General features: G+C 49.7%; 2 protein-coding genes and 1 long non-coding RNA gene across 8 annotated transcripts; 1 reads left to right on the top strand and 2 right to left on the bottom strand.

The window, feature by feature from the left end:
- Positions 1-5394: 5394 nt before the first annotated feature.
- Positions 5395-34912, bottom strand: NCAPH (non-SMC condensin I complex subunit H). Of its 5 annotated transcripts, XM_051836022.2 has the most exons (20): positions 34525-34624; positions 31894-32010; positions 28418-28637; positions 28228-28318; positions 27571-27663; positions 26950-27088; positions 26357-26481; positions 23517-23706; positions 22320-22411; positions 21332-21537; positions 15851-15999; positions 15079-15185; positions 14603-14725; positions 13562-13672; positions 12252-12419; positions 11522-11638; positions 8589-8680; positions 8142-8217; positions 7956-8022; positions 5395-5856 (listed from the first exon to the last, which is right to left on the bottom strand). In XM_051836022.2, exons 2-20 carry the CDS (start codon positions 31961-31963, stop codon positions 5822-5824), a joined length of 2271 nt encoding a protein of 756 aa, XP_051691982.1. In that variant the 5' UTR covers positions 31964-32010; positions 34525-34624; the 3' UTR covers positions 5395-5821. The 5 variants fall into 5 exon arrangements, with proteins under 5 accessions (XP_051691982.1, XP_051691985.1, XP_051691994.1 ...); XM_051836025.2 differs by lacking the exons at positions 31894-32010; positions 34525-34624 and adding an exon at positions 34791-34912; XM_051836034.2 differs by lacking the exon at positions 31894-32010 and having other exon boundaries at positions 34525-34675.
- A 4970-nt stretch (positions 34913-39882) lies between these two features.
- Positions 39883-44416, bottom strand: ITPRIPL1 (ITPRIP like 1). Its single transcript, XM_017339966.3, has 3 exons — positions 44160-44416; positions 43872-43976; positions 39883-43106 (listed from the first exon to the last, which is right to left on the bottom strand). The coding sequence occupies exons 2-3, from the start codon at positions 43879-43881 to the stop codon at positions 41446-41448; spliced, it is 1671 nt and encodes a 556-aa protein (XP_017195455.2). The 5' UTR covers positions 43882-43976; positions 44160-44416; the 3' UTR covers positions 39883-41445.
- On the top strand, positions 43105-51794 carry LOC127488168 (uncharacterized). 2 transcript variants are annotated; one of them, XR_007915619.2, is made up of 3 exons: positions 43105-43913; positions 44823-45238; positions 51666-51794. It is a non-coding gene; the product is annotated as an uncharacterized lncRNA (long non-coding RNA). The 2 variants fall into 2 exon arrangements; XR_011386486.1 differs by lacking the exon at positions 51666-51794 and having other exon boundaries at positions 44823-50170.
- Positions 51795-69349: the final 17555 nt, after the last annotated feature.

The raw sequence follows: 69349 nt of genomic DNA on the forward strand, positions 1-69349 counted from the left end.
GCTTGGGCCCCTGCCACCCATGTGGGAGACCCAGATGGAGTTCCTGGCTCCTGGCTTCACCTGGCCCAGTCCCTGCCTTTGTGGCCAGTTGGGGAGAGGCCCAGCAGACAGATCTCTGCCTCTCTCTGTTCCTCTGCCATTCAACTAAACAAATCTTTGAAATAAACGGGTGAATTGTATGGTGTGTGAATTATATGTCGATCAAATTATCAATATAGTTGTCATACCCAGGCAAAAGAACAGAAGCATAGTGATGTATGCAATAAGAAGAAACAGTCCAATATGCATGTTAACTGGAGACGGTGGAAAGAGGCAGAATAAATGTTTGAAGAAGAAATAATGGCTGAAATCTTCCAGAAAACATGGTTGATCCTCAATCTTCATGGACTCCACATTTGCAATTGTACCTACTCCCTGAAGTTTATTTGTAGCCCCAATATCAGTCCTTAAAGCAGTATCATGGTTATTTGTGGACATGCAGAGTGGCACAAAGTTTGAGTCGCCCGATGCACACGTTCCCAGCTGAGCTTGGACCAAGCATCACTCTCTGTGCTCACCTCCTGTAAACAAGCACCTTTCTGAGTTCTCTTTGGAGTCACATTGTTTACATTTTTATTTTTACATGTCATTTGCATATTTGTTTTGATTTTATTGTTTGAAATGCACACAGCTCTTTGTCCAGTCTCGTTCAACTCCAATGTCCAGCCCTACAGAGAGCAAGCAGCACTTTGAGTCCCCTGAAGTGCGCTGAAAGGGATGGGAACAGCTGCACTCTCTCCATGAGGGAGTTCCTGAGCTTCACAAACACAAAACTGGCCGCCTTCAGCAGCGAGAAGGACCCCAGGGTCCTTGACCACGCAGTGAAGACACTGGACTTCAACAGTCATAGGGATCTATGTTTGCAAGAATTTTTATATTTATTAATATATTTATTTATTTATTTATAGAGAGGCAGAGGCAGAAAGACAGACAGAGATGTCTTCCATCCACTGGTTCACTCCCCAGATGGCTGCAATGGCCAGAGCTGCATTGATCTAAAGTCAGGAGCTAGGATCTTCTTCCAGGTCTCCCCCATGGATGCAGGGGCCCAAGGACTTGGGCCATCTTCCACTGCTTTCCCAGGCCATAGCAGAGAGCTGGATTGGAAGTGGAGCAGCCAGGACTTGAACCAGCGCCCATATGGGATGCTGGCACTGCAGGAGGCAGCTTTACCCACTAACACCACAGCACTGGCCCAGAATTTTTTTTTCTTTTAAAGATTATTTATTTTAAAGGCAGAGTTACAGAGAATGAGGTAGAGGAAGGGGGAGTGAGAGAGAGATCAATCTTCCATCTGTTGGTTCACTCCCCAGATGGCCACACAGCCTGGTCTGAGCCAGTCTGAATCCAGAAGCCAGGCGCTTCTTTCAGGTTTCCCATGTGGTTGCAGGGTCCAAGCACTTGGGCCACCTTCTGCTGCTTTCCCAGATGCATTAGCAGGGAGCTGGACTGGAGGTGGAGCAGCTGGGACTCAAACTGGCATCCATGTGGGATGCTGGCTCTGCAGGCAGCAGCTTAACCTGCTACACCACGTTCTGTGTCAGGTGAGCAGACCTAATTATGAGGATTACGTAAACAACTCCTCCAACCACTTTTGGGAGTGTTCTAGATCAGGAGGGCAAAGCAAGCAGGCCCCTCAATCCTGCACTTTCTAGCCTCCAGAACTGTGAGAAATAAATTTCTACTCATCATGAACTAGCCTACCTGTGGTATTTTGTTACAGCAGCACTTGCACTGCATACAATTATTTCTTTTTTTTTTTTGACAGGCAGAGTTAGACAGTGAGAGAGAGAGACAGAGAGAAAGGTCTTCCTTCTGTTGGTTCACCTTTCAAATGGCCACTACGGCCGGTGTGCTGCACCGATCTGAAGCCAGGAGCCAGGTGCTTCTCCTGGTCTCCCATGTGGGTGCAGGGCCCAAGCACTTGGGCCATCCTCCACTGCCTTCCCAGGCCACAGCAGAGAGCTGGACTCGAAGAGGAGCAACCAGGACTAGAACCCGGGGTGCTGGCGCTGCAGGCGGAGGATTAGCCTAGTGAGCTGCGGCGCTGGCCTGCATGTAATTACTTCTAAGAACTTTATATTAAATGTCTGTAAACAGAAACACAAGGCCATGTATTAATGAAAATGGATTTGACCAGAGGCTCATGGGAACCTAACCGTGTTACACTGAGTGCAATTAATACATTCATTCCGCACATGCAGAGGTTTTACAGAGCACAGTTACCATGAAGAATGAGAACTATTAATTCACTGATGCAAGAAGCTCAACAAAGCCCAAGAAATAAGCACAAGGAAAATTGCTCATAGGTCCATCATAATCAGAACGATGAAAGCCACAGATAGACCTTGAAAGCAGCAGGGGGAGAATGAGTTTTACTCAGAAGGGAATAATATAAGGGAACAACCCACCTTGCATCACATACCATGGAGGCCAGAGATTGGGACTGCACAGTCAGAGACACAGGGAAAACCTACCCACCAAGGATTCGCAGGCCGAGGCTGGGCCTTCCTGCCCAGGGCTGAGCAGCTCACGGCGAGCACGAGTGGTTCTGTTTGTGACTCTGGGACAAGCAGCAGGTGCACAGATGCTGCGAATCCTCCGGGTGTTGAGATGGATCAGTCTCCTGCTGCCAGGAAGGGGAACGATTCCCCCACTGAGCTTCCTCAGCCCCGTGCTGGCCCCCAGAGGGCTCACACACTAGGACAGTGGTCAGGCCAGGGGAGCAACCTGGCTGCCACATCCCTGGCCTTGCCGTTGAATTCAGTCTGTAACGCCTGGTTTCCTCCTCCTTTGGGAGCTGTCATTTTTCTCTGGGTCCCATAATCCTGCCTTCCTTAGTCGTGCTGATGAGGTAGTGTTAAAACTTCAACTGTGGGAGCTAGCGCTGTGGCGTGGTAGGTTAATGCCATGGCTTGAAGTGCCAGCATCCCATATGGGTGCCGGTTCTAGTGCTGGCTACTCCACTTCTGATCCAGCTCTCTGCTGTGGCCTGGGAAAGCAGTAGAAGACGGCCCAAGTGCCTGGGCCCCTGCACCCATGTGGGAGACCCAGAAGAAGCTCCTGGCTCCTGGCTTTGGATCAGCGCAACTCTGGCCATTGTGGCCAATTGGGGAGCGAACCAGCGGATGGAAGACCCCCCTCTCTCTCTCTGCCTCTCCTCTGTGTAACTCTGACTTTCAAATAAATAAATAAATCTTAAAAAAAAAATTTCAATTGTGAACATGATTTATGTCATCTCAGGGGGAGGGGGTCCTCAAATTTTTCTTTTAGTAACGGAATCCAACTTCTCAGCAGAACACATTCCCAAAGACTGCATTATTCAGATATGGCCATATGACTGCTCTAGTTCATGTTCATCCCCAAGAAGTCAACTCAGTAGGGAAGCAGCAGTTCCCTTCTTCCCCTCAAGTGCCCCATCCCGCTGCTTGGAATACGGGTGGTGGATGGATCCCAGCAATCACGCTGAAACACAAGGATAAGGATGGCAGACAGGCGAGCTGGAAGGCTCCTTGGTCTCTGATGATTTCACAGAACTGCCACCTCGCCCTGGACTACCTCCCAGTGTACAAGTATTTTATCTGCAATAGCTTATCTTGCATACCCACCATCTTAGACTGGGTAGCTGAAACAAAGTGCCTTCGACTGGGTAATTTACACAGAGCTACTGCTGATGGTTGTACAGGCTGGGAGGTCCCAAACCAAGACAGCGGACTTGGCGTCTGGCGAGGGCTCATCCCACCTAGGTGGTGCTTCCCCACCGCGTCCTCACGTGGCAGAAAGGTAAAAAGGACGAACAAGCTCCCTTGGTCCTCTTGTAAGGCCACTGATCCCAGCCAGGAGGACACCACCGTCATAACCTAATCACCCCAGGTTTCACCGCAGTGGGGACTAAACTTCAGCATACAACTTGTAGAGGGACACAGACATGAAGCCCATAGCACCCACCTGAGTTTTCTATCACATGCAACCAAGAAAACTTGAATGGACGGTCAACAATAAGGAGGGGGGAGAAGCTTGGGAGATGCGGGCCAAAGAGGGGCGGTATTCATTAAAGAAACTGGCTCCTACTTTCCACAGCTCCGTCCTAGCCCATCTGCTCCTACAGATGTGTGATGGACCGAGAGGAGGGATGGGCGTGGCTAGTTCTCCCACGAGCCGAAGGAAAACAAGAGAAGCAGCATGCGGAGAGAATGCAGGAGCTCCAGCCCCCGCAGCATGGCAGTGGATTCTCACCCTACGGCACACTGCTGTTTTTGCTAACCCATGTTCACACGTCCCTAACCCTCTCACCAGGACAGAGTGGGTAACATTTGGACACAATTAGGAAAGCACATTCCTGGAAGAGGGGGTGGTCTTTGGTTTCATGTGGTTTTTGGTTTGGACAAAGTTCTTATCAGGAGTAACGGCCAATGACATGCTTCACAGCTTCTGGCCCGTTACCCAAGGTCGCCCCTTGGATCGGGACTCACGACAGATGCTCCGCAGAGACACAGGGCCTGCCAAAGAGGGGATGACCCGGATCAGCAGAGACAACACTGTCTGAAATGGCAAACTGAGTTTGCTCCCCCAATTCCTCGAGATGATGAAAAGAAACTGTACCTTTGGTGGGTGTGCCAAATTCTGTGGAGCTGGATGGATCTCGGTGGGCACTGTGTTCAGTCACTGCCTGTGATTTGAGCAGCCTACTGCACAGTGGGCACGAAAAAAAAACTCTGGGGGCAGATTACATAGTTCCGAGCCAAGCTCTTCACCTCTGTACACCTCACCTTCCAACAGGGGTGCGGTAAGGGTACACTCTTCGTGGAGCCCTGGCAAGGCGGATGCAGTCCACAGAAGGGACTTGGATGTTTCATACACGCTAGCAGCTCTTCCTGCCCACCCACCTCCAGCAGGACTCACAGGTATTTACAGGCCCACCTTGAAATACCAAGCTCCAGCCAGTGGGTTCTCTAGGCAGGCAAATCATCTGAGCCCTCAAGCGTGTCCTGGGTCTGACACCAACAGCTAGGAGACACCTGAATATTTCGTCAATGGGGCCAGCACTGTGGCACAGCGGGCAGAGCCAATGCCTGCAGTACTGGCATCCCATATGGATGCCAGTCCAAGCCCCACCTGTCCTCTTCTGATCCAGCTCTCTGCTGTGGCCTGGGAAAGCAGCAGACGATGGCCCTAGTGTTTGGGCCCCTGCACCTGCGTGGGAGACCTGGAAGAACCTCCTGACTTCAGATCGGCTCAGCTCCGACCGTTATGGCCATTTCGGGAGGGAACCAGTGGATGGAAGACCTCTCTCTCACACTCTCACTCTGTAACTCCGGCTTTCAAATAAATAAATAAAAAATATTTTGTCAGACATATTTCTCAGAATGACTGTATTTTTAAGCATTTTATATACATCTGTAAGTGTACATATGATGAATTTTCTGTACATGGATTAAGTAGCTATTTAGGGCTAACATCAAGGACCTACTGGAAAATCTTTTCAACTCAAATGTGGGAAATAAGACAAATCAACACAGGAAACAAAACCATGCAGACGCAGAAGGGTACAGTCTTCCCTCCCTTTAGGTGGTCACCCCAGCGCAGGGCACTTCCATCCGTCACGGACGGAGCTGCAGGTAATGGGGCCCGGCCCGTGTGCGTGCTGCTGCTGGCTGCGGCCTGGCTGCCAGCCCTGGCACCATCCTCCTCCCATGAAGACGCCCTGGCCACGGGAAAAGCGATGGGCCTCTTGCTGCCGACTCCTCCACAGTGGACTCACTCTCCTTGCCTCACAAGAACGTCAGAAAGATCTTCTGTTCCTTCCAGCTTGAGATTCTGGGGCACGATCAAAAACACACGTGGACTTTGGTATATTGAGAACAGAAGATCATGAAACAATTCTCAACCGGGTGGTAAGGCAGTGACTACGTCTGCCCTCACCCCGACCCGAGCATTCAACCCAATCCCAGGCAGCTGCTTCCCTCAGGACTACAAGGCGGACCTCAAAGGTTTTCTGCAGCTCAGGGTCGGGGAGCTGCTTGGGTTCAGCATCGAGCATACAGTGCAGGAGCACAGGGACACCGAGGCAGAGGGCCCTCACCTGGCAATGGACTCCCAGCCCCCTTGCTGCTTAGCTGAGGGGAAACTATTACTTGAGCAGGGGCCAGGGAGAGCAACAGACCTGAGAAGGAAAGCCCAAAAAAAGGCCCCCTCGGGTCTCAAGTGTCTCAGAACATCTCTCTTGGGCAATGTAATTTCTGAGTTATCAAAGACCCACGCAGATGATCACAATGTCACGGCCCTGTTGCAAGTACAATCTTCTGCCCAAAGCCAGACTCAAACATCAGTGCTCAGCCTAACAGGCCTTGAACTGCGGCCACTACCCCACCCTTCAAATGCTGGGAGCGCTGGCCCCACATGAAGAGGCCTGATCGTGGCAAAGTGAATAGAGCCACACTGTCACCGCAGCCAGAGCAGGCAGACTTACAGAAGCCACAGAGCCAGCAGCAAGCAACCAGGCAAGGCCAGAGGACTGCTCCCTCACCAGGGAAAGCTGGGTTTCTGTGGACACACACAGTCCAGGGCAGGGCTCTGATCCTCAGGCTGGGGCGAATGAGGCCTCCGAGCTGCGGAAGCTCCCTCTGCTTAGGAGCCTGCTGTCGGTGTGGGAACATCTCCAGTGTGGACATGAAGATGGAGTGAGAACTGAGGTTCCAGACTATCCCCGGCAGCTGAGTGGTGCCACATGACACTCGCTCAGGCCCCTGCACCCAAGTGGGAGACCTGGAAGAAGCTCCCGACTCTGGCCTGGCCCAACTCTGGTGGTTGCAGTCATCTGGGGAGTGAACTAGCAGATGGAAGGTTTGTTGATCTTTTTCTTCCTCTCTCTCTCTCTCTGTCCCCTTGTTTCTCTCTGTAACTTTCAAATTATTAAGTAAATCTTAATAATAATAACAAAAGCCAGAAGTCCCATGTTGGCATGCAGGAAATCCTGGGTGCTACCACCAGCTCCCTGCCAACATGTAACCCAACCACACCTCAAAGGCCAGCAGATCCACCCTGCAGGGCCTGATGGGCAGCAGCCACCAGCGGTGGTGTGCGGGGCAGCTGCAGCCTGCGTAGGCGCAGTGCTCATCGCACTGCTGCGGCCTAGCCCAGCTCTGCGCTGTGGACCCTAAAGGACACCAGATGTTCAGCAGAACTCAAGCACAGGTTGACTGCTGGCTGCCCTCACTGCAGTGCGCCTGGACAGCGCCCCCAGGCTCCTGGGAAGACGGCTCCCCGAGCCGCTCAGCTATCTGCCTCTCTCCTTCCTGTGACACACGGTTCGAGTCCGAGACTTTCTCCACTGTCCTCGGCAGCCCCAGCGTCCTGGCTGCTGCCGTCCTGTTTCACTGCTCACTCTTCCTGTAGCAGCTTTCCCTCCCCCTTCCCCCTCTTTTCTCCGCCAGGACCCCCACATACCTTGACTCTGAAACCCAATGAAGTAAAACATACTTTATGTTCTCAGGTCGGGGAACGGACTGATCATAACTTCACTGTCCAGAACTTTCCCCTTTGGGTCCTCTTCACTAGTTTCACTGCTAATTAAACCTCGTGGCCTTTTCCGAAGTTACTTCTAGGTGCCTGGTGAATCCCTTGGGTCGCAGATACTACACGGGTCACTGTATTTAAGATATCCCACAGGAGCCGGCCCTGTGGCGCTGTGGCTAAGCGTCCACCTGTGGTGCCAGCATTCCATATGAGTTCAAGTCCCAGCTGTTCCTCTTCTAATCCAGCTCCCTGCTAACAGCCTGGGAAACCAGGGGAAGATGGTCCAAATACTTGGGCTCCTGCACCCACGTGTGAGACCCGAAGAAGCTCCTGGCTTCAGATCAGCCCAGCTCTGGCTGTTGTGGCCATTTGGGGAGTGAACCAGTGGATGGAAGACCTACCTGTTTCTCCCTCTCTCTCTGTTTCTCTCTCTTTCTGTCTGTAACTCTGCCTCTCAAATAAGTAAATCTTAAAAAAAAAAAAAAAAAAAAATCCCACAGTAGCCCATAAAAGAAAGACTTAATAAAAAGCTCGAATGACTCGACACAGAGAATATTCCGATTCTTACGCTGGCGAGAATTACCTACCTTTTCATTGGCTAAATGCAGGAGGCAGGCAAAGGCCAGGGGAATGGAGAGGTTCTGAGCCATGAGTGGGGGCAGGCTGCAAACAAAGGCGCGAGTATTTAGCTGCAGCTCTGAAAACAAAGGCTCTTTCATCAAGTCTGAATGATACACACACAACGACTCACGAGAAACAAGAAATATTTCAGATGCATTTTTGTCAGTTTCTAGTTCCGTATTTGGGAATAAATTATCTCCTTTTTCATTCCTGCCATTGGCACAGAAAAGTGCCTTTTACACATTGGCCTTTATTAACTTAATTATCAATGCAGAGAGGAGACAGGAAAGCTATTACACTGTGCAGACAGGCAGTGCACAGAGGGCCTGTCCCACTAACCCGCGGCTGAGCACTCGCGGCCAGGGCTCCCAGCCAGGGCTCTGAGCGCTGCCCCGGCGCCGGGCGGCACGCACCTCCTCTGCAGGTTCTGGGTGAGCCCGCTGAGCAGCTTCTCGCCGGCCACCTCCGCCGGGGCCTCTTCCTTCCCAGGTTCGTTGTGGTTGGCCTAATGGAAGAAGCACACGTGCAAGTCAAGCATTTAGGGGTAGTTCACTTTGGAGAGGGCAACCGAAACCTGTACAGTTGTATGCCCAAAAAAGCACAGTCCACCTCTGCACGGAACGAAAACAATTTCCGAGTTAAATCTGAAGAAAAAGTATCTGGAAGGGGAACCAGAGCCTCAGCCCTGGCCTGACACCGACAGTCACTGAGCTACAGTAAGCCAAGTGGCGATGGCGAGTGTGGTTCCGCAAAGGCCTAAACTGCATCGAAGCTTCTAGATCCTCCAAAAAAAACAAAAATAAATAACAAAAGCTAAGGTGATTTAAAGCCTCCACTGGACAACTGGACTACACAGCTAAGGGCAGCACAAAACAATTTGAGCTTTGCAGTAAGAACAAAGGAAGAACAAGTGGCCTGCTGTCTCCCTGCTGCCAGGCAAGCAGCTATGGCAACTTTGCACAACTGGGATTTGCATTAACATGAGATAGGTGCATGTGTGGGGCATGGGAGGGACAGGACTGAGTGAGTACCAGTGTAGTAAAATGTAGTAAAATGTTGGTTAGTTTTTAGAAGTGGGGGTTCACTATATTAGTCTGCTATTTTTTCTACTTTTGCATGTTTCTTTTTTTTAAAAAATTATTATTTGAAAGTCAGAGTTACAGAGAAAGAGGGAGAGACACAGAGATCTTTCTTTTTTTTGACAGGCAGAGTGGACAGTGAGAGAGAGAGAGAGAGAGAGAGGTCTTCCTTTGTCGTTGGTTCACCCTCCAATGGCCACCGCGGCTGACGCACTGCGACCGGCGCACTGCGCTGATCCGAAGGCAGGAGCCAGGTGCTTCTCCTGGTCTCCCATGGGGTGCAGGGCCCAAGCACTTGGGCCATCCTCCACTGCACTCCCAGGCCACAGCAGAGAGCTGGCCTGGAAGAGGGGCAACCGGGACAGAATCCAGCACCCCGACTGGGACTAGAACCCCGTGTGCCAGCACCACAAGGCAGAGGATTAGCCTAGTGAGCCACAGTGCCGGCCACAGAGATCTTTCATCTGTTCATTCTCTCCCCAGATGGCTGTAACAACCAACACTAGGCCAGACTGCAGCCAGAAGCCAGGAGCCAGGAGGACCTTCTTCCAGGTCTCCCCTGTGGGTTGCAGGGGTCCAAAGACTTGGGCCACCCTCCACTGCTTTCCCAGGCCAATAGCAGGGAGCTGGACGGGAAGTGGAGCAGGCAGGACTTTAACCAGAGACCACATGGATGCCAGCGTTGCAGGCGGTCGCTTTACCTGCTACACCACATGTTTATTTTCTAACAGAAAAGTTTAAAAAAAAGAATAAACTTATAATGAGGCAGAATTCCAGGCGGAGAGGGTATCAGCAGTCAATTAAAAGTTAAGCTGGGATGGCCGGCGCCGCGGCTCACTAGGCTAATCCTCCGCCTTGCGGCGCCTGCACACCGAGTTCTAGTCCTGGTCGGGGCGCCGGATTCTGTCCCGGTTGCCCCTCTTCCAGGCCAGCTCTCTGCTGTGGCCAGGGAGTGCAGTGGAGGATGGCCCAAGTGCTTGGGCCCTGCACCCCATGGGAGACCAGGAGAAGCACCTGGCTCCTGCCTTCGGATCAGCGCAGTGTGCCGGTCACAGTGCGCCAGCCGCGGCAGCCACTGGAGGGTGAACCAACAGTAAAGGAAGACCTTTCTCTCTGTCTCTCTCTCACTGTCCACTCTGCCTGTCAAAAAAAATAAATAAAATAAAAAAAAGTTAAGCTGGGGCAGGCATGTGGCAAAGCAGTTAAGAAGCTGCTTGAGGGGCTGGCGTTGTGGTGCAGCGCGGTTAAGACACCGTGTGCAATGCCGGCACCCATATGAATGCCAGCTAGAGTCCTGGCTGCATAACTTCCAATCCAGCTCCCTGCTATGTGCCTGGGAAAGCAGCAGAGGATGGCCCAAGTCTTGGATCCCTGTTACCCACTGGGGAGACCTGGATGAAGCTCCTGGCTTTGCCCTGGCCCAACCCCAGCTGTTGCAGCCAACTGGGGAATGAACCAGCAGATGGAAGATCTCTGTCTCTCTTTCTATAACTCTACCTTTCAAAGAAATCTTTAAAAATAAAAAGCACATTTCTCTGACACTTGCACCCCACTCCGCTTTAACTGAGAAGTCCTGATGAATAAGACTGTGGCTTCCTGATATGTCCATGACTACAGAGCTTAGAGACAGTGCAGCATCTACAACCAAGTCATGAACTTTTAATCCTGGGCCAGCAGGGCGTCTAAGGGATTAGGCTGAGTGGGTAGTCCCTGAGCAGAATGTGTGTGGATTCCCGTCAATTGAGATGTTCAGTGACTGGGACTGAATTAATAAAGGCTTTACCTTGTTTAACAAAGAAAAATCTGACAGCATAATTTTTTACTACTTCCCTACTGAAAATACATTCCCCAAGTCAGAATTACTGGATCGAAAGATTTAAATATCTTACGGCACTTGAGATGTAGTGCATTCTAACTATCAACTTAAAACTGAAAGCACAATGAATAGTACTCCAAATTTTCCTCAACTCAGAACAGGAAAACACTGTTTAGTTGCCAAACTGCTGTTGATTTAATGCAGCATGAAGACGCCTTCCTCTGTGTGTCCTGAGTGCCAGCAAGGCCAAGTGATGTCCTACACACTCGTCTGCCACCTGCATCACCTTCTGAGCGACCCGCCCGCTCACTTCCCCGAGAGGCACGATGTCTTCCTTATATTCGAATGACTCCGTGGTGGAGCCGCTGACTGTGAGGAGGCGTCTTCCGGCCACAGATGCCCCCCCCCCCCCCCACGGCAGGAGCCCAGCAAGGACGCGGGGCACTGCTACCTTTGTGTCTGCTTCCGTTCTGGAAATCTCTGTCAGCAAACTCCACATGCTCTGCTTCAGCTTCTTCATGTCCATCTTCTTGGCAGTCTTGGCATACTGAATTTCAATTTTATTTACCTAAAATAAGTAGAAGACAAAGGAAAACTAAGCAGAAGGAGAGAAAAAAATCTACCACCAGCTTACTGTAAGTCTGGAGTTCACCTAAAAAAAGGAAATCAGCTTCACCAAGAGTGAGAGCTTTGTTTTAGACAACTAGAGTCCCTCGTGTCAGATCTAATTATGAAGAATCTATATTTACCTGCAATTTCAGTGTAAAAGAGGTAAGTGGACCACATATTAGCCAAAATACCAAGCCCGCACCCTGGCGTGGAGTACACAGATGTTTAATGCATGCTAAGTTAACGTGAACTGAATGTGCCCCAGATTTCTCTGAGCCACGTGGGTAGCCAGCCTCACAGAGGTAGCACACACTCCGTCTTCCCTGCCTGTAGCCTCTGCCCACACCTTTTATTCGGGTGATCAGCTCTCCCTGAGTGGAATGGGAAAGATGGGCTGTTCCACACAAAGCTAACTAGCATCAGTTCACTTCCACAGCTCCAGTCAACGTTCATCCTCTGGCACACAATAGGTTAAAACTGAGGCGTGGGGTTGGTGGGGGGATCAAGCTCAGACCGGTGTGACTCCCACAGAGGAGGCAAATGAAAGACTCCGGGCACTTAATGCAACTCACCTTCTGAGGCTCAGCCAGCAGATTGGAGTCCCCGTACGTAGTGATGTCTAATCGTGGGCCTTCAGGAGTGTGGCCATTCTCTTGTGTCGTCTGAGGATGAGCTGTCAGGTCAAAGTCTCCGCCCGGTCCCACAAAGTTGTCCGACTCTTCATAATCACTGTCAGCAGCCTGGGCAAGGGGACAGCTCCAGTCTGGCAGAAGCTGCCAGAGGGGCTTCAAGACACCCCTGAGACAGACTCCGTGTTGACCACCCACACTCGTTAAGTGAGTCCTGCCAGGGTGGACTCCCAGCCGCCAGTCACCTTCCTGTCCCACACATGGCCAGCTGGGAGGGATCTGTTATCTAAGACCCCTGGACCAAGAGTTAAAAGGAATTCAATAATCACAACTGCCAGTGTCCTCTGTGACAGCCACCCGATTTAGGGCTTGATTTTACTGAAGGCACTCCCAACACCTGAGGAGTGCCCTGCATTCCTCACCCAGCACAAGAACTGGACGTTGCGGGGCCAGACAGTCGGCAGCAAGCGCTCACTACCTGGACTATGCCCAGAGTAAATGGGTTAGTACTTGGGGTGGAGGTGGGTGTGGGCAGGAGTCAGTTCTAATAAGCTTCCTGGGTGATTCTTGTGCACAATAAAGCGTCAGGGGCAAAGGTCAAGAGATCAGTCTGGGTTTTCACTAAAACATAGCAGCCTACCTCTCCTCCAGCTAAGAAAACAAGGTGAACACCTTCTGCGGTTCTTCTCTCCCTCCCCACATACCAGGCCTCAAATGAGCCTTACTATTTCCCCCTTTCTGTTAATTTTGCGATCCCATTAGCAGACTCACAGAAGGCAAATGGAAATGACTTGGTCCAAACCAAGATCTAAAAAAGAGCAGCAGCTCGTACAAGTTCAAAGCGTGAGAACCAGGACGAGAGCTAGAAGTGTGGTCTTCTGAGACACACCCAGAGGCTTCCCTCTGCCCCACTAGCACACATCACCTTTACATGTCTACATGTCCTGTCTGTCCAACTAAAACACTAGCACCTAACAGCAGGAGGACTGTTCGTGTTTCTTCGAAAAAAATCCCCAAACAGCCCAGATCTCTGCACTGCTCCATCACTTGTAGACTCATTTACGGGCGTGTGTGCCCTTGCTTCCTGCATACAGGGCTGTGGTAAGGCAGGCCAAGTCGGGGGCTGGTCCCTCAGCTCTGCTCAGTTCCTCTTCTCAGCACAGACCCTGTATCTACAAAATTTCCATCAGATTCAGAATTTCCTACAGCTTCTGCTACGTAGAAGCAGGGAACACGCCTCTTCTCCCCTTTACCTGTAACCCAGGGCAGAAGTTGGAGGTGTCGTTTGGGTTGTTGTAATCATAGTCTCCGAGTTCTTCATAATGCTCAGCCTTTGCCTCCTGGCCCTGGGCCACCTTAAGCAACTAGAATACAGGAAAGAACACATGCAGAAGGCAATGTCTAGACGATTTCTAGAAGAGCAGCTGCTAACGACATTGGGGAAAACAGACTTCAGTTCCTATGCTTGACTTGCTCCTAGAGTTAACTGTACCATTCAAGCAGAAGGGCCTGCCCAGTTGTCCAGCACCCAAGAACTCATAATGATGTGACCCCTGTATGTCACTGTGCCCACTTTTTTTCTTAAAGATTTATTTATTTGAAAGGCAGACTTGAGAGAGAGAGAAAGCTCTTCCACCCACTGGCTCACTACTCAAATGGCTGCAATGGCTGGGGGTGGGCCAGGCCAAAGGCAAGAGCCTGGTACTCCATCCAGATCTCCCACATGGGTGGCAGGTACCCAAGCACTTGGGCCATCTTCCTCTGCCTTTCCAGTCACATTGGCAGAGAGCTGGATCAGAAGTGGAGCAGCCAGGACTCAAACTGGTGCTCATACGTGATGCTAGCTTTGCAGGCTACAGCTTAACCCGCTGCGATACAACACCCCCACACGGCTTCACTTCTATACCGATCATAAGCGAGGCAGTGTGAACGGCACAAAGCTCCCGCTGAGTGGTTCTACAACCCCCGTGAGAAAGTCAGAGTGTCAAGCAATGATGAAAATGTGTGACTCCCCCCAGAGGGCCATATTTACCTCCTTGGCATTTCAGTGTGGAAGCGTTAGTGCCCGGCTTGCAGCCAGGTAAGGGATTTCTAAGTCTTGAGTGAGCACCTGTCCTACAGCTTTCCCTTTAGCGTGGCCTGACCCATCTGCTCTCTGGCACCTGCCCTTGGCTCGCACACGTTCCTCCTTGTGCTCTTCTCTCCACCACCCGCCCGAGAGTCACGTTACCAGCCACTTGGCGCCACATGTGCTCGGCAACAAGAGGCTTAAGGGAACTGACGCACAGCCTTACCCTGATGCCTGGTTTGAGATGAAGCTGCACCAGAGTGTCAACCTCATAGAGGAAATCTGTAGGAAGAGTGGTAGCCTTGCAGTTCTGGCTCTCCAAAGTGGACCTGGTCAGAACAGTAGCAGCCTTTAAAAAAAAAAAGTGCTGTTTAGGGGTCTTGAAAGATGGACAACACCTCTCATCTCCTGGAAAGGAGCCTGGGAAAGGCCTGGGCAGCCTCAGTGTACTCTCAGGGTCCCCACCGGTCTGCGCGAAAAGATGATTCTGCAAACACGGTTCTCCGTATTCTAAACTTGGTTTTTTCTGCTACTGAGTTTGAGGCTATTTCTAAACAGTCCTTTAGAGAACAAGGGAGAATGAAGCCATGCATTTACTCTAAAGTTAAACTTAAAATGGAATTTTAAAAATCACATCTGAAAGGGAGAGGGCTGCAAAGAGCAATTTTAAAAAGCACAACTGCTAATAGATCCAGAACGAACCTTTGTTTTTCGAAAATACACATCAAAGTCAATATCATCTTCAAAGTCAATCTCAAAATCCTTCTTCGTACTCTTCTTTCTGTTCTCTGACTGAGAGGCAGAATCTTCTGCAGAGAAGAACACAGATGTCAACGCTGCTCACTCTGTGGCCTACATGACAGCCTCATCAACCACAAGACAGCTTTTGTGCCTGAGCATTGTAACAGCAGGAATGTTACACCATACACCTCATTTTTGTCCTAAATGTATAATGTGTATTTTAACAAAACTCATTAAAAATGCATGCCAATGCCTTCCTTTGGAAGAGCAAATACAAACCTCACAATGCTGGCCCCGCTCTGCAGAGAGCGGGAGGGGGCTGCCTGTGCAGTAACTCGGGACGGGTATCCCCAGAGCCCTGGGATCAGTACCACCCAGGGCCACTGTCTAAAGTCACGGGGATACTAGGGAGCAGTGCAAGGTCCCGAGCCCAGTTCTTCTGACTCTTCCTGCTCAATTTTAATTGCTTACCCAAGCAGGAGGCTGCCTCACCTTCAAAAAGTTCATGCAAATGCACATTACGGAAAAGTTAGGCATGGGGTTCAAACAAATCTTGCATCCATATAAACTTCTTTCAGTGCTATTTTTCCATAAACTTTTTGAAGTGCCCTGGAATGAGTCATCAGTTTATCAGCAGGTGCACAGGGCAATACTGGCATTTCCCTTCCTCAGCTAACCGCTGACGGGTTGGTCATCTGCACTGCCTCTTCAAGTTCCACATAGAAATACTTACGTTTGGGTCGAGGCCTAAAGCGCCAGTGATCTGGGCCAGCCCACATCTTCATGGTCCGGGGACTGAAATAGGAATATTCTCCAGGTTTCATTGACAGCAGGGGGCACATGGTCCTAATGTCTCCATCTCCAAGGGAAATCACTTCCTCCCTATAATGCACATGAAATCATATTTGTCTATGTTCAATACAGTTGGGTATTTAAATGTAAAGAAGCATATATTATCAACGGAAACGCTAACAAATTCCCCAAATGAATGGCATTTCTAAAAGTCAATCCAGTATTAATATTTCATCATTGACAATCCTTTAATTCTTACTTTTCAAGTGTTTTTGGTCTCTTCACAATATAGTCATATCTATATACAAGTACTTTGGATATTTCAATGAGCTTCATAAAACACTAGTCTATTCTTTGAGTGACAAGAAAACAGGTGTAGACATTAGGTTGTTACATAAGGCTCCACAGCTGGTACAGTGCCAGAGCTGGGAGCCGGACACACTCCTGGAATCTCAGCCCTGTGGTATACAAGACTTTTTGGACAACATAATCCCTCCTTTTTTTTTTTTTTTTAAAGATTTATTTTATTTATTTGAAAGGCAAGGTTACAGAAAGATCTTCCATCTGCTGGTTCACTCTACAAATGGCCAAAACAACTGGGGCTGGGCCAGGCTGAAGCCAGAAGCCGGAAGCTTCTTCTTGGTCTCCCATGTGGGTGCAGGGGCCATCTTCCACTGATTTTCCCAGTCACACTTGCAGGGAGTTGCACTGGAAGTGGAGCAGCCAGGACTCAAACCAGCACCCATGTGGGACACAGGTGGCGGCTTTTCCCACTACGCCAGCCCCCACCTTCTTTATTTGCCGTCCATCCATAAATGAGGGCTCCAATAGAGAGTGTCATAGTTCTTAATGAAAGTGAGAAAGATGTTAATCCAACTTACACTTTAAGCTCTCAAAAGCTTTCAGAACTCTTTTAGTCTGTTAAGTCACCAGCTTTATTCTTTGCTGTGTGTGAAGCATCTAAGTGGCCAGTCCAGGAAGGTAGTTTTGGTTTGGTCTTTCACCCTTTCTACAAAGTGCTAAAACATGGGAGGCGGATTTTCCTAAAAGGTTTCAATGTGTAGAAAGCCAGTTAGTGCTGCTATACTGCCCCCTAAAGGTAAAAGAACAGGAAACTTCAGAGAATGCCTTCATAGTGTATTGAGCCATACATACAAATGCCCTTTAAATCAAGCCCTACACAAGGGGACCTCAAAAAGTTCATAGAGGGGGCCAGTGCCGTGGCGTAGTAGGCTAAGGCTCCGCCTGTGGCACCAGCATCCCATAACGGGCACCAGTTCGTGTCCAAGCCGCTCCTCTACAGCTTATGGCCTGAGAGGGCAATGGAAGACAGCCCAAGTGCTTGGGTCCCTGCACCCAGGTGAGACCCAGAAGAAGCTCCTGGCCATTGCCACCATTCGGGGAGTGAACTAGTAGATGGAGGATCTCTCCGTCTCTCCCTCTGTCTGTAACTCTGCCTCTCAAATAAATAAATCTTTAAAAGAAAAAAAAAAAGTTAAGAGTGGCAGGTGTTTGGCATAATGGTTATGGAATGCCAATCAGACAGTCTGGGTTTGCATTCCAGCTCTGCTCCCAATTCTAGCTTCCTGCTAACACAGAACCTGGGAGGCAGCAGCAATGGCTCCAGTAGCAGCTTCTCCGTCGCCCATGTGGGAGATCTGGATTGCATTTCTGGGCCCCCGTTTTGTCCCAGCTTAGTCCTGGCTGTTGTGGGGATTTAAGGATTGAAGCAGCAGATGGAAGCTCTGTTTTTCTCTTAAAAAAAAAAAAAAAAAAAAAGGCAAAGCAAAGCAAAGGCCTTGAATGTAATTGTGATGGTGGCCTGTGGCATGGACCACATGCACACACAACCAGGCCCCTGGTATTTAAAAAAAAAAAAAAAAATGTTCTTGGAAAAATGGCATGAAAAATAAAATAAAAAATAGAAATTTACTTATCATGAGCTCCGCCAAGCCTAGAAAACCTCTGTAAGTGATGTGCAGCCATTCAGTCCACCCCTAAAGAATGGAGCCTGGGAACTCTGACCACACCAGCCAGTCTTACATGATTTTCTGAAGAAAAACAGGGGCCCTGTACACGTGCTTTAGGATCAGGAAACAAAGGAGTCAGCAGGAGCCCCACCAGGAGCAGCTCCCAGATGGCCCTTGCTGGCCGAGGAGCGGGCAGGGGTGCTGCTGTGGTGGAGGCGAGCCTTGCTCTGGCGCTTTCGGTCTAAAGCTCTTGTGCCTGCAGCTGACGTGGGCACAACAGTTTCGGCCCCCACCGTGCACAAAGTTTTCTCAGCTTTCATTTTTTAGCCGGAACTGTGTGAACTACACCAGGAGAGATGTGTACGGTGTTGGCTGCTGCTTCTGATTGCTTCTTCAGCGATCTTCATCAGTTAGGGCATGAACAAGATCAACTTCTCCTCATGCAGTGCTATGGATAAGCTGCTCTGGAAGCTGCATTTCAAAACTGTCCCATCACTTTTTTTTTTAATCTTTATTTATTGGGCTGGCACTGTGGCCCAGTGGGTTAAAGCTGGGGCCTGCAGCTCCAGCATCCCGGCTGGAGACCTGAATGCTCCATTTCCGATCCAGCTCCCTGCTAATGTGCCTGGGATAGCACTGGAGGATGGCTCGAGTGCTTGGGCCCCTGCACCCACATCGGCAACTAGAACAAGCTTCTGGCTCCTGGCTTCGGCCTGGCCCAGTCCTGGATCAGAAGTGGAAGAGCTGGGTTTTTTTTTTTAAAGATTTATTTATTTATTTGAAAGTCAGAGTTACATAGAGAGATGAAATGGGGAGAGGGGGAGAGAGAGAGGTCTTCTATCTGCTGATTCACTCCCCAGATGGCTGCAATAGCCAGAGCTGCGCCAATCTGAAGCCAGGAGCCAGGAGCTTCTTCCAGGTCTCCCACATGGGTACAGAGGCCAAAGGACTTGGGCCATTTTCTACTGCTTTCCCAGGCCACACCAGAGAGCTGGATTGGAAGTGGAGCAGCCGGGTCTCAAACTGGTGCCCATATGGGATGCTGGTGCTTTAGGCCAGGGCTTAACCTGCTGTGCCACAACGCCGGCCCTAAGAGCTGGGTCTTGAACCAGCACCCACATAGCATGCTGGTGTCATAGGTGGTGGCTTAACATGCTACACCCCAACGCTGGCCCCAAAAGGGAGGACTTCTGCTCTATCCATGCAATCTTTTTTTAAAAAAACAAAAATGGGAAATTATATTTATGTATTCCTATATAATTAAAATACTGTAGAAAAAGTATCACATTCATAGTCTCTAAGACCTTGCACTACAACAGAATCTGATACCCAGCCCAAGGACTCAGGAACAACGAATGTGCTACATTGTGAGTCCGAGGGAGTCAGAGGTGGCTTCAGTAGCGCCCCGACTCAATTCTCAGGGATAGGGATATTTTTCTGTTGAAGCTTTACTGGTTGGGGTTGGCGCTGTGGCATGGCAGGTTAACACCCTGGCCTGAAGCGCCAGCATGCCATATGGGCGCTGGTTCTGGTACTGGCTGCTCCACTTCCGATCCAGCTCTCTGCTATGGCCTGGGAAAGCGTGGAAGATGGCCCAAGTCCTTGGGCCCCTGCACCCACGTGGGAAGCCCAGTGGAGGCTCCTGGCTCCGGATAGGTGCAGCTCTGGCCGTTGTAGCCAACTGGGGAGTGAACCAGCGGATGGAGGATCTCTCTCTCTTTCTCTGCCTCTCTTCTCTGTGTCTTTCAAATAAATAAATCTTTAAAAAAAAAAAAAAAAAGCTTTACTGGTTGGGTTGGAAATTTACAGGCAAAACACAGGGGCCAGTGTTGTGGTGCAGGGGATTAAACTGCTGCAGCGACACTAGCATCTCACACCAGTTTGAGTCCTGGCTCCTTCGCTTCTGATCCAGCTCCCTGCTAATGCACCTGGGAAGGTGGAAGAGGCCCAAGTGCTAGGACCCTTGCCACCTATGTAGAAGATCCTGATGGGAGCTCCAGGTTCCTGGCTTCAACCTGGCCCTAACCCAAACCTCGTAGCCACTTGGGAAATGAACTGGCAGATGGAAGATCTCTTTCTGTCTCTCCCTCTGTAACTCTGCCTTTCAAATAAATAATTTGAAAAAAATAATTATACAGTGGCTGTCCCCTGCACCCTCCGAGAACCTCAGCCTACCACCCAAAGTGCACTATGTACGGCTGGCGCTGGGTGACAACCGGCTTCACCCTCCGAGCCTGTTGCCTGTACCCTCATCTGTAGAATGGGGGTAGCAGTGTCTAGTTACAGCGTGGAGGAAGCATTTACTTTTATGGAGCCGGCATTGCAGCGTAGCAGGCTGACTTGCCGCCTGCAGAGCTGGCATCCCATATGGGAACCAGTTTGAGTCCCAGCTGCTCCATTTCTGATCCAGTTCCCTGCTGGCGTGCCTGGGAAAACAGCAGAAGATGGCCCAAGTACTTGGGCCCACTGAACCACGTGGAAGACCCAGATGACGCTCCTGGTTTCGGCCTGGCCCAGCCCTGGCCATTGCAGCTATCTGGGAAGTGAACCAGTGGATGAAAAATCTCTTTGTAACTCTGCCTTTCAGATAAATTAATCTTAAATAAATTTGTGTAGTACATAAATTGTGAAAAATGAATGTAAGGTAATTGGCACAGCATCTGGCACAAAATCAGAACAATGAGCTCAATATCAGATACTACTATTTATATCTAGTCCTACTTCTTCCTATGGCAGAAACAAGACCCCCCCTCCGCCAAAGCAATGACATCTCACACCTCACCACAGAAGGGTCAGGTGCAGTCCAGTTAAACACTGAGTTCTCGGGAAAGCCCAGAGTGATGCCAAGATGGGACTTAAGGATGCACAGAATCTTTGACTAGATCCACTGCCTCCTGCTCCTAACGCACCCAATAGGAGAAAGTCTAAGATTCTGTGTCCTTTGGAACTGGGAAGAGAAATGAAGACATTGTTCAAAATTCTCAGCAGAAAACATTTTCAAAAAAACAAATTGGAAGTCACTGAAGCCTCCTGTGACCATCAGACCCTCAGGTGTCACTTCACTGTGATGTGAGGACACATGACCGTTCTTTTCTGATACTTGAAAATGGCATTAGAAGAGTTCATCCCAAGGCAGGCATTTGGTCTGGCAGTTCACCTGCGATTTGGGATGTCAGCATCCACACTGAAGAGGCTGGGTGACAGCTCAAGTACTCGGATCCTGCCATCTATCTAGGACACCCAGAGGGAGTTCCTGGCTCTTGGCTTTGGCCTAGCCCAGCCACAGCTGTCGGAGGTATCTGGGGAGTGAACCAGTGGATGGAAGACTGTTCTCTAACACTCCCTCTTTCTCTGTCATTCTGCCCTTCCAATAAATAAATAATAAATAAATAAATCTTTAAGAGAGAGAGAGAAAGGTGACGGAAAACTCCTCTGGACCCTGAGAGCCTTACTGGCAGCTCTGGACTTGGCAGGGCTCCTTCCAGCTCCTGAGCTCTGTCTGATCACCAGCGGCGCTGTGGTCGGGTTCATCATTGGCATCAAAGTCGTCCTCGGGGGGCCCATCAGGGAAGTCCTCGCACTCACTCTCCTCCACCTCGGCGTTGATGTCGAACACCTGATCGTTCTTCTTAAACTTGTCCACCAGGGCCGACACAGACTGCAGAGACACAGAGGGTTCTCTAGCTCTCCTCACTCCTGCGGTCACCCAGTTCACCTTCCAGGGCCAGTTCCAGCCCGCTCCTTGCCCAGCCCCGCCTCCCAGAGCTAGCCTTCTCGGGACAATGACGCGCTGGCTGGGGAGGTTTACATTGTGTGGCACAGGATGGAGCTGTATTGTCATCAGGCACATTTTGTAAAACATGAAACAGGAATCTGCATCCATTAACTACATGTTTAGGGAAAACAATTTGCCATGGAGACCATTTGTTTTGGAGGTTGTAGTAAGTAGGCCAAAGGGGGCTGTGCTAAAAATACCCAGAGGAAAGCTTCACCCGGGGCCATTTCTCAGGAAACTGTGTGCCAGGGGACTTAACCCCAAACAGTAGGAAATTCTTCGAGCTTGACAGTAGCCTAAACACCAAAGCCACTGGGGTAGCCACACTCAAGAGTAAATCTGATTAAAAAAAAAAAAAAAAAGGCATTCGCACACGGACAGCAGGGCCGCCTCCCCCCAGGGAAGCAGAGGGGGCATGAGGCTGATCCCAGAGTTCACGCAGCAGCGTAACGGCCCTGCTGCTTCACAACCCTGCTCTTACCCCCTGCCCAGCTCTGCATCCTGCAGATGTGCCAAGGGAAATATTTTTTGTTCTCCTGGTTAAATACAAACGATGCCACAGTTTTGGTTCCCACTGGGCAGAACTAATCTTGGGCGATCCAACTGAAACCATGAAGCACTGGAAAAATTCCCAGAGCCCTTATAAGTCCAAAAGTTGACCACACCTCATTATGGGTTTCACTGTCCCACTTAGTGAACTGGAAGCCGGCCAGGGAAGGGCAGATCTGGCGATCTTCCACACACTGCTGCAAGGGAGCTGGAGAGGACAGCAAGAGCACACATTAGACTGGGTCAAGTATGCTCCCTGTGCCTTTTCTGTGGAGACGAAGGCCTGCAGTCCCCTCAGCGTCCTCCACAGACTCAGTGTCAACACTGGCCGGCAGCTGCCCTCAGCAGTGAGCAGACGCATGGGCGCACACCCACACGGCAGTCAGCTGGCATGTTGCCATTTCAGAAAATGGTGAAATACCACAGGAGAAAGCCGAGACACAACAGCTGGTTCTGAAAGGAACTCTACCCTGCACTATAGTTAAGAAATCAAAAGCCCTTTCTCTTGGGGCAGGTGTTGTTTGGGAACAAGTGAATCCTAAATAGGAGTGCTTGGGTTTGAGTCCTGATGCCAGCTTCCTGCTAATGTGCACCCTAGGAAGCAGCAGGTGACGGCTCAAGTACTTGGGTTGCTGCACCCTATGTGGGCGACCTGGATTAAGTTAGCAGCTTGTGGCTCTGGCCTGTCCGGCACCACTGTTATGGGCGTCTGGAGAATGAACCAGCATATGGAAGATCTTCGTGTCTCTGGCTCTGCCTTTCAAACACATATGGTATAGTGGGTTAGGCAGCCTCTTGTGCCTGGCCCTCACACCTGCCTGCACCTTGCCACCACATCCCAAGTGCACAGCAGAGAGGAAGGAGGGCGGGGATGCGAGAACCTCTGCCAGGCCAGCATCAGGGGTCTGGTAACAGGACAGGCCCCAGCAGACTAAAAACAGGGCACAGCGCCCTCTTCTCGGGACGCCAGGTTGGGAGCACATAAGAACACGCCCTCTCCAGCCAGACTGAGGTCTCTTTAAGGCCCCTTCTCAAGTCCAAACCCTGGCATTACGGGGTGAGCCCAGAGCTTTGGCACGTGAGTTCCACGGCACGTAAAACAAGGAGGGAATGGTTTAGTGTTTGGCTCCATGCTGCAGAGAGGAAAACGTCAGCGGGTGGCTAGACACTGCCAAGACACTCAACTGGCACCGCAGAGACTTCTGGGACTTGAAGCAGTGTTAAGGGCAGAACGGATTTATCATACCCGACGGTTACACAGAAACTTCTCTGATGACAGAAAAGCCCCAGCGAAAGGCATTATTTGTACTTACCTTTTAAATCTGTCATTTCTACCCAACCTAAATCTGGGAAGTGGAGCGGCTCTCCTGGGGACAGGGTGTGCGCTTCGGAGGGGAAAAGCAGCTCACTCCTGTAGTCATGACAGCAGAGGGTAGACAGAAACACCCCTGCCGTGCTACACTCGTCAAACGAGGCCGCTGTCTTCTGGAACATGGGATCGATCTGGACCGGACAGATAGAGGCAAAGAATCACCACACGCAGCTGAGGGAAACACTAAAGTGTGCTCTCCCTGGATTAAAGTATCTCTGCCAGTGATCAGGAGGAGAACTTTCTAACTGGCCAAGTTTAAAACATAAAAGAAAAGCCCTACGTGGTCAGAGTGCAGATTACATGCACACTGTCCGGTAAGACAGAAGATGGTGACCAGCACAAACCATGTCAACCTGTGTACAGTGCGCCCTACATGCCTCTGCTGGTCTGGCTTCTTCTTGGCTGAGTGAACCCTGGCTGTTATGGGCATCTGGGGAGAGAACCAGCAGACACAAGATCCCTCTCTCTCCTTCTGTTTCTGTGCCTCTCAGATACAACGACAATAACACCTTAAATAAAAATAAAAACAAAATCCTTGACCTTACTTCCCCCTCCATTTGCCATCCCATTAGTCTGCTCCTACAAAATTCTTTGAAACCACCACCCCTCACCTCCCATTATGAAAAGTTTCAGGCCTATAAGAATGTTGAGGGGCTGGCGCTGTGGCACAGTGGGTTAAGTCATGGCCTGCAGTGCTGGCATCCCATATGGGCCCTAGTTCAAGTTCTGGCTGCTCCACTTCCCACTGAGCTCCCTGCTGATGCACCTGGGAAAGCAGTGGAAGATAGCCCAAGTGCTTGGGCCCCTGCACCCATGTGGGAGACCTAGAGGAAGCACCTGGCTTTGGTCTAACCTGGCCCAAGTCATTGTAGCCATCTGGAAAGTGAACCAGCAGATGGAAGAACAATCAATCTCTCTCTCTTTCTAACTCTGCCTTTCGAATAAACAAATCTTAAAAAAAAAAAAAAAAGTCCAAAGAATAGTAGTACTCATCTCTGTGTGACTTCAACCTAAATTCCTCATGGCTTACAATTTGCATTTGCTCTCTAGATAGACAGACAGACAGACACAGATAGAGCGAGTGCATGACACTTCCCCTGTCTGCCAGTTTGTGTCTTCTCTCCTCTGCTTAGTTGCTGACATCTTGGCTTTGCTAGCTAGTCCCTCCTGGGCTCTACCAATAGGGGGCACCAGAGAGAGACTGCAGGGCTTGCTCTCTGTCCAGGTTTCCTGGCTGTGGAGTGGGTCCAGCAGTGCTTCCTCACAGCACGGCATCAAAGCCCACCTGGAACTGCAGCTGAATCCGATTTGCCACTTTCCCCCACTCCCTGAAGCAGTCTCACCGTGTGTCCCTCAGAGACACCAGCCAGCACGCCCCACTCAGAGGGCTGGGCCAAGGACCCACGAGCTCCTCCTCCAAGCTCAGGACACCAGCCCCAGGCAAGCAGCAGCCTCTCCTTGGAGGTTCAAGTGTCAGCTGCAGGGGGAACTCCTGCTCCAAGTTCAGCAGCGACCTTGGCTTCCCCCTCCCTGAAACTCCTTCTCATTTGGATACTGCACGTTCCTGGTTTAATTCAGCTCTCGGAACGCCTAAGATCAGGCAGCCAGGGCTCAGTCCTCTTCCACACTCACTCACTCCCCGGGCGATCCACTCCACTCTGACATTAATGAACACTCCGGGAACTGCAGACTTAAGAGAAGGAAGTAATCTAGTCCATTGCTGGCAGAAAGTAAACAGGGAGAAACTTTTCTGAGAGCACGGCAGTTACACATCTCAAATTTTTCTCATAGACTTCAAGAAGCATGCAAAAATAATAGGTACAAGAACATTCAGTGAAATGCTTTGAACAGCAAAATTTTTTTTTTTTTAGATATTTAGATATCTTATTTACTTGAGAGGTAGAGTTATAGAGAAAGAGAGGGAGAGACAGAGAGAAAGGTTTTCCACCTGCTGGTTCACTCCTGAAAATAGCCACAATGGCCAGAGCTGGGCCAATCCGAAGCCAGGAGCTTTGTCTGGGTACAGGGGCCCACGTGGGTACAGGGGCCCAAGTACCTGGGCCATCTTCTACAGCTTTCCCGGGCCATATCAGAGAGTTAGATCAGAAGAGGAGCAGCCAGGACTTGAACCAGCACCCATATGGGATGCTGGCACCACAGGTGGAGGCTTAGCCCACTATGCCACAGCAACAGCCCCAACAGTGAAATTCTTAAAAGCTGTCACAACACTGGTTTGCTTTAAGGTAACTGTACTAATTACAAAAGAGGCCTCCAGTACCATTTCTGTAAGCAGATTCCTTAGGATTTGCTATATGGTAAGGTCATCTAGAGGACACTTAGCTCCCAATCCTAGCCAACTCACTAGATGTGTCACCGTGGGCATGTTAGTGAACACCCTGGGCCTCGGATATTGCTTCAGGAAAGCAGGACAAAGGTTGTGAGGATTTAATGACTTCACATGGGCTGTAGGCTTAGGGAAGGACACAGCACGCAGTGTATGTACAATAAAAGCTAGCTCTCCTCACCATTGCTCCATGTACTAAGAAATAAAATCAAACTTTTGAGTGCGATTCCTCAGTAATTTGCAATCTTTCTGAAGTTCTATGGGACTTCCTCCTTCAGTGCTCACTATACAGCTGAGAGCTGCAAATGCAGATGCCAGTTAAATGTTTCACTTCCTTGAGGCTCGGGCAGGCACATCCCAGCAACGCAGACCCCGTCCTGCCCGGCTTCAGCCCTGTAGGCGTAGTCGGTCAGAAACCACGCTGCACAGTTCCTCACCTCGCACTTGCGGTCTGCTTCAGAGACGTTGAGGTTGCTTACGTTCTGCTCGATGGTCTTGTACGAATGCTTTTTCTTTGGCTTTGGAGCCTTTCTGGCTGTTCCTGTTTCGGTTGCACCACTATCTACAAAAAGGAATAGACTGTGTACTGCAAGGACGCCTCTGAAGCCCATGAAACCCTCTTCAAAACCCTAGACAGCAGCCACAATTTAAATAGGTGTGCTTCTCTCAAACAACAGAATAGCTGATCCGCAGCTTAGGGAGAAACAAACTACCAGAGCAAGTAACTGCCTTCCATACACGCAACGTCCAGAGCTCTCCCTCTCCCCAGGTCAGAGGCTGCCTTGCTGGTGCGGTTAACTCAACTTTTCCTAAATCAAATCTAACAAGTATTACAAGGCCCTTCTCTTTTTCAAAGAAAGATAACTCTAGGGTTTGACTACCTTCTCATGCAAGGTCACACCTGATTGTGAAAATGTCCACGTCTTCAGTAAGAGGACAACCCTGATCTCTTGTCACCTTGCTCTAGTACATCACTCAAGCATGGAATGCTCTAAAAGAAACCCCGTAACTCCAGAGCCCAACCGAGTACCTGTGGCGTGCTTCTCTCCTTCCTCAGCAGACGGCGCGTCTTTGCCCAGCCCGCCCAGGACTCTGTACACATCTGCATGGACAGCATCCACGCGCACAGCATAGATCTTGGTGCTGGCATCCAAGGTGCCAGCAGCCACCTAGACAAGCAGAGCTCTGTCCATGAAGATGCAGAGGAAAACCCCTTCGGAACAGGTAAAACTTAGCAAGCTTCAGGAAATACTTACTTGCCCCAAGGAAAAAAATTATTCCCTACAATTGGTAGGGAAAACATTTTGTAGTAGCTTCACTTGAATTTCCTGCTTTATAAACCAATTTTTCTATGTATTATAGGCAGAACGCATGGACTGGCCTCTTTGGCACGATCCACTTGGTTTTACTAATAAACTCATACTCTCCCAGTGGAAAAAATACATATAAGTAAAATAAAGCAAAATTCATAGGGGATAAAGACAGCATGTATCTCCTCTGCAATTCTTCAGTTCAGGAGAGAAAGTAAAGTAGCAACCACAACGTCTAAATGAAGGAGGCGCTCATGTATTTGCAGAATTCAACTGTGTTACACCAAGAGTCAGAAATAATCATCAACTCAGACGCAGGAGAAAGCAGACCCACTTCTTACTTTAAAGTTGGTTGGCTCGGTGTCTTTCTGCTTCAGGATCTCTGACATAAAATCAATCAGGTGCAAGCCGAAAGCATTCTTGGTAGTGATTTTCTGGAAACAGGAAATTGCAGAAAGAGTTGTTGGTTACAGCCGAGGCGTGTGTGAATGACGCTACCCTGAAGACAGGAGGCCGAGTGTCTGTACAGGAACCCATGTCTCGCCACTGTTCTCACTTCCCACAAATGCTTGGAAATGGAGCCAAATGCCTCACTCTCAAGGCCGATAGAGGGGGAACACGACTCCCAGTGCTCACTTCCTGTGGCACCTGCTCTAAGCATCATACACAAAAGGCCAACTCTACGAGGCAGACACCATCCGCAGCCCCACTTCCTGGGGAGGACTCTGCAGCAGAGCAGTGGGGTGACCCGGCAGGCTAGCTCCAGAACCCTACTGCCTCCCTGCCACCTAGCTCCGGAACGCTCACCACTGACCCCTACGCCAGGCTGCCTCTCCAGATACACTGCCGGTAGCCGCAACCTGTGAGCCCCATAGCAAACAGGGAAACCGCGCTGAAAACACCGGAGTCACTGGGAAGGAAGTAGCTGTCAAGGGGCACATGTTCTCTACAAGATCAAGAAAGCTGTGTGACTCAGTGACAAGCCAGCTGATACTCACATTTTCTGTGGACAGCTTGATACAGGTGGAGTAATGCTCTGTAATCTGCGTGTTGGTAAACTTAGGGATTGTAGCTGACACATCAATACTCCTAAAGGGAAAACAAAAGCCAGAAACTCCAGCAAGGATCCTGATGCTGTAGAATCCACGGGGTACCCACGGAGGAGAGCCAGCCCCGAAACGCGCTCACCTGCTGGAGGGCGAGGCTAACAACCGCGGCGAGTCTGTGCTGAACTGCAGGTCCAAGACCCTGGAGCGCCTCCGCTGCAAGCGCTCCTTCTCGTCGTCATTCTGAGGGAAGTCTTGAAGCACCGGGGTGCCAGGCGTGTTGAGAGAGGCCTTCTTGGGCAGTGACATGGACAACGCCCGCTCGGAAGGCGAGCAGACACTGAGGGGGTGTCCACGGATCTCTGAAGAAGAGTTAACTCGTTATGGCTGGCAGATGGAACAAAACACCTGCTCAAGAACCCTTTAACTGCCTGTACCAAACGGGACTTGGGACCGTCAGCGGGGAGGTTCACGGCACATCCCTACCAAGAGCTCCCCCAACTCCATTACTGCACGCTGGAACCTTTACAGAGCAGTGATCTTGGCGGTGGGGGAGGGCAGCACAGACACCCACTCTGCAGCTACGGTGAATCCAAGGACTGGACAGGGGAAGACAGATTAGACAAAGCTGCTGTCTCAAACTCACAAACCAATGGGACAACAGACACCTATGAGGGTTCAAAAAGTTTGTGAGAAAATTAATTAGAAATTTATTTTGGAGGTGAGCATTTGGCACAACTGTTAAAATGCTCACACCCCATACTAAGTGCCTGGATCTGAGTCTGGCTCTGCTTCTGATTCCAGCTTCCTGCTAAAGCAAACCCTGGGAGGCAGCAGATGACGGTTCAAGTATGTGCATCCCTCCCACAATGGTAGAAGACCCAGACTGAGACTGGGGTTCCTGGCTTCAGCCTGGCCTGGCCCCAGCTGTTGCACGTATTTGGGGAGTAAATCAGCAGAAGAAATCTTTCTCTGTGTCTCCCTCTCTGCCATCTTCCTTTCAAATAAAATGAAAATAAACAAATTTTTAAAAGTTCATTTTGGTAGGGCCAGCACTGTGGCACAGTAGGTAAAAGTCCTGGCCTGCAGCTCTGGCATTCCATATGGGTGCCAGTTCAAATCCTGGGTGCTGCATCTCCAATCCAGCTCCCTATTAATGCACCTGGGAAAGCAGCAGAGGATAGCCCAAGTGCTTGGGCCCCTGCACCCACATGGGAGACCCAGAAGACACTCCTGGCTCCTGATCAGCTCAGCTCTAGCCATTGTGGCTATTTGGGGAGTGAACCAGTGGATGGAAGACCCCCCCCCCTCTCCATAACTGTCTTTCAAATAAATAAAATAAATCTTTTTAAAAAAAGTACATTTTGGTGTCAAACATTTTTGAAACCTTGGGGCCAGCATTGTGGCACAGCAGTTAGACTGCCTCGGGCAACACCAGCATCCCACGATCAAGTACCAGCTGCTCTGCTTCTGATCCAGCTCCCTATTAACCCACCTGAGAAAACAGCAGAAAACGGCCCAACTACTGAGGTCCCTGCCACCCACGTGGGGAACCCAAACGGGGTTCCTGAGTCCTGGCTTCAGCCTGGCCCAGCCCCAGCCATTAAGAAAGACATTTGAGGAGTGAATCAGAGAATAGAAGACCTCTTTCTCTGTCTCTCCCTGTCACTCAGCCTTTCAAATAAATCAATCTTTTAAAAAATTAATTCATGGAGTTTTTTTTAATAAATAAAACTTTTATCAAAAACTTTTTGAAGACTCCGCTTATAATCCTTAGTGCCAGGTAAAGGAGAGACAGAAGCCAAGACAAGGGTGAGGTTATGGGCTAGAGTCAGACAAGCTGGGTTCTCATCCCAGTTCCGGTGTGTCTTGATAGGGAGATAGAATAAGCATACGTGTATAAACTAAACAGAACATTACAGAGAATCACCACAGATTACTCACTAACCGCAAATGCCTTTCAAAATGAAAGCTCTGGCAGTCACACTGACCAAGCAGTCAAATGCAGCCTCACTAACAACGAGCCAACCTGAAGCTTACTCAGCTCCTAACATGACATTAGGTCTAACTTCCAGTTTGTAGAAAAAAAGCAAGTAGCTGGGGGCCAGCACTGTGGTACAATTAGCTAACCTGCTACCTGTAGTGCCAGCAACCCATATGGAGTGCTGGTTCGAGTCCTGGCTGCTCCACTCTGATCCAGCGCCCCATTAATGCACCTAAGGAAGCAGTGGAAGATGGCCCGAATACTTGGGCCCCAGACACCCACAGGGAGACCTGAGTTCCAGGTTCCTAGTCTCAGACTGGTCCAGCCCTGGCCTTTGCAGCCATTGGGGGATCTCTCTCTCTCTCTCTCTCTCTCTCTCTCTCTCTCTCTCTGTGTTTCTGTATGTGTGTGTGTGTGTACTTTCCCTCTCTCTGAAGCTCTATCTTTTAAATAAATTAAAAAAAAAAAAAAAACAGCAAGGAGTTGAGAAGCAGGCTAAATGATACCACAAGGAAACATTTAGACAAATTCATAATGTAGCTTAGTCTCTTAAAATACCAATGTTAAGGGGCTGGCACTGTGGCGTAGCAGGTAAAGCCACTGCCTGCAGTGCCAGCATCCCATATGGGCACCAGTTTAAGTCTCAGCTGCTCCACTTCTGATCCAGCTCTCTGCTATGGCCTGAGAAAGTAGTGGAAGATGGCCCAAATCCTGCACCCACATGGGAGACCTGGAAGAATCTCCTGGCTCCTGGTTTTGGATTGGTGCAGCTCTGGCCATTATGGCCATCTGGGAGTGAACCAGCAGATGCAAGACCACCCTACCTCTGCCTCTCTGTAGCTCTGACTTTCAAATAAATAAATAAATCTTAAAAAAAAAAAAGTCAATGTTAAAACAAAAAGACAAAGTAGGAGGACTGTTCTGGATTAAAAGGAACTAAAGAGTCATTTAAACCAAAACAACATATGAGTTTTCGGCCAACTGTTGGTTAAAGAATCACTATAAACAACATTTGGGGGATAATTAGAGAAATATGTAATACAGTCTAGACACAACATTAGCAAACTGATTTTTTAAATTTAATACTTATTATATATATTTGTACAGTTACAACAAAATAATGCTCAAGGAGCTGGCGCTGTGGCATTGCGGGTAAAGTTGCCACCTGCAGTGCTGGCATCCCATATGGGCACAGGTTCGAGTCCCAGCTGCTCCACTTCTGATACAGCTCTCTGCTACGGTCTGGGAAAGCAGTAGAAGATGGCCTAAATCCTTGGGCCCCTGCACCCACACAAGAGACCGAGAAGAAGCGCCTGGCTCCTGGCTCTGGATCGGTGCAGCTCCAGCTGTTGTGGCCAACTGGGGAGTGAATGGAAGACGTTTCTTTCTCTTTCTGCCTCTGCTTCTCTCTCTGTGCAACCCTGACTTTCAAGTAAATAAATAAATATTAAAAATAACAGTCAATAAGTTACATAGCTGATGTTTAAAAACACTGCAAAAAAGTAATGATAAAACAGTAGGAAAGCAAATTGATTTTTATTGTCTTACGTGTGACAGCAATATTATGATTATGCAGAATGTCAACACTGTTAGTAAATGCATAAGAAACAATTTAGGGGTGAAGTACAACTTACTTTTAACTGAATCGGTCAAAACTCCCGTAAAGTATAGATGGCAAAATGCTAACAATTGCTGGATCGGCATCAGAGCATCAGGGTCTTATTGTATCAGTCTTTCAACTTCCCTGGATGCTTGAATATTTTCATAATAAGAAGTTAGAAAATATACGGCACAGAGCCAAATGCTATGAAAAAAAAGTTTGTTTTTTTTTTTTTTTCTTCAAAGCAGGAGGTGGGAGGTCAGGAAAGGCTCTCTCTTGGGGAAACAGGTAGGGGAGCAGGTACAACAGACATGTGGATGTTCTGGTTTGATTATTTTTTTTAAGATCTGACAGGTAGAGTGAGAGAGACAGGGAGAGGGAGGGTTCACTCCCCAAATGGCCGCAACTGCTGGGGCTGGTTCAGGCCAAATCAGGAGCCTGGAGCACCGACCCGGGTCCCCGCCGTGGGTGGCAGGACCCAAGCACTTGGTCCATCGTCCTCTGCTTTCCCCAGCACAGCAGCAGGCAGCTGAAGCGGAGCAGCTGGGACTTGAACTGTGCTCCTATATGGGATGCTGACGTCAGAGTCAACAGCTTAACCCACTGTGCCACAACGATGGCCCTGCTTTCATTTACTCGGCAAAACAGAAGTGAACACAAAGCACCAGCAGCTGAGGGGAGGGTGGGAGAGACGGTGTTAGAGGAGAAAGGGGAGGCAGGAAACAGTGAATGAAACAGGGAAGCAGCGCGGCTGCTGGGTAGCTCTAGGACCCCGAGACCACTCAGCGTGGCTGGTGTTTCTCTCCCACCATCGTCAGGTGTGCGGGGCAGGCAAGGTCGGGATTAGCCAGGGTTGTGAGAGCGGTCAGTGAGCAGTTATGAGGAAGCCAGGAGGCAAGGGAGGAGTTATGCGGACTTAGCAGGGATGCAAGCCAAGATGGGACCAAGGATGTGCGAGCGGTGAGCGACAGGGAGAAGCAGAATATAGGTCTGCTGGATCACAATACTGTCAGAGCCGGAAAGACAAAGGTGGCACTGAGAGGCAGGGTATTGAAAACTGAGATGACGGAGTGATGGGCTATTGTTTAATGACAAGGTCTAGGGTGCGACTCTGGTAGTGAGTGGCTATGGTCCACTACAGTGGAGCAAGAAACAGGATCCCTGGAAAACAAAGGAAGAACTGGGAGACCGTGGGAGAGTTTGCAGATGTCAGAGTCAGAGACCTGGCTTCAAACCCAGCTGTCTCTCTTACCAGCTGGGGAGAGGTCAAGTAAATGCTCAAGGCACTTGCTGCTTCATCTTCCTAATGGGAATAAGGATAAGGATCCCAGCTGGTTCAGAACTGGTGATACAGAAAATATGCAAAATCTATTTTATAGGAACATATTAAAAATGAAGGGACGGGGCAGGTATGAGTGTTTCGGCTGCTGGTTTGGATACCCACAGCCCTAGGTTCAAGTCCTGGCTCCATTTGTGAGTCCAGCTTCCTGCTCACGTGGACCCTGGAAGGCAGTGGCAGTGGTGGCTCAAGTAGCTGGCTTCCCTCTACCCATGTGGGAGACCTGGATTGTGTCCCCAGCTCCTGGTTTTGCCCTGGCCCAGTCCTGGCCATTGTAGTCATTTGGAAGGCAAACCAGCTGATAGGAGCTCTGTCTCTCAAATAAACAAAAATAAACATTTTAAAAGTGATACATTGGGGCCAGTGCCAGCGCTGTGGCATAGCAGGTAAAGCCGCCACCTGCCGTGCCGGCATCCCATATAGGCACTGATTCAAGTCCCAGCTGCTCCACTTCTGATCCACCTCTGTTGTGGCCTGGGAAAGCAGTAGAAGATGGCCCAAGTCCTTGGGTCCCTGCACCCACATGGGAGACCTGGAAGAAGCTCCTGGCTTCCGGCTTCGGATCAGCGCAGCTCTGGCCATTGCAGCCAATTGGGGAATGAGCCAGTGGATGGAAGACCTCCTCCGTCCCCACTTCCCTTCTAACTCTGCCTTTGCCTTTCAAATAAATAAATATTTAGAAAAACAAAAGTGATACATCAATGAAACAACAAATAGGAGTGATGAACAAGGATAAAACAAGAACCTCACATGTTCCCTGGTGACAGAAGAGTAGGACTAAGTAAACTCTCACCTGAGGTCAAAACAAACAAGAAGTCAAAACAGGAAAGAGGCAAAAGACATTTTTAGAAACAAAATCAAGAGGACTTGTGACCCTTTGGAGGCAGGCACTGTAGGGAGCTGGACCTTGGGACAAGAAACCGTAACAAACAGTACTGAAGGGAGCACCTGTCCCGGAGGGAAACAGTTGAGAACGAAAGGCAGGTCCCAGCTCCCCAGATCTTTCCCTGATTGCGTGTCTCTCTCTCTCTCTCTCTCTCTCTCTCTCTCTCTCTCTGGCAGCATTTGAGACAGCTGCCGACTCCGTCCTTTTCGGAACCACTCTTGGATTCCGCAATACCTCTCTCTCCCCAGTTTTTCTACCCTCTTCTAAATGCTGGTCCCAGGTGCACTCTGGCCCAGGTCTTCCTAGCGTTCTCAGCCGTCGCCATGGCTTTATGATCTAAATGACGATGACCAAATGTCTCAGTCCACGGGCCTAAGGTTCTAAGAGGCCAGGGATTTTTAATCTGTTCTTCTCTTTACATGCATGCACGCTAAACATACAGTGGTAACCACAGCCGTGCCGCCGCGCTGCAAATGACAGACATCTCTCCCGAGAAATTCGCCCGTTCAACGGCCAGAAAAGCCAGCAAGGTGCAGGGCCGCGGAACGCAGGAGCCGGCCAGCCCCGCGCGCGCCCACCGCCCGCCGAGCCCTCGCCTCCCCGTCTCCGCGAACCGGGCCGCGCTCGGCGCCCGCTCTCCCCGCGCCCCGAGCACCGCTTCACAGCGGCCCCTGAGCACCGTGCCTCCCCCGGGCCCCGGCCTCACCTGGGTAAGGAGGACCCATCTTGCCTTCGAGGGCTCCGAGACGCATTTAAATCGCGCGCGCCTGGACGCCCGGGCGGCGTAACGGCCGCGTGACGTCCCTCGTGGGCGGGGCCAGAAGTGCGCCTGCGCAGACCGCTCGCTCCGTTGGCGGGGTTCCTGCCGGTGTAGCCGCGGAAGTGAGGCGGCCTGGGCTGAGGGGCCAGGCCCTGGGGCGTACTCCGGGGGAGGCCCATGGAGTGGTTGTCATGGTGTAGATGCCCCCTCCTTCTGAGCGCCAGGCGCGGAACTGTGCGCTGGGGACCGAGCGTCGATCTGGACAGCCGAGGGCTCTGCTATCGCGGCATCCCTAAAAGGGAGGCGGATCCCCGAAGAACCAGGTGTCGCTGGACCGGTACCTTGAGGGCCGCAAAACGCTAAGGAGATGCTAAGTGAAGACGGGGTGTGTGTGGGTTGGAAGCAGCGAGAGCGAGCCCGCTCCGGAATGAGGCACTTTGGGGGGCAGAGGGGAGGACGGGTGCAAAATCAACGTTGTGTACTTTTTAAAATTATTTTTATAAGTGAAGCCCATCGTTTTCACTGATTCTTGTGAAAGTCTCCCTGGAAACCACTCCCCCCTTCCAGTGAAAGGTTGGAGAAGTGAGGGGGGTATAAGGTGCCCCTGTCCGTTCTGCTTCCCCTGGCCAAGGATTGTATTTAGGGGAGAAAGGCCATGGCGATTCCCCCGATAACCCTAAAGCCTCCTGTAATTTTTTTTTTAAGATTTATTTATTTATTTGAAAGACAGAGTTACAGAGAGAGGTAGAGCCAGAGAGAGAGAAAGGTCTTACGTTCCGCTGGTTCACTCCCTAAATGACCACAACAGCCGAAGCTGAATCGATCCGGTGCCAGGAGCTTCCAGGTCTCCCATGCGGGTGCAGGGGCCCAAGGACCTGGGCCATCCTCCATTGCTTTCCCAGGCCATAGCAGAGAGCTGGATGGGAAGTGGAGCAGCCAGGACTTGAACCGGCGCCCATATGGGATGCCGCCACTGCAGGCTGGAGCTTTAACCCACTGCCCTACAGCTCCGGCCTCCCTCCTATAATTTCTTGTCACACACATCTGGAGTCTTTTACAGTGTTTCTTCTCAAGCATGCTGTTGGCATTCAGGGTGAAACAGTTCTTGACTGGGTTGGGGGGAGCTGTTGCCCTCTTTGCAGGATGCTGAACATCCCTGGGACTGTCTGCCCACCACGTGCCACTTGAGCCCTTCATTTTGGCAGCCAAAAGAGGACTGGCGCTTGGTTGGAAGCCACATCCACCCCAACCCCCCTCCCCCCAGTTTTTATTTATTTGAGAAAGAAAAAGCTTCCATCTGCTGGCTCACTCCCCAGATGCCAGCAGAGACTGGGGCTGGGCTGGGTGGAAGCTGTGAACTGGGCACTCAGTAGAGGGCTCCCATGTGGGTGGCAGGAACTCCATCATTTGAGCCATTAGCAGGCAGCTGGAGTCAGGAGCCAAGAGCCAGGCACGCTGGTAGGGGATGCAGGTTATCCCAACAGCAAGGCCAAACACAGTCTCAAAAACCACTTTTCAAACCTGTTTATTTATTGCATGAACTTGTTCTTGTGACCCCCTTCAAGTAAGGCAGTGTGGGATGGGAGAGAAACGGCGTTCACAAGGTTCTTCATCTTAGCCCGAATCAGCATGCAGGAGTGATCCCGATGTCTCTCTCCCACGTTCTCCACACAATTCATTATGCACCAGTTTTCACCTCCTAAAAATCTCTTCAGTCCTGCCTCTGTCAGCCACATTACCTTCTCACTGGCCTGCTCTCCCTTGTTTGCCAAGCACACATCCAACCTGTCACCTCCACTGCTTCCTGGAAGGAACTCTAAAGCTCTTCAAAGGCTCCATTGTCCTGGGAATTTCTAAAGGGCCCCTACAGGCTGTGGGCCCCCGGCCTGTCTGGCTTCATCTTGCACTTTGCCCCTCCTTGCTCCCTGCCTGCTGTCATTTGGGCCTTTTTTTTTTTTACAGGCAGAGTGGACAGTGAGAGAGAGACAGAGAGAAAGGTCTTCCTTTACTGTTGGTTCACCCTCCAATGGCCGCCGCGGCTGGTGCGCTGTGGCCGGAGCACCGCGCCTATCCGAAGGCAGGAGCCAGATGCTTCTCCTGGTCTCCCATGGGGTGCAGGGCCCAAGTACTTGGGCCATCCTCCACTGCACTCCCTGGCCACAGCAGAGAGCTGGCCTGGAAGAGGGGCAACTGGGACAGAATCCGGTGTGCCGGCGCCGCAAGGCGGAGGATTAGCCTGGTGAGCCGCAGTGCTGGCCCACTTGGGCCTTCTTTCAGACCCTTGCCAGGCCTTCCGCAACTACAGGACCTCTGCACCCGCACTCTGCTCTATCTGGGATCATCTTCACCCAGTTAGCTCCACTTGGGTTTCAGTTCCCATTACTTCTGGAATACATTCAGGTCTCCTGGAAGGATCAGTAGAACTCATCTCCATTGCAATTGTACATGTCTTGGTGGTATTCATGTCCGTCTCCTCCATAAACAACTAATGCATGAAAACAAAGCTATTTCAGGCCAGCGCCGCGGCTCACTAGGCTAATCCTCCACCTGCGGCGCCAGCGATCCGGGTTCTAGTCCTGGTTGGGGCACCGGATTCTGTCCTGTTTGCTCCTCTTCCAGTCCAGCTCTCTGCTGTGGCCTGGGAAGGCAGTGGAGGATGGCCCAGGTGCTTGGGCCCCTGCACCTGCATGGGAGACCAGGAGGAAGCACCTGGCTCCTGGCTTCGGATCGGCTCAGCGCACCGTCCGTAGCAGCCATTTCGGGGGTGAACCAATGGAAAAGGAAGACCTTTCTCTCTGTCTCTGTCTCTCACTAACTCTGTCAAAAAAAAAAAAAAAAAAAAAAAAAAGGCAAGCTATTTCTGCACACCATTGTTTTCCCAGGGCCTGATGCCGGCCCTGAACACGGCTGCTTCTTAAAAACATATCAAATGGGATGGGGGCTGTGGCGCAGCGGGTAAAGCTGCCATCGTCTATGTCAGCATCCCATGTGGGCACCAGTTCATGTCCCGGCTGCTCCACTTCCAATCCAGCTCTCTGCTAATGGCCTGAGAAAAGCAGCAGAAGATGGCCCATGTGTTTGGGACCAACCACCCATGTGGGAGACCCAGAAGCAGCTCCTGGTTCCTGGCTTCAGCCTGACCCAGCCCTGGCCATTGCAGCCATCTGGGGTGTGATCCAGAGGTTTGAAGATCTCTCTCCATCTCCCCCTTCTCTGTGTGACTTTCAAATAAATAAATCTTTAAAAAAAAATTGAATGAATGAAGCTGGAAGGCAAGTTTAAACCCTGGGTTAGCATGTTAACCTCTGAGCCTCATGTCTTCCGCATCTATAAAATGGGGATAACAATACCCCTCACTTTTTGAAGAATCGGTAATAGATTAAACTCCCTGAGAGCCTTGGGTCCCTGGCATCTCCCTGGGTGGTTGTCTCTGCCAAGTGCATTTGAAGGAGGACAAGTGGAAACAGGTGATCCTCAGAACTGCCTGTGCGTTAGAAGCAGTGTGTTGGGAGGGTGGTAAGTGGCACGGAATCAGGACCCCTGGCAGAGGAAGGCGGGAGTTGAGCCTGTTCTGTGACAGTAACGGCCATTCCTAAGCCGACTGCTTGGGGCGCCCTGTGCACGGAAGCAGAGGCAGCTCCTAACCCAGCATCTCACTGGGCCAGGCCCGCCCAGTGCAGACAAGTCTTTCACCTCCTGCTCTGAATGCGCTCTTTGTTTCAGGGTTAGGTTTATGGGTGGTGCCAAAGGATTAAATGATTTATCAGTGATACCAGTGGTATGCAAAGCTCAATTCCTCTGTACAGAACTAAAATAGTGGGGCCCCTCCCCCACTCCTAGGCAGCCAGAAAACCAGTGCTGGAGCTGGAGCCAGTCCTCTGCATTTTACTCCTCACAGAAATTCTTCCCTCAAATAAACGGGAAACAGCCTTAGTTTAAACAGCAGTGTTATCAACTGACTACTTGAGCAAATGGTCTTTTAGCTTCGAATTCACCCTGACCTCCGGCATGCAGCTGGCTTATATCATAATGCAGTTCCTGTCACGGGGACTCCACAGGCTCCATACTGAAAATGGCTTTGCATGCATTATGACCTCTGAGAAAATGCCTTAATTTTTGTATGGAATGTGAAATTCCTGACCTCCTAAAGGCAGGGCTAAGAACCAACAATTTCTGTCTTGTAGAATGTCTAAACAGCATACTACCCTTTATCTTGAAATTAACAGCGTGTTTTGCTATATCTTGTTTCACTCCCAAGACCACCCTGGAAGGCAGCCGACCTCCTTCCAGGCTCTGCCACTTCCTAGCTGTGTGATCCTGGGAAAGCTGCATAGCCTTTCTGTGCCTGTTCCCTCCTATGTACCAGGGATTAAACGAATTACCAGATGGACAGCTAAACAGTGCCTGGACCATTGGCAGTGTTCAGTGAACACCATGTACACATATTCCTATTACCATAGCTGCTGTTGCATCCTGGGGGCTAGCCAGGTTTTGTTCTCAAAGAAAGCTCGGTTTCCTAAGCTGGAAGTTTTCCTCTTTAATTGTGAGAATATTCCCAGAGCACTGCAGGTCTGTTCTTTCCATTACTGCCTGGTTGTCTATATCCTTTCTTGCACCCTCTGCCCCACCCAAGCTCTGCTGACTCTTCCCTCTGTAATCTCCTGCCTACTCACAACTTTACATTTTCTTTCTTGTCTCCTATTAAACTAGAAACAACTATGCAGTCCTAGAAATCATACCACGTTCCCCCTTCCTCAACAGACATGTAGAGCTTATACATGTTGCTTGTAGCTACTGAGGCCTTTCATTTGGTTGATATTTTGGTTTGGGCACCATGAGAATTAATAACCTTGATGTTCCTCAACATCTGAATTATTCTTTCCTGGCTACTGTCCATGCCACTGGAAAACCACAGGACAGACTGGTTTAAGGTACATTGAGAAATACCAGGATGTGCTGGATGAAACTACCAGGGTAACATGAATCTGTTGGGAACAGGTATGTAACACCCGAGTGTTATTACTGCACACATTCCAAATTAAATAGAAAATGGCCTTTATTGATTTTAAATCAGAATACCAGCAAATGATTCTCTAAATAAGAAGTAGGTGGAGTTTTTTTAAAACACCAAAAGCTCACCGGCATAGAATCGTCACCGCATATTACCCGAAAAGTAGTACCTGGTGGATGCCAGCAAGAGCCCCCGTGTTGACTGGCATCAGCTCCTGGGACACTTTAAGTTTTTAAATTGTATTGATTTTTTTGTTGAGGAGAGAGTGTGGGTCCCACAACAAAAGCCCATAAAGGCCAGTATCTCACACCCCTCCAGGGCCACCTCCCTCCCCGCCCTCCAGGTGGGGCCTCACGTTACAAGTGGGGCCAGGTTCTCCTCCCCAGCAGATCTTCCTGGCGTGGCTGGGTAGGAACAGCACTCGTATTTCCAAAACAACCACACCCATGCCTGTTTCTTAACACGCCCCCTCAGGATGCCCAAGGCTGGAAAGAAGGGGAAAACACACCAGTCACATCCCGAGAACACAGCCTTGTTGGCGCTGGACTGCTCCACAGTGCCTTCCTGACCAGACCTGGCAATGGGCCCGGATTGTGATGAGGCCTCTTTTCAAAACCACAAACATAGCTCAAGTAATCCCCTTGTCATCTTGAAAAGACAATACAAAGACACCACCCGGCTGTGAAAAAACGCAGCCAAACATGTAGCCAAACCTTCTTTCCACTTAACAAACAAGTGGGTCCCACTCAGAAACAAAGGTGTCCCCAGCAAGCCCTGTCCCTGTAAAGGGCTTATAATGTTGCACTCAGAAAGCTATCAGACAGGCGTTTCATTATAGGAAATGCATAGGAAACACTTTATCTCCATTATGGGACAGGTCACTATTGATTTAATGTTTGTTGATGAATCAGTGCTAGTAAATTATTTGGGTAGTACAAGAGTTTTTTTTTTTTTTTTCAGATGTATAAAAAAATAGCAATGTCATACAAAAACCAAGAAAATGTAAAATAAACATCTTGGTTACATTTTCCAAATAGTCAAAGGTCTGGAAAATTAGATCCAAAAATATAAGAAGTTGCTGTCACAGTATTTGGGATACAGTGGGAGTGCCATCAGCTTGGATAGGAATGCAGCTGATAGTTAAACAAGGAAAGCAGTTCACAGGGAACACGTTGGGAATTGCCCACGGAAAGGAGTAAGCTGGGATGGAGGTATTCTCTGGTTCGCTTCCAGTGTTGATATAAAAACACAACGTCACAGGCCCCCTCAGGACCTCGACTCCTCAGGAGCAAGATCCTCCCCTAACATCCATTACCCTGGACCTGCGTTGGGTCACGATGAAAGGTAAGTCAGAAAAAGTAACCCTCAGATCCACTCCCTGCAGGCCTCATGCATCCTCATGAACTCTCACGTACTCTGTAAAGTGGTTCCATCTAGCACAGCCCCCACTGGCAAGGGCAAGGTGACCTACACAGCTGAGACATGTGAAAAACAAACTCTTGCAGCCTGAGAAATCAGAAATACCTTCTCCCATTGTGGGTGTGTGGTTTTTGTTTGTTTGTTTTTGTTTGTTTTTTAATGGTCTTTACATTAAGATGCCCCAGCCAATGGGGCACAGGGCAGGGTCTTCACCTGGGTCAGAAGGTTGTGGAACTCTTCCACCGCCTGTGAATGTGCCACGGGGTTTAGCACCAGGTGTTGGAAGAGATTGACAGGCTCAGCATTCCGGAATGTCTTTGGGATCGGGATGGTCAGGGGTAGGAAGCTGTTACCAATGAGGAAATGATGGAGGGACCTTTGCTGGAGGCCACGGCCCAGGAACCAAAGAATGTCCTGCAGCCGCTGAGAGAGCATGTTGTGCTGCCAGTCCGTGAGGGGTAACCGCAGCAGCAGGTGCATCAGGGCCGTCTTGAAGTGGTAGCAGGTGAGGATGGGGCGGGATGCCCCGGGAGGTAAGCTCCGATGATCCTGGAGACTCAAAATGATCTGGAGGCACTTGAGGTGACAGGTGTTCTCGGGGGCAAAGCGCCCTACCAGCTTCAGAAACAAGTGCTCACAGGCCGCGAAAGACTCGGGCCAGTCCACACTGGTGAGCTGGTCCTGGTCAGGGGCCTGACTCACCAGGTAGACCAAGGTGTCTTCCCGCTGCACCCCCAAGACCAGATGCATTGAGAGAACGCGGCCCGAGCGGTAGTCCAGCCTGAGCTTGCAGGAGGTGGTGGATGGTGGGAGACTGAGCTTGAAGTCATACTTGTGGGCCACGAGGGCCCAGGCATTGCCCACCATGTTGCGGAACCACTGCACGGTCTTGCACACATCCAGGTGGGAGCCGCTGCACAGAGCTGCCTTGATGGAGCTGCCACACTTCCCCAGCCCTGCCGAGTGGTCCCTGTGGTGGTGCACGAGGCACAGCACGTCGCCCAGGAGCTTCTCCCGCTTGCACACGCACTCCGACTCCACCAGCACGCTGCCGCAGCGGTGGCCTAGGGCCGGATCCCTCATCTCCAGGACAAACATGGTGCCTTGTGGGGGGACAATGGGCACCAGGACATCAAATGTGTGGGTCTCATGGAGGGTTCCCCATTTTTCAAAGGCAGCGCCAATGCCCAGGCAGTCCTCCAACTGTGGGTGAGCCTCCCTGCGGCTGAGCACCCTACAGGCCTCAATGAGATCATCCACAAAGCTCTCCACGAACTCACAGGTGCTCGGCAGGTCACGGATGGCGTTCTGGACATAGTGTTTGTAAAAGGATTCCAGGGCCTCCTGCGAGGGGAAGTCGGTGAGCCAGTTGTAGGAGGTGACAGGCACGATCCGGACTTCCTCCTCTTCCTCCTCCTCACTGCTGGATTCAAAGGCCGGCTCATGCTGCATGTTCTGCCGCAGGAGCTCAAAGATGAGGAACAGGCAAAAGAGGCCAGCATTCCACGCGTTGCCCAGCATCCAGCTCAGTGGCCCCTCCTGGCTGTCGGCCCGGAACGGCCACCCCATGTCTTTCTTCCCCAGCACCAGATGGTCGTCGGAAGTGTCTCCCCTCCAGAAGTTCTCGGCCTTCTGCTTCTGCTCCGCTGCCCGCTTTCTCTCTTCAAACTCTGTCTCTAACTGGCGCATCTCCTCGCTCATCCGCTTCTCCAGCTGCCGACTTCTGGCTAACGTGTCCAGGTCCATCCGGTCACTGACCAACAGGGGGTGATGCACCACGTACATCACTGCCAAGAACAGCAGGCTTATCACAGCCATGGAAGCCTCTGCATCTGAGAAGTAGGAGGGTGGGAGTCAGTGATCTCCACGAATCCGCTCTCCAGTGCACGTGCCCCCGAGCCCTGGCACCCCAAGTCCTGGACGCCGACTACTCAGAGAGCTGGGCCCGGCCAGAGCAAGAGGGGTCTGCCAGGAGGAGGTCTGGGAGAAAGCGACAGCAGGAGGTGCCACATTCAGTCTCTGCACTGTTTTCCTCTGCATGGTGCGGGTGGTATTTAGGCTTCCAGAGGGCGGACATGGGACCGTACTGATTCCTGTGCAGGTGGGGAGGGGGCCCTTGCGGTGGGGTGGCCTCACCAACTCATCAGTCCACCAGGGGCACCTGATACGCCCTGCTGATCCCCAGCCTGCTCCCACGGGCAGAAAGCACTGAGCTGGCCTCAGCCGCACCTTTCCTGGCTCCAGGCAGCCAGTCCTAGGCCGCTGCTGTGGCATCCCACTTCCTCTGTGACTTCACAGTCTTCATTCTGCTCACCCAGTGTCATCACACCACTCACCCACCCCCAACCTCCCACCCCCGCCCAGCGGGAGCCAGAACGGCACAGCACTGCCGGCTGCTTGCTCCCGTGCCCACTTGAGGACTCCAAGGGGCTGCTCGACGCCCTGTAAGTCCAGGTCCACTTCTAAGCCCTGGAAGCTGCCTGCAGAACCAGTGCCCAGGGCCCACCTGACAGGGGCCAGCGGCTGCTTCCCCACGCTCCACTAGAGCCTGAAGCTTCTAGCATTCACCCCAAAAGTTCTCAAGCTACCTGGCTTACCGAGACTCATGAAGGGCTGTTCCGTGTGGACACTGAAGCCAGGTGGGGATTCTCCTCCCTTTGGACCTCGGGCCTTGACAGGTGTCACCGCCCCCTCCAGGAGCCCTGTTAAAATGTGCAAGGTACCTGGGGGATTTGGCTCAGTGCAGAGCCCTCCACTCGCCCCTTCCACCTTTATAACCAACCCAAATTCCAGAGAGTTATACTCTCATCCTCCCAACCAAGCCAAATCAAGGACTCGGCCCCTCTCAGGGTTTCTTCCTCCCCAGCTGGGGACAGGTTACTCACTGTTGGTGTCAGCAGGGTCACAGTCTTACAGAGACCGCGCGGCCTGACCGCCCCTGCCTCCTTCCTGGCGCGGTGGGGGCTCCCGGTTCATCGCCCGGACAGCCCACTAGAGTGGCCTCGGTCCTGTCTCCCAGGGCCCAGACCATGTCTGTAGGAGCGTCCGTGCTCAGCGAGGCCCCGGCGATCCACACCACGCGGCGCGCGGTTCCGAGGGCGCCCGCCTGCCGCGGAGGCTCCCGCCGCCCGGGGCCCGCCCCGCCCCGCTCCACCCCGCAGGCTCCGCCCCACCCAGACCCCGGTGGCGCCGCGTGCGTCGGGAGCACCGCCCCGAGTCCAGGCCCCCAGGCCCCCGGGCCCCCGGCCCCTTGCAAAGCGCACGCGCCCTCTGCCCGCAGCCCGGGCACCCCGGGTTTGGGGTAGGGCCGAGGGGCGGCGGCCACACCCTGGCAGCAGCCGGGCCTCCCCAGGGTGGCACAAAGGGGCCGCTGCAGCGCCTGCTGTCAGCCGCACTGTCGGTTCGTGGGGGATCTAATCACGGCGCGGATCGATGCGTGAGGGTGACGGTGGCGAAGCTAGGAACTGAGCAGGGGGAGAGCCATAGGTGTGTTTTCACAGCCCGAAATGTGCCTCACCCAGGGGTCTTTCCCTTTTCTTTTCTCAAAGGGACAATCAGGAAACGACCAGGCAGCACCCCAAGACTGGGAGAAGTTGCCTGGCCTGCCAGTCTGCAGCCCACAGGGAGCCGCGCGGAAGACACGGAGTGCAAAAGAGAACTTTACACCGCTGGACCGGCCTTGCCACGCCTCAAGAAATACCAAGAGTTTCCTGAAAGGGATCTAAAGAGCCTCTGAAGAGCCCCGTGTCTTCCTGTCCCCTGGCAGCCAGGGGAGGAGAAGAGGAAGTGATGAACCCTAGATGCTGACTCACTACAGCCCTCCTCCAGGTGACGTTTGGAGTCCCCTACTGAGTGGGATGCAGAGGGAGCCCCCAACAACGGGGCAGAAACTTCCCGAAAGGCTGGCTGACCGAGTCATGGGAAGGAGACAAAGTCTCCTGGCTGACAGCGGCTGAGGTTCCAGGTACTTTTCAGATGATGAGAAGTAGACCACAGGTTTATGAGCATTAGTACGATAATGAAATCTTTTCATTCACGACATGACAATGTCAGCATGGGGGAAAAATGCACTTTAGAGTGTGCAAAACCAACAGTGATTAAAGCCATGTGTTTAAAGATGTTATGTTCACAGTCAAGTAAGGGTTTGCTTTGCAATTGGTTACTGGGACCAGCATTGTGGCACAGCTGGTTAAGCTGCTGCCCTACCATGCTGGCATCTCATGTGAGCACTTGTTCAAGTCCCGGCTGCTCCACTTCCAATCCAGCTCCCTGCTCACATGCCTGAGAAAGCAGTAGAAGATGGCCCAAGTACTTAAGCTCCTGCCATCTACATGGGAGAATTCTGGCTGGAGTTCCAAGCTCCTGCCTTCAGCCTGGCTCAGCTCTGGTTGTTTCAGCCATTTGGGGAATGAACCAGTGGATGGAAAAATCTCTGTCTCTTTCTCTCTCCCTTTGTAACTCTGCCTTTTAAAATAAATCAAAATAATGCTTTTTAAATATTTACTTTTTATTTATTTGAAAAGCAGTTACAGAAAGAGGTGGAGAGTCAGAAGGAGAGATATCTTCCACTTGCTGGTTCACTCCCCAGATGGCCACAACGGGCAGGGCTGAGCCAGGCAGGAGCTAGGAGCTTTTTTGAGGTCTCCCACGTGGGTGCAGGGGCCCATGCACTTGGGCCATCTTTTACTGCTTTCCTAGTCGCATTAGCAGGGAGCTGAATCGCAAATGGAGCAGCTGGGACTCGAACCAGCACCCATATGGGATCCTGGTGCTACAGGCTACCTGCTGTGGCCTTACCTGCTATGCCACAACACTGGCTTCTAACACTTTTATTATTATTATTATTATTATTATTATTTACTTGAAAGAGGCATAGAGAGAGGTAGAGACAGAAAGAGAGGTCTTACATCTGCTGGCTCACTTCCCAGATGGCCACAACAGCCAGAGCTGCACCTGTCCAAAGCCAGGAGCCAGGAGCTGCACCTATCCAAAGCCAGGAGCCAGGAGCCAGGAGCCAGGAGCCTCCTCTGGGTCTCCTACATGGGTGCAGGAGGCCAAGCACTTGGGCCATCCTCCACTGCTTTCCCAGGCCACAGCAAACAGCTGGGACTAGAACCGGTGCCCATATGGGATGCCAGCACCTCAGACAAGGGCCTTAATCCACTGTACCACAGCGCTGGCCCCTAACACTTTTTTTTTTAAGATTTATTTTTTATTTATTTGAAAGGTAGAGTTAGAGACGAAGAGAGGGAGAGATGCACACACACACACACACACACACACACACAGAGAGATCTTCCATCTGCTGGTTCACTTTACTCCCTAAGTGGTCTCAACAGCCAAAGCCAGGAGCCTGGAGCTTCTTGAGGTCTCCCGTGTGCAGGGGCCCAAACTCATGGGTCATTTTCTGCTGCTTTCCCAGGCATGTTAACAGGGAGCTGGATTGCAAGTAGAGCAGCCCGGAACTCGAAATGGGGCCTATATGAGATGCTAGCATTGCAGGGGGCAGCTTTACCCACTAGGCCACAATGCTGGCCCCAAAATAGTTCTATTAAATAAAGAAACTAGCATTGTGGTGTAGTGGGTTTAGCTGGTGTCTGCAATGCTGGCATCCCATATGAGTGCTGGTTCGAGTCCCAGGTGCTCTACTTCCAATCCAGCTCCCTGCTAATATACCTGGGAAAGCATCAGAAGATGGGCCAAGTGTTTGGGCCCCTGCACCTGGGAGACCTGAAGAAGCTTCTCACTCCTGACTTCAGCTCTGCCCAGCCCTGGCTGTTGCAGCTAATTGGAGGGTGAACTAGTGGATGGAAGATCTGTGTGTATGTGTGTGTGCATGTGTGTGTTAATTCTGCCTTTCAAGTAAATAATTAAATCTTTAAAAAAATTAAAATGTTTTTATAGAGGGTTAGAGGATGTTTATTAATTCATGGTCTGCACAGAAAGGGAGTTGGTTGCCACAAGGAATTAAAGACTCCAAGCTGATCTTAAGTCTTCAAGATCAGACTTAAATCCACAAAAAGCCTAGTGGTAACAAACATTTCTTGGCCTGTTTTTTGTTCTTTTTCAGCATGATAGGAAGTGATGGTTGGCTTAGGCAGAGGGATTAATAGGAAACCAAGTCATTTGGACACTTCATTCATGCTAATGAGTGATAATACACAGTGACACGTGGAAGAAAACTGTGGTAGTCACATTTTAACAATTCAACTCTACTGTAGTAGGAACTTATCCTTGTTGAGCAAGGAAACACGGTTGTTTGTCCCCCTCCCATACAAGTATTTTATCACTTAAAAAAGTCAGGACATTATAAAGTACATAGAGTTGATATCTACATACTACCCTTGATTCTGCCACTTGACCATCAGAACCTAAAGCTTGCTTAAAACTATGAGCCTTTTGGTGACGCTAGTGGTCAACGACTCCAGAATGTTGGCAGAAACAGCAGTAATCAATTTTTAAAAACAAGGCAAAATGATTTGGAGTGGTTTTCCACGGCTTTTGACTAATTGATGGGTATTATTGATACTATTCACTGTTGCTATATATTCCAGGAGATAATGCAGAACTTCAGTTAGTGAAACCTTAGACATCATAAATAGTGTGCATGAAGCAATTACAGGGAAGAATATTCAAAGGAGATGAGAAAACAGTAATTCAGTATAACCTGAACTTGAATCTGCTAAATGTGTCACAGTTTAAAAATGTGTATGTAGCAGAAAAAGACTTAGATGGGAAAATTTACAAAGTCTGTGAAAATATAAGATGTTTAAAGCCTAAAATTTTTCATTGTATTATTCATCAGTACATACCTTGTAGAAAATGTTTTAATCTATCATTTGTTAGTGAATCAATAATGTCAATGAGGACCTTTGTTCTCTCCCATGGACCTAAGTTATTAATTCAAGGGCCAGCGCTGTGGTGTAGCAAGTAAAGCTGCTGCCTATAGTGCTGGCATCGCATATGGGTGCCGGTCATCCCTCTGCTGTGGCCTGGGAAAGCAGTGGAAGATGGCCTAACCCCTAGGGCCTCTGCATCTGCGTTGGAGGCCAGGAGAAAGCTCCTGGCTCCTGGCTTCAGATCAGCCCAGCTCTGGCCATTGCAGCCATCTGGGGAGTCAATTAGTGGATGGAAGACCTCTCTCTCTTGCTCTCTCTCTCTCTCTCTGTCTCTTTCTCTTTATCTGCCTCTTTGCAACTCTACCTTTCAAATAAATAAATAAATCTTTAAAAAGTCATTAATTCAGTGAATTTTCTCAGGAATAGAAGTTAGATATCCTGACTTGCCCTATCACACCATCAGATCAGTGGCTTAGAAGTATTAACATTTCATTGTGATTTTTTTAAAGCTAAGGGCTGAAATTCAAAGTTTTCTGAATTAGAACTGCTCTCAACCACTATTTTTTTTAAAGATTTATTTATTTATTTGAAAGGCAGAGTTACAGAGAGGCAGAGGCAGAAAGAGAGAGAGAGGTCTTCCATCTGCTGGTTCACTACCCAGATGGCTATAATGGAGCTGTGCCGATCTGAAGCCAGGAGCTTCTTCTGGGTCTCCGACATGGGTGCAGGGCTCAAGGTCTTGGGCCATCTTCTAGTGCTTTCCCAAGCCATAGCAGAGAGCTGGATTGGAAGTGGAGCAGCTGGGACTCGAACCTGTGCCCATATGGGATGCCGGCACTGCAGGTGTCAGCTTCACCCGCTATGCCACAGTGCTGGCCCCTCAACCACTATTGCTTCTTAATGGATTTCATCTAAAACTTCAAGAAAAAAAAGTGTTGTAAATGAAATTTATCATGTGAAGTCATTTCTTCAACTAACTCTGAATCATAGGAAATACCAAGTCAAAAAAAGCAAGGCCTGCTAATGATGCTGAGAGACAGAGGTAATGGCTCAAGTACTCGGGTCCTTGCTACAAATGGGAAACCCAGATTGAGTTCCAGGCTCCTGGCTTTGGCCTGACCCAGGCCTGGCTATTGCGAATATTTGGGAAATGAACCAGCAGAAGGGAGATTTATATTTCTTTCTTTTTTCTTTTCTTTTTGACAGGCAGAGTGGACAGTGAGAGAGAGAGAGACAGAGAGAAAGGTCTTCCTTTTCCGTTGGTTCACCCCACAATGGCCGCTGCGGCCGGCACGCTACGGCCAGTGCACTGCACTGATCCAAAGCCAGGAGCCAGGTGCTTCTCCTGGTCTCCCATGGGGTGCAGGGCCCAAGCACTTGGGCCATCCTCCACTGCACTCCCGGGTCACAGCCGAGAGCTGGCCTGGAAGAGGGGCAACCAGGACAGAATCTGGCGCCCCGACCAGGACTAGAACTCGGTATGCGGGCGCCGCTAGGCGGAGGATTAGCCTAGTGAGCCGTGGCGCCGGCCTATATTTCTCTCTCTCTCTCTCTCTCTCCCTCCCTCCCTCCCTCCCTCCCTTCCCTCTCCCTTTCTTTAACAAATAAAAATAAATTTAGAAAGAACTCCATCCCACATAAAATTACAACTGATATACTTTCTGATTTCAAACTATACTTCTAGCAGTTTGTCAGACATCAGTGTTAGGACAAAGGAAAATCCTGTATTGCAAAGCTTATCTGGGGCCAGTGCTCTGGCGTAGCAGGTAAAACTGCCACCTGCAATGCTGGCATGCTATTTGGGCACCAGTTCATGTCCCTACTGCTCCACTTCCTATCCAGCACCCTGCTAATGGTCTGGGAAAAGCAGCGGAAGATGTATTTGGGCCTCTGCACCAAGGAGGGAGACCTGGAAGAAGCTCCTGGCTCCTAGCTTTAGCCTGGCCTTGCTCCGGCTTTTGTAGCCATTTGGGGAGTGAACCAGTAGATGGGAGACCTCTGTCTCTCTCTCTCCCTTGCTCTCTGTAACTTTGACTTTCAAATAAATAAAATATTTTTTTAAAAAGTTGATTTAACTTTGCAACTGAAGGCCTTCCATCTAACCTTCAGTTATAAGTGATTAATCTGCAAATGTAATGCCACACTAAAAGGTAAACCTAATTATAGAAACACTTTCCAAGCAATGAACATGCTGAATTAAAATCACATGCTCATGGACTAACATCAGTATTTGGTGCACCTGTCTGTATGAAGACATTTTCAAGAAGAAATATGTAAAATCTCCTTAAAGATGAGCATTAACAGATGAATGCTCACAATCATTTTGGAATGACAGGAAACAATAACACTGAAGCCCAGTTAAGGGGCGGGCTTACAGCTTAGCAGTTAAGACCCCCACATCCCATTCAAAATGCCTGGGTTTGAGTCCAGCTTCTGCTTCCGAGCCAGCTCTCTGCTAACGTACACTCTTGGAGGCAGCAGGTGATGGCTCATGTACCTGGATCCCTGCCACACATGTGGGAAACCCAGACTGAACTCCTGGCTCCTGGCTTCAGCATGGACTAGCCCTGGCTCTATGGCTATTTGGTGAATGAACCAGTGGATGGCAGAGCTCACTCTATGTCCCTTTCTTTCTTGTTCTCACTCTGCCTTTCAAATACATTTAAAATTTTTAAAAGAAACACAGTGACATTTTTTTCCAAAGATTTATTTGTTTATTTGAAAGTCAGAGTTAGAGAGAGTGACAGACAGAGATAGATAGAGATAGAGACAGAGACAGAGACAGAGATAGAGATAGAGATAGAGATAGATAGATCTTCTATCTTCTGGTTCACTGCCCAAATGACTGCAATGACTGGTGCTGGACCAGGCCATGGCAGGAGCCTGGACTCCTGGTTCTCCCACATAAGAAGTAGAGGCCAAGCGCTTGGGCCGTCTTCTGCTGCCTTCCCAGCTGCATTAGCAGTGAACTGGATTGGAAGCAGAGCAGCTGGGACTCAAACCGGTGCTCATATGAGATGCTGGTATCACAAACAGCTTAATCCCCCATGCCACAATGCTAGCACCCAAGTGACAAGTTACTTACAAAAAAGAATTCATTCTTCTCATTAGTAGATCTATATTAAAAAACTGTACTCAAGGGGCCGATGCTGTGGCGCAGTAGGTTAATCCTCCGCCTGTGGAGCCAGCATCCCATATGGGTGCCGATTCTAGTCCCGGCTGCTCCTCTTCCAATCCAGCTCTCTGCTATGTCCTGGGAAAGCAGTAGAGGATGGCCCAAGTCCTTGGGCCCCTGCACCCACATAGGAGACCAGGAAGAAGCTCCTGATCGGTGCAGTTCCAGCTGTTGCAGCCATTTGGGGAGTAAACCAGCAGATCAAAGACCTTTCTTTCTGTCTCTCCCTCTCACTGTCTGTAAATCTACCTCTCAAATAAATAAATAAAATCTTTTAAAAAACTGTACTCAAATGATTATGTTCTGAATTTTGTAAAAGATTTTGTGGGGGCCAGCGCTGTGGCATAGTGGGTAAAGCTGCCCGGCATCCCATATAGGTGCTGGTTCAAGACCCGGCTGCTCCACTTCCAGTTCAACTCTCTGCTATGGCCTGGGAAAGCAGTATAAGATGGCCCAAGTGCTTGGGCCCCTGCACCCATGTGGGAGACCTGGAAGAAGATCCTGGCTCCTGGCTTCGGATCGGCACAGCTCCGGCATTGCAGCCATTTGGGGAGTGAACCAGTGGATGGAAGACCTCTCTCTCTCTCTCTCTCTCTCTCTCTCTCTCTCTCTCTGCCTCTGCCTCTCTGTAATCTCTGCCTTTCAAACAAACAAATAAATAAATCTTAAAAAAAAAGATTTGGTGGAAAGCTGTCTTCTCTTATTAACTGAGTGCATGCAGAAACTCCTTGATTCTGCCTCTTGGTTTGTGTTGGGGCTCAAAAAGGAATACCCCTGAGTATGGCACTTTGTCAGGCTGAGTTCTTTGACTCAAAGAAGGCCTCAGAAGCAGCCTCAGAACCAAGGTCTCCCTGACCTGCCATCTGCCTTACCCATTACATTATTCTCTCCCAAACAAGCCATAGAAACCATGATTCCTCATCCCCAAGGCTGGTCATTGAAAACGAGAACACGTTTTCTTTCCCCAAAGTAAGCCATCAAAACTAGAAGCATTACCATAACCTTCCCCCACTTTTCTATCTCAGAGTTACTCATTAAAAAAGTCTCTCGCCTACCATAGTCTGGTATTAGCTCATAAGACCCTTATTCCAGAGGTGTTTTGTCCCACACCCAGCAAGATCTACCACAAACAGGTTAAGAAGAATCCAAACAGACAGGCCCTGCTGGGTTTTTCCACTCAGCTTATCACTCTTCGATCATACCCTTCTTGTCCCCTCCCATTTCTACACGGCTGTCCCTGCTTCCTCAGGGAAGTACCATAAAGTAGACATTTCCCCTTGTGTTTCTGTGTCTTCACTCTAAAGGCTCCAGACTAAGCACCCACCTGGGAATCAAACCCAGGTACTCCACTGTGGGACATGCGCAACATAACTACAAGACTAACCACCTGCCCTTTAACATTTTAAAAATTCACCAGGGCAGTCATTTGGCATGGCAGTAAATACACCTCTTGGGACGCCTGCATCCCATGTCAGAGTGCCCAAGTTCAAGTTCTGGGTCTGCTACGGATTCCAGCTTTCTGGTAATGTGCACTCTGGGAGGTAGCAGTGATGGCTCAAGTACTTGGGTCCCTGTCACTATGTGCAGACTGGGATTGAGTTCTGAGTGCCTGGTTTCAGGTTGGCCCATTCAGAGCTGTTGTAGGCTTTTGGGAAGTGAACTGGTGGATGGAAAAACCAGTCAATCAGGGCCATTGTTGTGGCACAGTAGGTTAAGCTCCGCCTGTGATGCCAGCATCCCATATGGGCACTGGTTCAGATCTCAGCTGCTCCACTTCCAATCCAGCTCCCTGCTAATGCACCTGGGAGAGCAGCAGAAGACGATCCAAGTGTTTGGGCCCCTGAACCCATGTAGGAGACCTGGAATAAATAAATAAATCTTATAAAAATTATCCTTCATCCTTTTGTATCAGGATCCCCAGCACTAATGGACAGTATAACAAAGCTGGGAAACTGAGGAGTGTTTAATTAGGGACTAAAAGGTTAAACGTTCAGGGAAAATTACAAAGAATGAGTGTAATTTGGAGCTCATCTCTGCTTGAGTGTGAAGGGGACAGGCCAGACTGTTAACTGAAATGGAAGAGGGTGGCCCTGTGGAGAAGGGGTCTGAAAAGAAAGGGTAGCCTTCAACCACAAACCAGAACACAGTCAACCCTCTGGGACCCCATAGGAAAACAGTGGGGTTCCCTCATGCTTCTCTCCCACCTCCTGCTGATGCCTTCAATGGCTGAAACCCACTGGGAGTCACAGGACAAGCTGGGTGCCAGGGCACACAGTAGGGAGGAGAAAGGAAAGGGAGCATCTTGCCAGGGCCAGTGGAGAACTTGCAGCCCAGTCACTGCCAAGGTTAACACACTTGTCTCAGCCAAGCGCCAGTCTGTGAGTTCACCATCTGAGACACCAACACTCCGGGTACAATCCAGACACATTCAGATCCACATGTTTAAGACTGGATTCAGGCTCACCATGCTAATTTCCTCCAAAGGGAATCTCACCTCCTTGGAGGGTGACAGCACAAGATGTCAGGAGAAGGAGGCCTGGATCATCTCTTTGACATCATCAAGCAGGGAAGAATTAGATATTTCTCAAGCGATGTTGGAAGAATGTGAAGAGGCCACTTGGAAGAGGAGACTCCCAGTGCTAATGAATGGTGCGATGCATGGGAAAGTAATAATAATCATTGGGATAAGCTCAGCCCCACAGGTCTCTGAAGATATTTTAAAATGATTCATAAATCATAAAATTTGTGTAAAAGATTCTTGTGATGCACTCATGAGTTTTCAGTATTTTTGCAATTAAATCACTGCACACTTATCTCACTTATGCTTTGGTATATTACACAATATACTTTTTTTTTTAACAGGCAGAGTGGATAGTGAGAGAGAGAGACAGAGAGAAAGGTCTTCCTTTTGCCGTTGGTTCACCCTCCAATGGCCTCCACGGCTGGCGCGCTGTGGCCGGCGCACCGCGCTGATCCGAAGGCAGAAGCCAGGTGCTTCTCCTGGTCTCCCATGGGGTGCAGGGCCCAAGCACTTGGGCCAGTCTCCACTGCACTCCCGGGCCACAGCAGAGAGCTGGCCTGGAAGAGGGGCAACCGGGACAGAATCCGGTGCCCCGACCAGGACTAGAACCTGGTGTGCCGGCGCCGCTAGGTGGAGGATTAGCCTATTGAGCCGCGGCGCTGGCCACACAATATACTTATAAAAACATAGGAATGCGCTATAGATTATAGATCCTGCAATTTTATTTATTAACATAAGAAATAAATCATAGCCTGTTAAGTGGGAAAAAAGCAGGTTACAAAAAACATGCTATGACTTAATCTCTCTGTGTGTGTGTGTGTGTGTGTGTGTTTTCTATGCCTAGGGCAAATTTTCAAAGGGCAGATCCCAAAATGTTTACGTGATCTTCTGAGGGCGGCAGGATTGGTTTGCAGGTGACTTTTCTTAAAAAAATAAAATAAAATGAAATAAAATAAAATAAAATAAAATCTGGGGCCAGCACTGTGGTGCAGCAGGTTAAATTCCTGGCCTGAAGTGCCCACATTCCATATGGGTGCCAGTTCTAGTCCCGGCTGCTCCTCTTCCGACCCAGCTCTCTGCTATGGCCTGGGAAGGCAGTAGAAGATGGCCCAATTCCTTGGGCTCCTGCACCCACGTGGGAGACCCAGAAGAAGCTCCTGGCTTCTGGTTTCGGGTTGGCACAGCTCTGGCCGTTGCAGCCAACTGGGGAGTGAACCAGCAGATGAAAGACCTTTCTCTCTGTCTCTACCTCTTTCTATAACTCTCTTTCACATAAATAAAAAAAATATTTTTAAAAAAATCTAAGCCTTTTCCCAACTGTCTATTTAGCAATGGGCAGGTACTCTTTATACATACAAAAATACAAATGTCCAGTTTGAACAGGCTAATTTTCCAAAGCCCTTTTGTACCTTTGTTGACTGCAGCACAGAACACCTTTTCTAAAGGAACAGGTGCACCCATGATGGCGTGTTTAACCCACGGCTGCAGGACAGCTTTGTGCCCTGACTGCCTCTCCCCACCTGCTTTCTGGAGCCCGTGAGCTGCCTCCCCGCCTCTGCCCTCTCCACCTGGGACGACCTCACCACCTTCAGGAGTGGGACTCACTCAGGAAGCACCAGTCCCCGCAGCAGAGTTTGGGGAGTCTCAACGAGGCAGGAGCCCACTTGCGATGTTGCAGGAGTTCAAGTGCTGGTGTTGCAGGAGCTCATCACCAGGAAATGCGGCAGATTCTTCTTCTTGCAGGATTCTTCAGACGTCTCCTCTCCCGTTGGGTCACACAAGTTCGCTGCGGGATTTGTCAAGTGTTGCCGTCTTTTGTATTGCCGCTTCTCTGCTCTGGTCTGGTTCTTGTTCTCTTGACCATGAAGAATGACCACAGAGTAAACAAAGTGAAGGCTGCATGCTTATTCAAAGAGGCAGGCAAAGCTGTTCTGCAGCTGGAGACCCTGCCCGCTAAGGACTGCCCGCCCTGAAGGGCTGCATCCCCTCACCTGCCTCTCAAGACTGCCTGGCTCCTATTTTTGTATGTTTCCAAAGGAGGAAGTTCATCTGATTGGTCGAGGTCTATGCTAATGAGGTATTCTACATGAATCAGCAAAGCCTGAATGTGATTGGCTCAGCCAGTAACCAATCAGCAGTGGCCTAACATGGAGCTCACGTTTCATGGGGAAGTTAGGAGTGTGCTCAAACAGGTCCAGGATGATTGGTGGATGGAACACTGAACAGTATATTGTGTATGTTTCTCCCTTCTTCCTCCCACCCCAGGGCTCCTGGAGGATCACCTCATATATCTTCTTCCTTGCCTTTCCAGGGGTCCCTGGAGGCTATCAGTGAGATGCTGGTGACCTTCCCAAAAGAGCAAGAAAATGCCAGCCAGCTCACCCACTCTGCTACACAGAGAAGCCGAGGAGTTGTGCCCAGGTGGAGCATTCTCGTGTGCCTGCCCTGGGCCCGACATGCTTGAGCTCTCATTTTTTGTGTTACAAAATGGATTGCCATTGGTGCGTTGGCTGTGTCATTTTTGTTAGTGGCAACGAGGGGTTCGTGGCTTGCAGGATAATCAGCCTGCAGCTTCACTGACTTGTGATTAGGACAAGTAAAGGAGATAACTGGAAGGTGTAGTCCTGGAAAAGAAAGTGCCTCCCAGAGAAGTGGTTGGCCAGGCTTCTGTAACAAGGGTTAGGGCACTGTCCAAGATGTAGCACAAGAGAAGGGGGAAGGCCCCTGCTGCTCATACCAGGCAAGTGACATACATCTTCATGCTTCTTCATATATGTGTGCTTAGCACATGGCGGAAAGTCCCCTCCTCTGGGCACAGGATTTAGTATAAAGAGGAAGAAGTTCAGTTTAGGCTATAAAGATCTGACTCAGCCTGTTTCCTTGCAGTTTTAACAAGTCCTTGGGTTCCAGTGGCCTGGCCCCACTGAGTACACTGTTGTAAGATGAACTTTCAACATCCTCTGAAAACCAAGCTCAAGCAAAAAACAAACAAAACGGTTTCAGATTCTCTGCCTGTGTTCCTGTGCCCCTTTTTGCCTAACTCCTCCACTCTAGCTTGCGTTTTCAGGATGAAAAAGGAGATGGGGCGTCCGATGAGACCACTGTTGCTGTCACAGCAAGTTTCGTCACGGGTCCTTCTTCTGACCGTCCTGTCCCAGAAGGAACACTCTGGACTGGATGGACATGGAAATGAGTCTGTCTCAGGCAACAGACTGGGGCAGGGGAAGCCCTGTGGGCAGAGTGAGGCCGGGAGGAGGGGTGACACAGCAGCGGGGTGGAGCCCCTTGTGTGGCTTCCTTCTCCCTCCCAGACCCCAGACCCTGGCAAGGGCTGGACCTCTCCATGCCATTGTGGCACCTTTGCTCAGAGCTCAGTGCATGCCCTACTCTTCCCTGGGGGAGAGGGGGCGCTGAGAAGGCTCCTTTGCTGCCATCTACCCCCACAACCAGCTTCTTTGCTCGTGGGCCCAGCTTGGTCCAGGAAAGGAAAGGGGACCACAGGAGCTGGGTCTCACAGCTATGTCTCGCTGCCTGCTAAGGGGACCACTAAGGCACTGACCCTCCCGGAGCCTCAGCTTCCTCCCTGACAAGTAAAATGAAAAACGTCCTCCCGTTTTACAGTTGGTGCACAGGTTAAATGACCGTGTGTGTGAGTATTCGCGGCACCTGGCTCACGATCAGTCACCCAAAGCCTCCCAGGCTCTCTGTGTCCAACGCAAAACGTAGCACTTACTGCTTCACACTGCATCCTCATCCGTGCTTATGTGTTGCTTTCAGATTCTGAGATCCTTAAGGACAAAGATAAAAATTAGATGTAGCGTAGGGGTTGGCATTGTGGCACAATGGGTTAAGCCTTTGCCTGCGATGTTGGCATCTCATAGCAGAGCACTGGTTAAAGTCCCAGCTACTCTGCTTGCAATTCAGCTCTCAGCTAATGTGCCTGGGAAAGCAGCGGAAAACGGCCCGAGGACTTGGGCCCCTGCTCCCCCATGGTAGACCTGGATGAAGCTCCAGGCTCCCGGATTCAGCTTGGCCCAGCCCTGGCCATTGCAACCGTTTGGGGAGTGAACCAGCAGATGGAAGCTCACTCTCTCTCTCTCTTTCTCTGTGTAACTGTCATTTAAATAAATAAATAAATAAATCTTTAAAAGAATAATGATTCATATGTTTAAAAAATTAGATCTAGCTTAGTTGCTGCTGTCTACCAGCTAAGAGTTTTTGAGGGAATGAAAGATGGCAGATGTTCCAGCCATGAGAAATGTGTGAGTCAGTGGGGTGGGGTAGGAACTACATCCCCTTTTTGTATAGGAAGTCTAGAAACTGAGTAGAACTTAGAGGAAGCAAGCCTAAGGTCCACACAGAACCCTGACCAAGAGGTTGCAGAAATTGGGTGTGTAGCCAAAAATCAGATAAGCAAATAAGCATTCCAATTTGAAGTGAAATGTTTGGGTTTGGGGTTAGAGATGGAGTTGCAGATAAACCAGGCAAAGTAACCAATATAGTAAAGAACTACGTAACAAGCCACTTCTTCCAACAAATTTCAAAAAATGCTTTTCTCAACAACTTTAAGGATTTTATGAAATTAATTATTGTCGGGGCTGGCGCTGTGGTGTAGCAGGTAAAGCCGCCACCCTCAGTGCCAGCATCCCATATGGTCGCCGGTTTGAGTCCCAGCTGCTCCACTTCTGATCCAGCTCTTTGCTATGGCCTGGGAAAACAGTAGAAAATGGCCAAAATCCTTGGGCCCCTGCACCCGCATTGGAGACTTGGAGGAAGTTCCTAGCTCCTGGCTTTGGATTGGCACAGTTCCAGCCATTGCGGCCAATTGGGGAGTGAACCATCTGATGGGAGACCTCTCTCTCTCTCTTTCTCTCTCTCTCTGCCTCTTCTTCTCTTTGTGTAACTGACTTTCAAAGAAAGAAAGAAAGAAAGAAAGAAAGAAAGAAAGAAAGAAAGAAAGAAAGAAAGAAAGAAAGAAAGAATCTTAGTGGAGAATGGGACTGGGATGAGAGAGGGAGGAGGAGGAGGGGTGAATGTGGGTGAGAGGATAGGTATGGTGGGAAGAATCACTATATTCCTAATGTACTTTTGAAATGCATGTAGTCTGTATTCCTTAAATAAAAGGTTTCTTTGGGGAAAAAAATGTCTGCCCTGGTCACTTGTTCATTGATTAACAAACATTTATTTGAACATTTTTATAATTATAAAATATATATTTGTATTAAGTACAATGAGTATCTAGATGACAGATATGAAAAACTCAATAGAGAAACTGAAAGATAAAATTGAGAAAATCCCCCAAAAGTAGAGTAAAAATGTAAAGATCAAGAAAGAGAAGAGAAAAAATTGCGAGGGCCAGCCCTGTAGATCATATGACAATTAGGGGTTCCTGGAAAGAGAGAGAAAATGGAGAGGAGGCAGTCTTGTCAAGGAAATGATAAAGCAAGTGGCCGATAAAGGGAAGACATGATTTTCTATATTTAAACTGAGTGCCCAGCACAAGGATGAAAGTAAACCCACACAACAAATCACTCACGAAATATCAGAATGCTTAGGACAAGCAGAAGTTTTATAAGCTTCTAGGGAGAAAAAAAATCACATATATAAGATTAGAATAATGGTCTCAGAATTTTTTTAAAGATTTATTTTTCTTGGGGCTGGCTCTATGGTGCAGCAGGTTAAAGCCATGGCCTGGAGCGCCGGCATCTCATATGGGTGCTGGTTCTAGTACTGGCTGCTCCTCTTCCTATCCAGCTCCCTGCTATGGCCTGGGAAAGCAGTAGAAGATGGCCCAAGTCCTTGGGCCTCTGCACCCATGTGGGAGACTCGGAGGAAGCTCCTGGCTCCTAGTTTTGGATAGGCACAGCTCCAGCCATTGCGGCCATCTGGGGAGGGAACCAACGAATGGAAGACCTCTCTCTCTGTAACTTGTCTTTCAAATAAAAAAATAAAAATCTTTTAAAAAACAGCCAGTTTTATTAAAAAATTATTTTTCTTGGGGCTGGCACTGCAGCATAGTAGACTAAGCTTCTGCCTGTGGCATCGGCATCCCATATGGGCACCAGTTCCTGTCCCAGCTGCTCCTCTTCAGATCTAGCTCTCTGCTTATGGCCTGGGAAAGAAGTGGAAGATGACCCAGGTGGGCCCAGCACCCACATAGGAGACCAGGAAGAAGTTCCTGGCTTTGGATTGGCCCAGCTCTGGCCATGGCAGCCATTTGGGGAGTGAACCAGCAGATGGAAGACTTTTCTCTCTGTCCCTCTATCTGTAACTCTGCCTTTCAAATAAATAAATAAAAATGTTTTTAAAAAAGATTTATTTTTCCTGAAAGTTAGAGAGAGAGATGGAGAGAGAAATCTTCCATCTGTTGGTTCACTCCTCAGATGGCTGTAATTGTCAGTGCTGGGCCAAGCTGAAGCCAGGAGCCAGGAGCCAGGAGCTTCATCCAGGTCTCCCATGTAGGTGGCAGGGGCCCAAGTACATGGGCCATCTTTCACTGCTTTTCCCAGGCCTAATATTAACAAGGAGCTCAATCAGAAGTGGAGCATCTGGGACTCAAATAGGCACCCACAGGGCATGCCAGCATTGCAGGTGTCAGCTTTAACCCGCTGTAGCACACCGTCAGCCCCAGGTATCAGAATTCTTAACACAGCATTAGAAGCAGTAAGATGAAAGAGCAATGCCTTCAAAATTCTGAAGGAAAATGCTCTCCAGTCCAGAGTTTTCTGCCAATCCGAGACTCCCATGTGGGTAGCAGAAAGCCAGTGACTTACACTATCACCACTGCCTCCCAGGATCTGTATTAGCAGGAAGCTGGAGTCAGGAAACAGGGCCAAGTACAGAACCCAGGCACTCTAATGTGGGGCATGGGTGTTTTAAGCACTAAGGCCAAATGCCTGTCCCTGATCTTAAAAGCTACACGCTGCTATAGAAACTGAGAGAATGGGATGGTAGGGAAGGCAAAGCCTGAAGGGGGAGCTGCCTGGGACACACAGGAGACTCGGCTTATCACAGGAGATTGTTCTGTGTCTGTGGAAGAAGCCTGTTCTCACAACTCTTAGTCCATCTGCGCCTGGCTACAAATGGAATTCATCGTGGAATCAGTATGACCCACACCTTGATATATGGCTATTTTGTAAGGAGCCTACCTATCATTCTTTTCTCTCTTTCTCATCTCTCTCTCCATCTCTCTCTCTCTCTCTCCCTCTCTCTCTCCTTCTCCCTCTGTCTCTCTTTCGCTCTCTCTCTCTCTCTCTTAACAAGTATATAACAACCTGCATATCAAAATGAGTGCTCAGTCTCTGCAAATCAGACTGGTGAGGCGATAATAAAGCTAATAATGAAGCCAGGGCTCACAGAATTCTGGGAAGAACCATCCATCCTACAGTCACGCTACTGAACACATCCAGTGCTACTAATATGTAATCTTCTGTATAGGCCTGGGGTTTGTCCAGAAGTCATTCAGAACCAAGTTTGCTGGGTGAAAAGTCCATCAGGTTGGGTAAGACCACTGGGGTAAGGATAAACACTATACAGAATGAGGCCGCTTCCCTGTGTGACTGACTCAATGCCTCTAAGCACAGTGTTTCAGAAGTGTAGCACTGTTAGATGATACCTGAGACTCACTCTTTCCTAGCATAGTTCTAGGTGCCAGGCAACTCTGTGCAGCAGGTAACATGATCTCTGTTAGGCACAGAGTAACTGACAACTGTGATTACACAGCTGGTAAGGAATGAAGCTGGGATCTGAACCCAGGCAGTCTGGCACAAGAGTGTGCATCAATCACCACGTCAAACTGCTGTTTCAGGGGGCCAGCACTGTGGCACAGCACGTTAAGCCACTGCTTGCAATGCCTGCATCCCTTACTGGAGTCCAGTTCAAGTCCCAGCTGCTCTGCTTCAGATCCAGCTCTCTGCTAATGTGCCTGGAAAAGCAGTGGAGGATGGTTTACGTGCCTGGGCTACTGCCATCCACTTTAGAGACATGGATGGAGCCCCAGGCTCCTGGCTGCAGCCTGGACCAGCCCCAGCTGTGCGGCCATTTGGGAAGTGAACCAGCAAATGGAAGAGCTCTTCCCCCACTTCAGATAATAAATAAATCTAAAGAAATAAAAAATACTAAGATCTTGCGGTAGATTCATTCTGAGAGGAGAAGCGTGGTGGGGGCCAGAAGCACGGAGTCACCACACAGACCCCGGGAGTCAGGTGAAAGCAGGCCAGAGGTGAGCAGTCCGCAGACTTGTTCATTTCAGTTGGTACAGCAGCTTAAATAGCCAAGGCAGCCAATCTGGTCAAGTGGCAGTCTATGCCCTAACCAATCACAGCCTGTTGCCAGGCGGTTTCCGAAGCCATCCAATCACAATCTGTTGTCAGTCAGGCTCCATTGTCATGTGGTTTCTGGAACCATCCAATCACAGCCTGTTGCCAGGCAATTTCCATTGCCAGCAGCCATCTTGGTGTGGCCTTCTCATTCCACCACATTTCCCCTTTTTTCTTTATATTTGAGCAGCGGGAGGCTTGATTCTTGGCCTTGATTCTTGATTGTTGACCCCGTTTCCATGTGGTCTCTGTATGTGGCTGTGCCTGTCTTAGGTTGTCCCCCAGAGGATCTTACCTGTCGTTGACTAACCAGAGCTCAAAACGGGGACCACAGGAGTGCTTGCTCAGCTGGGGGTAGGAATGAGGAACAATGGTAATCAGAAATGGTGTGACCGCACACCGGCTGTGGGCCATTTGGCATAATTCCAAAAAACAGTAGCGAGACAAACCAAGCAATCACAGTTTTTATCAGTTCTAAACATGAGGTTCTCCAGCATTCTTTAGCCATTTCCAGTACAGATCTCTACACCTGGATAAAATGACAGGATCAAGTAACAGATTTTTCATGCCTCCCTTTTGTAATCCTCAAGCTTCCAAAGCAAAACCTGCCAATTTTATCCCAGAAAAAAAGGCTTCCTGTTTCTAGTTTCTGATTCTTTCCTGGTAGCATACCTCCTGTCCTGGCTTTCACTTGTAACAACTTTTTTTCTTAATATTTTATTTATTTGTAAGTAGTCAGAGTTAGAGAGAGAGAAGGAGAGGCAGAGAGAGAGAGAGAGAGTCTTCCATCTACTGGTTCACTCCCCAGATGGCCACATTGGCCGGAGCTGCGCTGATCCGAAGCCAGGAGCCAGGAGCCAGGAGCTAGGAGCTAGGAGCTAGGAGCTTCCTCCAGGTCTGCCACATGGGTGTAGGGGCCCAAGAACTTGGGCCATCTTCCACTGCTTTCCCAGGCCATAGCAGAGAGCTGGATTGGAAGTGGAGCAGCCGGGACTCGAACCGGTGCCCATATGGTATGCCAGCACTGCAGGCAGCAGCTTTACCCACCATGCCACAGTGCTGGCCCCCACTTGTAGCAACTCTTAAGACATTTAGGGCCGGCGCCACGGCTCACTAGGCTAATCCTCCGCCTTGCGGTGCCGGCACACCGGGTTCTAGTCCCGGTCGGGGTGCCGGATTCTGTCCCGGTTGCTCCTCTTCTAGGCCAGCTCTCTGCTGTGGCCTGGGAGGGCAGTGGAGGATGGCCCAAGTCCTTGGGCCCTGCACCCCATGGGAGACCAGGATAAGCACCTGGCTCCTGCCATCGGATCAGCGTGGTGCGCCGGCCGCAGCGCGCCGGCCATGGTGGCCATTGGAGGGTGAACCAACGGCAAAAGGAAGACCTTTCTCTCTGTCTCTCTCTCTCACTGTCCACTCTGCCTGTCCAAAAAAAAAAAAAAAAAAAAGACATTTAGGAGAGAAACAATCATTACTCCATCTTTGATTTCATGAGGTGTTGGACAGAAAAGGTGCAGGTAACCACTTCACTGGTTCAATCTCTGAGTCGGGAACTCAGGCACCAAGCAAAACCTTCCATGCCAACAGGATGGAGCAACTGCTATCCAAGAGCAAGTAAGCCCTGGACAAGCTGCTGCCACCGACTGCTTCCCTCCTGGTTCCCAGTCACCCTCGTCCTCGGCTAGGAGCAGTTCCACCTGGGCTTGTCGATTTTGTTAGTTGGTGCAAGGGGTTTGTTTGCTTGGGGTATCACCAAATAACCAGCCTCAAGTGGGAGTTGTTCAAAGGAGAATTTTACTTGAGAGAAATAAAAGGGAAAGTAGGAAGTTATAATTCCTGAAGAAACTGTTGCCCCAAGCAGCAGGCTGCCAGGGTTTTTATAGCAAGGGCTAGGGGTGTGTACCGGATGTAAAAATGGGGGAGTGTGGATGTAAAAATGGGGGAGTGGAGGGCCCTTCCTGCTTTAAACACACACCTTCATACATTTATGTCTGACAATCTGCCTCCAGCCGGTTTCTGCATCTCGTCTTGTTTGTGGTGGTCTGGCCCCCTGTGAGTCCAGGGTTGCAAGATGAGCCTTCCTGGAACATCCTCAGCAAACAGGCGCAAGTGAGCAAACTGTTTCAGATTTCCTGCTCTTGCTCCCGGGTCCACTGACTGCCTAAATCCTACAGTCTCAATTCCAGAGGCAAAAGACATAATTTTTGCAATTTGAAAGAAGAATGTGGCTCTCTGGGCTCAGGGCTAGATGGCAGCAATAAAGCTAAATACACCAAGAATAGTTAGATTGTAGATAGACGATAGGCTGTGGTGCCTCCCTCTGGAAAGTGGTGAAGAAAATTTTGATCAGCCAGCGTGCCAACTATGCTTGCTCCTTCTGTGGCAAAACTAAGACGAAGAGATGAGCTATGGGGATCTGGTGCTGTGGTTGCTGCAGGAGCTAGTGGTGCCTGCACACACAGCACCACTTCCGCCATAACAGTGAAGCCTGGGGGGGGGGGGGGGTCAGAGACTGAAGGAATAGGAAGACCAGCAGAGGCACCATCATTTGAGACATCACTAGGGTTAACTGGGTTAACGTATGTGACAACATACGTTGTTATAACATATGTGACAATGACGACAAAAGCGGAATATGTTCAGTGTCACAAGGGATTAATGTATGCTAAAGTGGAACTTTGCAAAAATGCTTGCCACATAAAAAATGCCCTGTAAATTTTAGCTTAATCTAAATGTTGGTCCCTCTAATCAAATATCTGCTATGAAGCTGTAAATATAACACATTAAGTCCCCCAAACAAGAAATCTGATATGGCTTTCTCTTATCTCCAAACTAAAGTACAAACTCTTTTTTTTTTTTAAAGATTTATTTATTTAGAGCCGGCGCCGTGGCTCAATAGGCTAATCCTCCACCTTGCGGCGCCGACACACCGGGTTCTAGTCCCGGTCAGGGCGCCGGATTCTGTCCCGGTTGCCCCTCTTCCAGGCCAGCTCTCTGCTATGGCCAGGGAGTGCAGTGGAGGATGGCCCAGGTGCTTGGGCCCTGCACCCCATGGGAGACCAGGAAAAGCACCTGGCTCCTGGCTCCTGCCATCGGATCAGCGCGGTGCGCCGGCTGCAGCGGCGGCCACTTGAGGGTGAACCAGCGGCAAAAGGAAGACCTTTCTCTCTGTCTCTCTCTCTCACTGTCCACTCTGCCTGTCAAAAATAAAAAAATAAATAAATAAATAAATAAAAGAAAAAAAAAAGAAAATGACTTTAAAAAAAAAAGATTTATTTATTTATATGAAAGTCAGAGTTACACACAGAGAGAAGGAGAGACAGAGAGAGAGAGAGAGAGAGAGAGAGAGAGAGAGAGGTCTTCCATCCACTGGTTCACTCCCCAGTTGACTGCAATGGCCAGACCTGTGCAAATCCAAAGCCAGGAGCCAGGAGCTTCTTCCGGGTCTCCCACATGGGTGTAGGGTCCCAGGACTTGGGCCATCTTCCACTGCTTTCCCAGGCCATAGCAGAAAGCTGGATCAGAAGTGGAGCAGCCAGGACTTGAACCAGTGCCCCTATGGGATGCCAGCACTGCAGGCAGCAGCTTTGCTCACTACGCCACAGCGCCGGCCCTAGTACAAACTCTTAACAACAGCAATTTTTAAACAGACTGTAGCTGTCATCACATCCCTCATTCCTTGGAGTTGTCCCACACTCAGCTGACAGGTGCTTAGTGGTGCCTCTGTCTTCCCACCATCACGCTTGTTTTTCCTGTGTACCTCTGGAATTCCCCTTCTTGTCCCTACTGAAACCCCAATTACCTTTTCATCACAACTTCAAAATTTCACCCAGTCACCCAAAGCAAAAATGTGTCTCTGCTTTCCTACAATGCCCCCTAGTGGCACCAACAGCATTCTACTTTTTGCCACCATCTATGCATTTTGCTTTTCTAAGCCTGTAACTTCTCAAGAGTCTATATTGTGTCTGACTTTTCTCCAGTCCCTAAAAGTGTTCACTTGGTTTAGAAATATTTGAGAGGTGAGGCCAGAGCTGTGGCTCAGCAGGTCAAGCAGTCTCTTGCAATGTCAGCATCCCATATCAAAGGGTCTGTTAGAGTCCCAGCTGTTCTGCTTCCAATCCAGCTTCCTGCTAATGCACCAGGAAGGCATCAGATGATGGCCTAAGTGTTTGGGTTCTTGCCACCCATGTGAGAAACCCGGATGGAGTTCTGACTTCAGTTTGGCCCAGACCTGACTGTTGTAGCCATTTGGAAAGGACACCAGCAGGTGGAAGATCTCTCTCCATCCTCTTCTGTACTGTCTTTGCGTCTCTCTACAAATACAGAAGTATACATTTTTAAAAGTCATAATTATGAATTTGCTTAAAAATATACAGTTCAATTTTTTAAAAAAATACTCAAGCAGAGAGAGCGAGAGCAAGAGCGAGAACGAGAGCGAGAGAGAGAGAGATGGAGGGAGGGAAGGGAAGTGACAGCAAACAAGAGTCAGAGAGAGAGCTCCATTTCCTAGTTTATCCCCCAAATGCCTGCAACAGCCAGGACTGAGCTGACCTGAAGCCGGGAGCCAGGAACTCAATCATGGTCTCCCACATTGGTGGCAAGGACCCAAGTCTCCCATAGTCTGCATTAGCAAAAAGCTGGAATCAGGAGTTGGAACCATGAATAAAACTCAGGTATTCTAACAAGGGACACAAGCATTTTTTTTTTTTTTGACAGGCAGAGTGGACAGTGAGAGAGAGAGACAGAGAGAAAGGTCTTCTTTTTGTCGTTGGTTCACCCTCCAGTGGCCGCCGCGGCCGGCGCGCTACGGCTGGCGCACCACGCTGATCCGATGGCAGGAGCCAGGTGCTTCTCCTGGTCTCCCATGGGGTGCAGGGCCCAAGCACTTGGGCCATCCTCCATTGCACTCCCTGGCCACAGCAGAGAGCTGGCCTGGAAGAGGGGCAACCGGGACAGAATCCGGTGCCCCGACCGGGACTAGAACCCGGTGTGCCGGCGCTGCAAGGCGGAGGATTAGCCTAGTGAGCCGTGGCGCCGGCCGACACAAGCATCTTAACCTGCATCTTACCCACCAGGCCAAATGCCCACCCAATTCAATGATTTTCAGGAAAATGCAAACCAAAACTACAACATGCATTGCTGGTGGGGATGTAAAACATTGCAATCACTTTGGAAAATACAAGAAGTTAAACACAGAGGTGAATGTTTGACCTACCTGTTAAGATATCCGTTGGGATGCCAATTATCATTAATGTGTACCAATCCCATTATCTAATTTTAGAGCCCTTTCATCACCTCCAAAAGAACGTGTTTCCAGTAGTAGATACTCCTTCTCTCTCTTCCTCCACCTCCCATCCTAGGTAACCATTAGTTCTCTCTCTCCAAAGATTTACTTTGGCCATTTAATTTCATGGACTCTTACAATATGTGGTCTTTTGTGATTGGATTCTTTCACTTTGTGTGCTTTTGAGATCCATCCATGTTGCATCATGCATCAATACATCATTGCCTTCTGTGGTGGAATAATGTTTCATTGTATGGATATTAAACATTTTTTTATCCATTCACCAGGTAGATTCCTGGACATTTGGGTTGTTTCTTCTTTTGGCTATTGTGAATTTGTGAATTCTGCTGCTATGGACATATGTGTATGAGTTTAGGGGTAGACATATTGTTTTTTTTTTAAAGATTTATTTTATTTATTTGAAAGTTAGAGTTACAGAGAGAGGTAGAGACAGAGAGGTCTTCCATCCAATGGTTCACTCCCCAGATGGCTGGAGCTGTGCTGATTCGAAGCCAGGGGCCAGGAGATTCCCCCGGGTCTTCCACGTGGGTGCAGAGGCCCAAGGACTTGGGCCATCTTCCACTGCTATCCCAGGCCAAAGCAGAGCGCTGGATCAGAAGATGATCAGCCGGGATTAGAACTGGCACCCATATGGGACGCCGGCACCTCATGCCAGGGCTTTAACCCACAGCGCCACAGCACTGGCCCCAACGCCACAGCACTGGCCCCGACATACTGTCTTCAGTTCTTGTGGGTAGTTTCCTAGGAGTAGAATTGCTGGGTAATATGACTGTTTTACATTTAACTTAAAAGAACTTACTTGAGAGGTGGAGAGACACAAACAGATAGAGTGAGAAAGAACCTATCTGCTGGTTTAGTCCCCAAATGCCTACAATGGCTAGGGCTGGGTTGGGGTTGAAGCCAGGCGCTGAGAACTCAATTGAGGTCTACCACATGCGTGGCAGGAACCCAACTTCTTGAATCATCACAACTGCCTCCATGGGTCTGCATTAACAGGAGGCTGGATGTGGGCATCATACGCAGCATCTCAAGAGGTAGACCAAATACCAACCTTTATGTGTAAATTTTAGAAAATATTTACTTAAAGAAATGTGATGAGGGAGGGGGAGGGGGAGAGAGAGAGAGAGAGAGAATCTTCCAGCCACTAGAAGATAGGCTAGACTGAAGCCAGGAGCCAGGAAGTCCATTTAGGTCTCCCATGTGGGTGGCAGGAACTTGGGCCATCATCCACTGCTTCTCAGGCACATTAGCAAGAAGCTGGATCTGAAGTGCCGAGTAGCTAGGACTTGAACTCGTCACTGGACTATGGGATGCAGGCACCTAAGCAATGGCTTAACCCTCAGTGCCACAACACCCACACCTATATTTGACTCATTGGGAAGCAGCCAAAGCAGTTCTTTTCAAAGTGGCTGTACTACTTTGCATTTCCACTAGCAACATGTGAGGGTTCCAATTTCTCCACATCCCTACAGCACTTGTTACTGTCCACCTTTTTTTATTCATCTAGTGGATATCAAGTACTATCTTGTAATAGCTTTAACTTGTATTTCTCTGATGACTAATGATGTTAATCACCTTTTTATGCTCTTATTGGGCATCTGTATATTTTCTTCAGAGAAGTATCTGTTCCAATTATTTGCTCATTTTAAAATTGGTTTATCTGTCTTCTTATTAGTTTTTTTTTAAAAAGATTTATTTATTTATTTGAAAGGCAGAGTTATAGAGGCAGAGAGAGAGAAAGCGGTCTTTTATCCACTGGTTCACTCCCTAAGTGGCCACAATGGCTGGAGCTGGGCCGATTCAAAGCCAGGAGATGGGAGCTTCTTCTGGGTCTCCCACGAGGGTGCAGGGGCCCAAGGACTTGGGCCATCTTCTGCTGCTTTCCCAGGCCACAGCAGAGAGCTGGATCAGAAGTAGAACA

This window comes from Oryctolagus cuniculus, chromosome 2, assembly GCF_964237555.1.
Source record: "Oryctolagus cuniculus chromosome 2, mOryCun1.1, whole genome shotgun sequence".
In the NCBI taxonomy this organism is placed as follows: domain Eukaryota; kingdom Metazoa; phylum Chordata; class Mammalia; order Lagomorpha; family Leporidae; genus Oryctolagus; species Oryctolagus cuniculus.

Excerpts from the sequence above, each read along its gene's own strand:
- NCAPH (XM_051836022.2), bottom strand. The coding sequence starts at position 31,963 with ATGCCGATCCAGCAATTGTTAGCATTTTGCCATCTATACTTTACGGGA. Across the intron at positions 26,482-26,949 it reads AGGAGAGAAGCACGCCACAG|ATAGTGGTGCAACCGAAACA; the intron begins GTACTCGGTTGG and ends TCCTTTTTGTAG. Across the intron at positions 22,412-23,516 it reads AGAAATGACAGATTTAAAAG|CTCCCTTGCAGCAGTGTGTG; the intron begins GTAAGTACAAAT and ends TGTCCTCTCCAG.